We start from the raw sequence: 62356 nt of genomic DNA, 5'->3' as shown, positions 1-62356 counted from the left end.
TGTAAACAAAATATGGTTATTTGCTTTTATTTCTTTCATCAAACCAAATATTGAAAATGTTATTGTTTTTTATTCTGAAGTTCTCTACAAAAAACGGATGTATCTTGAATATCGCAAAAAATTTGAAACCTATTGGAATCGATTTAGAAGGCTTTGATTTGTATATTACAGTTGTCAACTGGTAGTTGATTTTGAGGAAACGGGACGAGTTAGAACTAAACTGTAAGCGCATATAGCATTACGCAGTCGTACTAATAAGAATTGCGACATTGATTCTTTCATTGCATGCACCAAAAAGTTTTTTTCAGTATGTAGGTAAATTTCACATTTTTTTTCATTGATTTTATTGATTTATTGAGACTTCATATTTTTATTGTCTATGTTTGTAACAGGCAAAACGAACCGAGATAGACCCATGGTTCGTTTTGAGAATATTCATAGAATCACTTTCTGAGTCGATTTATGCATGTCCATCTGTCCGTCCGTCCATGTATTTTTGTGAGCAAAGTTCAGGTCGCATTTATGATCCGAATTAGATGAAATTTGGCACAGCCTATTTGTTTGGCCCAAGGACGAACTCTATTGAAATTGGAGAAAATCGGTTCAGATTTAGATATAGCTTACATATATATTTTCGTCCAATTTTAGGTAAATGGTCCATCAAAGTCCCTGAGCGTACTGAATTATGTCTACAATGATGTGTGCTAAATTTCGTGAAAATCGGTTCAGATTTAGATATATCTCCCATATATAGTTTCGCCCGATTTTAAGTAGATGGTGCTCCAAAGTCCCTGAAAATCATTAGATTTGCACAAATTTTGGCATAGCGTACTAAATTAAGTCTAGAACGACGTGTGCTAAGTTTCGTGAAAATCGGTTCAGAATTAGATATATCTCCCATATATAGTTTCGCCCGATTTTAATTAAATGGTGCACAAATTTTGTCATAGCGTACTAAATTAAGTCTATAATGACGTGTGCTAAGTTTCGTGAAAATCGGTTCAGATTTAGATATGTCTCCCATATATAGTTTCGCCCGATTTTTAGTAAATGGTGGGCCAAAGTCCCTGAAAATCATTAGATTTGCACGAATTTTCGCATAGCATGCTAAGCTTCATGGAAATTGGTGCAGATTGGTACAATCAAATCAGTTGTTCTACTCAAACAACTGATTTCATATTACATATGTCATTATAAATTGATATTTTCTAACGTACTGCAAAAATATATTTGTATTCAGTAGTGTTGAAGGGTTTTTTGGGACACCATTTGTATTTTGTGTTTTGCAAAATAGTCAGGCGTAATCCCAGTTTGTATTTTTTTATCGAAGTGAGGCACTAGCGAAATTCTCATGCAGCTTATTTTGTTGGTTAACTAAGTACTTCGCTTTGTTACAATAGACATTTGGGTTCTTTACAAAATGGTTTTTGTAAAGAATCTGTTAATAGCTTCTTGAGAAAATATCCCCAACTATATATATAATTCTGAACCGATTTTATCTAAACTCGACACACTTTATTCTACACTTAATTCCGTAGCAAATTTAAGCGAACTTTCTTATTGATTAGTGATTACAATTCGTGAGTATTTTTATTCTCCCGCATTCAGTCGTTCTTTTCCAGATATTTTCATTAGTTTTCTTAAACACAACAAACGGTTGAAAACTATTAGGGTAGTGTGTTAAAAAAATTTCGACCCCGCGATCAGATTTTTAAAGGAATAATTATTACAATGTTGTATGTTTTGCAGAATGCATAAATAACAATTAATGCAGAAACCATTTTTACTCCTTAATGTTATTAATATGTAAAAGTGAGATAAAACCATGCGTACTACAGTCGAACACGATTATAGTAAACCCTGGATATACTGAACAACAGTTTTTCATATGTCATTTTTATACCCTTCACCACACTGTGGTACAGGGTATTATGTCTTTGTGCATATGTTTGTAACAGGCAAAAATAATCGAGATAGACACATGGTTCCTTTTGAGAATATGCATAGAATTACTTTCTGAGTCGATTTATGCATGTCCGTCCGTCTGTCCGTCTGTAGATGTTAAATTGTAAACAAAGTACAGGTCGCATTTATGATCCGAATTGGATGAAATTTGGCACAGCTCATTTGTTTGGCCCAAGGATGAACCCTATTGAAATTGGGAACAATCGGTTCAGATTTAGATATAGCTCCCATATATATTTTCGTCCGATTTAATGTAAACGGTCCCTATATATCTTTCGATTTGCACGAAAATTGGCACAGCGTAATGAATTAGGTCTAGAATGATGTGTGTAAAATTTCATGAAAATCGGTTCAGATTTAGATATAGCTCCCATATATATCTTCGTCCGATTTAAGGTAAATTGTGTAGCAAAGCCTCTATATATCTTTCGATTTTCACGAAATTTGGCACAGCGTAATGAATAAGGTCTAGAATAATGCATGCCAAGTTTCGAGAAAATCGGTTCAGATTTAGATATAGCTCCCATATATATCTTCGTCCGATTTAATGTAAATTGTGTACCAAAGTCCCTATATATCTTTGGATTTGCACGAAATTTGGCACAGCGTAATGAATAAGGTCTAGAATGATGTCTGCCAAGTTTCGAGAAAATCGGTTCAGATTTAGATGTAGTTCACATATATATCTTCGTCCGATTTAAGGGAACCCCCCCCCCCCATTCTCGATTTTTTATTTTTAAGATTTTAAATGGGCTGGTAAATGAATACCAATACTTGTTAAGGTTTGTAACTTGGCACATATGTATTTGAAGATTTAAAAAGGATGAAAAATAATTTACCAAAATTTGTTGTTGTTGTTTTGTTGTTGTTTTTTGGGTTCAAAGAAAAGTCCATATTTTCGATGGCGGGCATGATAACTCCTTACTGGAACATCGGAATCCGAAAATTCCAACTGTTTTAGAAAGAGGACATGTCTGGCTCTCGTATGAACTAGGATTATTGACTTCGCACAACAATTAACAAAATGGCGGAACTTTGAAAAAAATTTTATGGAAAATCGCCTATTTTTTACCACAAACTAAGTTAAAAAATAAGGAAGATCTTCACCGATTAGCTTTATCCTAGTTCATACGAGAGCTACACACTCCCAGAGAAACGTGTCAAAATTTGAAACCGATTGGATTATTAGTTTTTGAGTTATCGTGCCCGCCATTCGTTTTGAGAAAAACGCGTTTAAAGTTTGAGAAGCCCTTTAGCCGTCACTTGATGCTAACACAATAAATCGGCTATATCATTAAGAGTTCTTGAGATTTTCACTTGAAATTTTGTAGAGACATTCTAGAATTAGAGTAGATTCGAATTAAATCAAAAAAAATTTTGACACTGAGAATGGGGGGGTCCCCTTAAGGTAAATTGTGTACAAAAGTCCCTATATACATTTCGATTTCCACGAAATTTGGCACAGCGTAATGAATTATGTTTAGAATGATGTATGCCAAGTTTCGAGAAAATCGGTCAAGATTTAGATATAGCTCCCATATATAGTTTCGTCCGATTTCATGTAAATGGTGCCCCAAAGTCCCTATATATCCTTCGATTTGCACGAAATTCGGCATAACGTACTGAATTGAGCCTAGAATGATGTCTGCCAAGTTTCGATAAAATCGGTCCAGATTTACATATAGCTCCCATATATACTTTCGTCCGATTTCATGTAAATGGTGCACCAAAGTCCCTATATATCCTTCGATTTGCACGAAATTTGGCATAACGTACTTAATTGAGCCTAGAATGATGTCTGGCAAAGTTTCATGAAAATCGGTCCTGATTTAGATATATCTCCCATATATAGTTTCGTCCGATTTCATGTAAATGGTGCCCCAAAGTCCCTATATATCTTTCGATTTGCACGAAATTTGGTGCAGTCTAATAATTTAGGTCTAGAATGATGTTTGCCAAGTTTCGTGAAAATCGGTCCAGATTTAGATGGATATAGCCCTTTTTATTATAGATTGATTTTAAGTAATTGACGCACCATATATATTTTCGCCCGATTTCAAGTAAATTGGGCATCAAACTCCTTATGTTAGTCAGATTGACATAAATGTTTGCACATCGTACAAAATTGAGCATAAAATTATATAGTTGCGTTTTATAGAAGTACAGACATAGCCTAACGGATGACCTATTTATATTTGTTTGAAGTCGATTTACATATTTTATGGATAGATCTAGGTAGATTCACATTTAGATAAATATCACATATTTTATTTCATCCAATTTCATGCTAATAGTCCTGTTTAATATACCCATAGTGGTGAAGGGTATCATATAGTCGGCCCGTCCGACTTTATTACTTTTCTTACTGGTTTATTTTTAATCAATGCTGAAAAAATAAATTATGGTGGTTTATATTCTAAGGGAAACCCAAGCCCGCCATTTCCTCTTATCCAATTTATAGATTTTTTCTCATAATCTTTCCTCCAACAACCTATTTGCGGTTTACGAGTCTTGTTATTTATTTTGTAATCAAAATTCGAGTGTATTCGTTTTTTCGCGGAAAAGTTCTATCTTCCTCTGACATTTGGTCCATCTTGAGAAATGCATGCAAAATAACCTAATTTTCTTTTTTTGATTTGACGTGCGGGGACGCTGTAAACAAAATATGGTTATTTGCTTTTATTTCTTTCATCAAACCAAATATTGAAAATGTTATTGTTTTTTATTCTGAAGTTCTCTACAAAAAACGGATGTATCTTGAATATCGCAAAAAATTTGAAACCTATTGGAATCGATTTAGAAGGCTTTGATTTGTATATTACAGTTGTCAACAACAATGTACATATTAATATATGCAATTTAACGGACGAGGATAAAAAGCATTACGCAGTCGTACTAATAAGAATTGCGACATTGATTCTTTGATTGCATGCACCAAAAAGTTTTTTCAGTATGTAGGTAAATTTCACATTTTGTAGGCAAAATTTGAGATTTTCTTACTTTGACATGGTAGTTGATTTTGAGAAAACGGGATGAGTTAGAACTAAACTGTAAGCGCATATAGCATTACGCAGTCGTACTAATAATAAGAATTGCGACATTGATTCTTTGATTGCATGCACCAAAAAGTTTTTTCAGTATGTAGGTAAATTTCACATTTTGTAGGCAAAATTTGAGATTTTCTTACTTCGACATGGTAGTTGATTTTGAGGAAACGGGATGAGTTAGAACTAAACTGTAAGCGCATATAGCATTACGCAGTCGTACTAATAAGAATTGCGACATTGATTCTTTGATTGCATGCACCAAAAAGTTTTTTCAGTATGTAGGTAAATTTCACATTTTGTAGGCAAAATTTGAGATTTTCTTACTTTGACATGGTAGTTGATTTTGAGAAAACGGGATGAGTTAGAACTAAACTGTAAGCGCATATAGCATTACGCAGTCGTACTAATAAGAATTGCGACATTGATTTTTTCAGTATGTAGGTAAATTTCACATTTTGTAGGCAAAATTTGAGATTTTCTTACTTTGACATGGTAGTTGATTTTGAGGAAACGGGATGAGTTAGAACTAAACTGTAAACGCATATAGCATTACGCAGTCGTACTAATAAGAATTGCGACATTGATTCTTTGATTGCATGCACCAAAAAGTTTTTTCAGTATGTAGGTAAATTTCACATTTTGTAGGCAAAATGGCATAGCGTACTAAATTAAGTCTAGAACGACGTGTGCTAAGTTTCGTGAAAATCGGTTCAGAATTAGATATATCTCCCATATATAGTTTCGCCCGATTTTAATTAAATGGTGCACAAATTTTGTCATAGCGTACTAAATTAAGTCTATAATGACGTGTGCTAAGTTTCGTGAAAATCGGTTCAGATTTAGATATGTCTCCCATATATAGTTTCGCCCGATTTTTAGTAAATGGTGGGCCAAAGTCCCTGAAAATCATTAGATTTGCACGAATTTTCGCATAGCATGCTAAGCTTCATGGAAATTGGTGCAGATTGGTACAATCAAATCAGTTGTTCTACTCAAACAACTGATTTCATATTACATATGTCATTATAAATTGATATTTTCTAACGTACTGCAAAAATATATTTGTATTCAGTAGTGTTGAAGGGTTTTTTGGGACATCATTTGTATTTTGTGTTTTGCAAAATAGTCAGGCGTAATCCCAGTTTGTATTTTTTTATCGAAGTGAGGCACTAGCGAAATTCTCATGCAGCTTATTTTGTCGGTTAACTAAGTACTTCGCTTTGTTACAATAGACATTTGGTTTCTTTACAAAATGGTTTTTGTAAAGAATCTTTTAATAGCTTCTTGAGAAAATATCCCCAACTATATATATAATTCTGAACCGATTTTATCTAAACTCGACACACTTTATTCTACACTTAATTCCGTAGCAAATTTAAGCGAACTTTCTTATTGATTAGTGATTACAATTCGTGAGTATTTTTATTCTCCCGCATTCAGTCGTTCTTTTCCAGATATTTTCATTAGTTTTCTTAAACACAACAAACGGTTGAAAACTATTAGGGTAGTGTGTTAAAAAAATTTCGACCCCGCGATCAGATTTTTAAAGGAATAATTATTACAATGTTGTATGTTTTGCAGAATGCATAAATAACAATTAATGCAGAAACCATTTTTACTCCTTAATGTTATTAATATGTAAAAGTGAGATAAAACCATGCGTACTACAGTCGAACACGATTATAGTAAACCCTGGATATACTGAACAACAGTTTTTCATATGTCATTTTTATACCCTTCACCACACTGTGGTACAGGGTATTATGTCTTTGTGCATATGTTTGTAACAGGCAAAAATAATCGAGATAGACCCATGGTTCCTTTTGAGAATATGCATAGAATTACTTTCTGAGTCGATTTATGCATGTCCGTCCGTCTGTCCGTCTGTAGATGTTAAATTGTAAACAAAGTACAGGTCGCATTTATGATCCGAATTGGATGAAATTTGGCACAGCTCATTTGTTTGGCCCAAGGATGAACCCTATTGAAATTGGGAACAATCGGTTCAGATTTAGATATAGCTCCCATATATATATTTCGTCCGATTTAATGTAAACGGTCCCTATATATCTTTCGATTTGCACGAAAATTGGCACAGCGTAATGAATTAGGTCTAGAATGATGTGTGTAAAATTTCATGAAAATCGGTTCAGATTTAGATATAGCTCCCATATATATCTTCGTCCGATTTAAGGTAAATTGTGTAGCAAAGCCTCTATATATCTTTCGATTTTCACGAAATTTGGCACAGCGTAATGAATAAGGTCTAGAATAATGCATGCCAAGTTTCGAGAAAATCGGTTCAGATTTAGATATAGCTCCCATATATATCTTCGTCCGATTTAATGTAAATTGTGTACCAAAGTCCCTATATATCTTTGGATTTGCACGAAATTTGGCACAGCGTAATGAATAAGGTCTAGAATGATGTCTGCCAAGTTTCGTGAAAATCGGTCCAGATTTAGATGGATATAGCCCTTTTTATTATAGATTGATTTTAAGTAATTGACGCACCATATATATTTTCGCCCGATTTCAAGTAAATTGGGCATCAAACTCCTCATGCTAGTCAGATTGACATAAATGTTTGCACATCGTACAAAATTGAGCATAAAATTATATAGTTGCGTTTTATAGAAGTACAGACATAGCCTAACGGATGACCTATTTATATTTGTTTGAAGTCGATTTACATATTTTATGGATAGATCTAGGTAGATTCACATTTAGATAAATATCACATATTTTATTTCATCCAATTTCATGCTAATAGTCCTGTTTAATATACCCATAGTGGTGAAGGGTATCATATAGTCGGCCCGTCCGACTTTACTACTTTCCTTACTGGTTTATTTTTAATCAATGCTGAAAAAATAAATTATGGTGGTTTATATTCTAAGGGAAACCCAAGCCCGCCATTTCCTCTTCTCCACTTTATAGATTTTTTCTCATAATCTTTCCTCCAACAACCTATTTGCGGTTTACGAGTCTTGTTATTTATTTTGTATTCAAAATTCGAGTGTATTCGTTTTTTTCGCGGAAAAGTTCTATATTCCTCTGACATTTGGTCCATCTTGAGAAATGCATGCAAAATAACCTAATTTTCTTTTTTTGATTTGACGTGCGGGGACGCTGTAAACAAAATATGGTTATTTGCTTTTATTTCTTTCATCAAACCAAATATTGAAAATGTTATTGTTTTTTATTCTGAAGTTCTCTACAAAAAAAGGGAGGTATCTTGAATATCGCAAAAAATTTGAAACCTATTGGAATCGATTTAGAAGGCTTTGATTTGTATATTACAGTTGTCAACAACAATGTACATATTAATATATGCAATTTAACGGACGAGGATAAAAAAATAATTTTTGACGAAAAAAGCAACATTTTTAAATAAATTCACATCATGGGTTACGTCGGTGGAAAATAATGACAAAAAGAAAAGTAAAGAATTAAAAAAAGAAATATCAAGCCTAGATATTATACAACAGGGGAGACCATTTACAGATGGAGTATATGTTAACAAAATATTAGTCAAAACTATGCCAAAATTACATGGTTGTGTTGAGTTTGTAGAATCTCTGCCCTTGTCACGCAGAAGTGTTGCTCGTAACAGCATTTCTTTGACCACATGCGTCGAAAAAGAAATTGCGGAGATACTACAAACATGCAAACGATTATTTTCTGCTATTGATGAAAGCACTGATATTAACGGTATTAGTCAAATTGTTATTTGTGTGCGATCGGTGCGATATTAATATATGATTTGTTGGGATATTAATATATGAAGTTGGGATATTAATATATGAAAATTAATATATGAAGCAGTCAACGAAAAGCTTTTAAGCTTTTCGTTGACTGCTTCAACGAATCAAATAAATTGGCTGGGGTTTGCACCGATGGTGCCAACGTAATGATTGGGCGAGTTAAAAAACACGGACTAAAATTTGATAGTTTTCATTGCATTATACACCTGCTGGCTCTGGTATCAAAATTTTTAACCATCAATGAAAATCGCCGAAAAGCTAATTAATAGAATTCGAGGAGTCCATCACTCGCTTACCCATCGCAAGTTTGTGAACTTTTTAAAAACAAGGGGTCATCTCATTGCGATTTAAAAATGTTCACCGATGTAAGTTGGCTAAGTCGAGGTGATAGCCTCAATCGTCTATTTGAATTATGAAAGGAAGTAGAGTTTTTGGAACTTGAAAAAATAGACGAATATGTCTTACTACAAAATCAAGAGTTCATAATAGATTTAGCATTTTTATCAGATATTTCGTCTCTTTTGAATGAAGTGAATTTAAAACTTCAAGAAAAAGTGAAAAGTGAGGCTTGGAAGACTGTAGTAAATTTTCAAAAAGATCTTCTAACCCACAAACAAGATTTTCAAGTAAACATTTTTTCCAAATTTTCCAAAAACAGGGAAATTTTCAACGATAACTATATGAAAAAAATAATTGATTGTATATACATTATTGATAATATCTATCATAATATAGACGAACGGTTTAAGGATTTTAAAGCTGTACAACCTTTGTTGGAAGTATATGAAAACCCATTTACATGCGACGTTTCACAATATCATTTGGAAGTTCAATGTGAACTTTTTATACTCAGAAGCGAAATGGAAGCGCCGAATATAGTATTATTGACTTCGCACAACAATTAACAAAATGGCGGAACTTTGAAAAAATTTTATGGAAAATCGCCTATTTTTTACCACAAACTAAGTTAAAAAATAAGGAAGATCTTCACCGATTAGCTTTATCCTAGTTCATACGAGAGCTACACACTCCCAGAGAAACGTGTCAAAATTTGAAACCGATTGGATTATTAGTTTTTGAGTTATCGTGCCCGCCATTCGTTTTGAGAAAAACGCGTTTAAAGTTTGAGAAGCCCTTTAGCCGTCACTTGATGCTAACACAATAAATCGGCTATATCTTTAAGAGTTCTTGAGATTTTCACTTGAAATTTTGTAGAGACATTCTAGAATTAGAGTAGATTCGAATTAAATCAAAAAAAAATTTTGACACCGAGAATGGGGGGGTCCCCTTAAGGTAAATTGTGTACAAAAGTCCCTATATACATTTCGATTTCCACGAAATTTGGCACAGCGTAATGAATTATGTTTAGAATGATGTATGCCAAGTTTCGAGAAAATCGGTCAAGATTTAGATATAGCTCGTATATATAGTTTCGTCCGATTTCATGTAAATGGTGCCCCAAAGTCCCTATATATCCTTCGATTTGCACGAAATTCGGCATAACGTACTGAATTGAGCCTAGAATGATGTCTGCCAAGTTTCGATAAAATCGGTCCAGATTTACATATAGCTCCCATATATAGTTTCGTCCGATTTCATGTAAATGGTGCACCAAAGTCCCTATATATCCTTCGATTTGCACGAAATTTGGCATAACGTACTTAATTGAGCCTAGAATGATGTCTGGCAAAGTTTCATGAAAATCGGTCCTGATTTAGATATATCTCCCATATATAGTTTCGTCCGATTTCATGTAAATGGTGCCCCAAAGTCCCTATATATCTTTCGATTTGCACGAAATTTGGTGCAGTCTAATAATTTAGGTCTAGAATGATGTCTGCCAAGTTTCGTGAAAATCGGTCCAGATTTAGATGGATATAGTTATTATAGATTGATTTTAAGTAATTGACGCACCATATATATTCTCGCCCGATTTCAAGTAAATTGGGCATCAAACTCCTCATGCTAGTCAGATTGACATAAATGTTTGCACATCGTACAAAATTGAGCATAAAATTATATAGTTGCGTTTTATAGAAGTACAGACATAGCCTAACGGATGACCTATTTATATTTGTTTGAAGTCGATTTACATATTTTATGGATAGATCTAGGTAGATTCACATTTAGATAAATATCACATATTTTATTTCATCCAATTTCATGCTAATAGTCCTGTTTAATATACCCATAGTGGTGAAGGGTATCATATAGTCGGCCCGTCCGACTTTACTACTTTCCTTACTGGGTTATTTTTAATCAATGCTGAAAAAATAAATTATGGTGGTTTATATTCTAAGGGAAACCCAAGCCCGCCATTTCCTCTTCTCCACTTTATAGATTTTTTCTCATAATCTTTCCTCCAACAACCTATTTGCGGTTTACGAGTCTTGTTATTTATTTTGTAATCAAAATTCGAGTGTATTCGTTTTTTTTCGCGGAAAAGTTCTATCTTCCTCTGACATTTGGTCCATCTTGAGAAATGCATGCAAAATAACCTAATTTTCTTTTTTTGATTTGACGTGCGGGGACGCTGTAAACAAAATATGGTTATTTGCTTTTATTTCTTTCATCAAACCAAATATTGAAAATGTTATTATTTTTTATTCTGAAGTTCTCTACAAAAAACGGATGTATCTTGAATATCGCAAAAAATTTGAAACCTATTGGAATCGATTTAGAAGGCTTTGATTTGTATATTACAGTTGTCAACAACAATGTACATATTAACATATGCAATTTAACGGACGAGGATAAAAAAATAATTTTTGACGAAAAAAGCAACATTTTTAAATAAATTCACATCATGGGTTACGTCGGTGGAAAATAATGACAAAAAGAAAAGTAAAGAATTAAAAAAAGAAATATCAAGCCTAGATATTATACAACAGGGGAGACCATTTACAGATGGAGTATATGTTAACAAAATATTAGTCAAAACTATGCCAAAATTACATGGTTGTGTTGAGTTTGTAGAATCTCTGCCCTTGTCACGCAGAAGTGTTGCTCGTAACAGCATTTCTTTGACCACATGCGTCGAAAAAGAAATTGCGGAGATACTACAAACATGCAAACGATTATTTTCTGCTATTGATGAAAGCACTGATATTAACGGTATTAGTCAAATTGTTATTTGTGTGCGATCGGTAATATCCCAACATACCATTCAGTAATCAAATCTCAATACCACTTGAGAACAAGCTTATAATAATAGTTGTTCTTAAGCTTTTTTTAGTAATATTAAAAAACTATTGTTAAAATGTGAATTCACAAACAGTTTTCAACTATGCTTGAGAAACTATTGTTGTACACAAATGTTTCCCAATTGCAAGAATAAGCTTTTAGTAATATTACACAAGTAATTGTATCATAAGGGTTCCATTTTGATTTTTCTACAATTATTAATAAACATTTCTCAAGATTTTCTCAACACTTTTTCAAGCTTAATGCTTGTGTTGGTAAGCTTAATATAATATTATTCTGAATACTTTTGGTTTGTTGGGATATTTGGGACCATGGCAAACCAGGCAAATTAATATATGAAGCAGTCAACGAAAAGCTTTTAAGCTTTTCGTTGACTGCTTCAACGAATCAAATAAATTGGCTGGGGTTTGCACCGATGGTGCCAACGTAATGATTGGGCGAGTTAAAAAACACGGACTAAAATTTGATAGTTTTCATTGCATTATACACCTGCTGGCTCTGGTATCAAAATTTTTAACCATCAATGAAAATCGCCGAAAAGCTAATTAATAGAATTCGAGGAGTCCATCACTCGCTTACCCATCGCAAGTTTGTGAACTTTTTAAAAAACAAGGGGACATCTCATTGCGATTTAAAAATGTTCACCGATGTAAGTTGGCTAAGTCGAGGTGATAGCCTCAATCGTCTATTTGAATTATGAAAGGAAGTAGAGTTTTTGGAACTTGAAAAAATAGACGAATATGTCTTACTACAAAATCAAGAGTTCATAATAGATTTAGCATTTTTATCAGATATTTCGTCTCTTTTGAATGAAGTGAATTTAAAACTTCAAGAAAAAGTGAAAAGTATAAGTGAGGCTTGGAAGACTGTAGTAAATTTTCAAAAAGATCTTCTAACCCACAAACAAGATTTTCAAGTAAAAATTTTTTCCAAATTTTCCAAAAACAGGGAAATTTTCAACGATAACTATATGAAAAAAACAATTGATTGTATATACATTATTGATAATATCTATCATAATATAGACGAACGGTTTAAGGATTTTAAAGCTGTACAACCTTTGTTGGAAGTATATGAAAACCCATTTACATGCGACGTTTCACAATATCATTTGGAAGTTCAATGTGAACTTTTTATACTCAGAAGCGAAATGGAAGCGCCGAATATTGTGGAACCTTGCAGTTTTTGGAAAAATACTGACAGTTCCGAAAATCCTTATCTCAAGGATATTTCCTATAAGTGCGTCGCATTTTTCCCGTCAACGTATTTGTGCGAACAAATATTTAGTGATTTGTTCGAAACAAAGAAATAGGTTAAATGCGACGCACTTAAAAAGTATTATGCTCATAAGGAATTATACTTATTAATAACCAGGTTGTAATTAGACAATCAATAACAAATAAGCGCACTCAACCCGACACGTGTTCACTGGCCAACGTAATATCAGCCACTGTACTGAAAATTTTTCTTCAAGTGCATTTTCGTTTCTCTCACACATACAAACACAATTTTCATTCTGTGCATCCCTGGTTTAGAGATAGAGATAAAGATCATATATTTAAGTTCGTTTCGTCTTTTAGGATACATATGTAGAATATGCCCAAAGTGTTGAAGGGTATCATATAGTCGGCCGAGTCCGAATTTACTACTTTCCTTACTGTTTTCTATTAATGATGTTTTAACAAAAATTATTATAACGAACACTTAAAACTTAAAACTATAACGTATTATTTTAAAAGCATTACAGGATAATGCTACATGCTAATACTATATGTGGTAAAAAATTTACAATTTATTTCATAATTTGAAGTACAGTGTTTGCTCCCGACACTTTTGGTCTGTTCCCGTACTGCAAGAATCTACTCGATTTTACTATTTTCTTCGATATCATAAAGGAAAATTTGTTATCCTAATAAGAACTAGTAGATTCTTGCAGTACAGGAACAGACCATTTATTATTACAAAAATAAATAAAACTTATAAATAACTTAAAAACTAATATGAACTTAAACTAAAATAAACAAGTGAAAAAGCGTTAAGTTCGGCCGGGCCGAACTTTGAATACCCTCCACCATAGAAATACTGAACAATTTTTGAAATGAAAAAATAGGGAACATACATATAACTACAATTCTACCAATCAATTGTTGTAAACCAAATAGATATTGAAGCAATTTCTCAAACTTGGTGTTTTTATTATATAAGAGGTTATGCCTAATTAATGACCGATATAGCTCAAGCTCCAAGCTAATAATTTAGTTTTGAATCCCAATACCGTGCATCACCCTAATTATTAAATATGTAAGATGTTTTATATAGGACCTGGGCCTAAATGCGGGTCGATATAGTTCATTCTCAAACCTTATGTTCTAGTTTTTATGTCGATATCCTCCGATAGAATAATGATTTCAACATATGGCTAAATCGACTAAATCGTTTCAGAATTCCATACCATGCAGTGTATGAATTGAAAATTTCGTCTACAGAATATCCCCCATTCTATGGTGGAATACAGCTATATGGAGATAACCCCAACGCAAGAAAAAAATTAGATAGCTATTTTAATATAAAAATGGGGTTATATGGGGACTACCCCTAAAATGGGGCGAATATTAATAATTTTTGTAGGGAGATTTGTTACCATATTCGGTTGAAAAACGCGCTCAAGAACCCCAAAATACCGAAAATTGGGGGGTACCCTTATATGGGGGCTATCAGTAAAAGTGAACCGATGTATATAATTTTGGTTTAAACATTTGGCACCAAATAGGAACCCAATGTACCAAATTTCAGCGAAAAACGTGCTCAAGAACTCGAAAATACCGAAAAATGAGGGGTACCCCTATATGGAGCCTATAGGAAAAAATGGACCTATATTTATAATTTTTGGTGGGGAGATTTGCTACCCAATAAGAACTCAAAGTACCAAATTTCCTCGCAGTCGGTTGAAAAACGCACTCAACAAATTTAAAAATTCCGAAAATTGGGGGTACCCTTATATGGGGGCTATCAGAAAAAGTGGACCGATGTTTATAATTTTTGTGTAGATATTTGACACTAAATAAGAACCCAATGTACCAAATTTCATCGAATTCGGTTGAAAAATGAATTCGGTTGAAAACGCGCTCAAGATCCCCAAAATACCGATAATTAGGGGTGCCCTTATATGGGGGCTATCCGAAAAAATAAACCTATATTTATAATTTTTGGTGGGGAGATTTGCTACCCAATAGTATCAAATTTCAGCGAATTCGGTTGAAAAACGAGATCAAGAAACCCAAAATACCGAAAGTTGGGGAGCTATCTTCGAACTTGACCTGAATGCAGACAAAAGACTCCATGCAAAATGTTGGTGATCTATCTCAATTCATTTAGACGCTAGAGTGATTACAACAGACGGACGGACAAAATAACATATATTTATAATTTTTGTGGAGATATTTGGTACTTATTAAGAACCCAATGTATTAAATTTCAGCGTATTTGGTTGAAAAACTCAGCACCCCAAAATACCGAAAATTGGGGGGTACCCTTATATGGGGGTTATCCGAAAAAATTGACCTATATTTATAATTTTATGTGGAGAGATTTGGTACCTATTAAGAACTCGAAATACTAAATTACAGCCAATTCGGTGGAAAAATACGATCAAAATGAATATTTCGATGAGTTACAAACGGAATGACAAAATTAATATACCCTCCATACTATGGAGGAGGGTATAAAAAAAACTTTCCCCTATGCGTGCCGGGAGTAGAACATTTATAAAAGTTGCTCTTATAAAATACCAATCGCCGAAAGATAATCACACCTATTCCGTATGTCGTCGTCGTTGCTTTGTCGACATCACTTCGCATCGACATCGACATCACCTCGACACTGATTTGGTATTCTGTAACACTCATGCGACGATGTCGACTATTTATCGATAATATCAACAAAACTAAAAACACATCTCTAAAATTGAGTCAGCTGTTCATTTTCTTTGATATTTTGGCTTAAGTTGACTTTCATTTTCTTTGATATTTTGGCTTAAGTTGACTTTAGGGCCTTATCTCCAATTTTTCTGAAATTTTTACCACAGGTAGATCTCGTCTCCCTCATGACGAAAATATATGGCATTCATGGGAGAAGTCCGTTCTTCATGAGATATGGACCTCTAAAGTTGCGGAATTCATATGCTCATAACAGCGTCCTTTATGGACCGATGATGGTAATGTTGACGGCTATTAAGAAATGCATGTTTATTTAAAATGTTCGATCGCGTAGCCGAATTTTCCATTATAGATAGCCGTCCAAAATGGTCATTGAAAAAAATTGATTTAGGCCTGTCTATAGGAGAATGTCTTAAATCACTGGCCAAAGGCCGGTTATTTTGAATAATTTTTAATTAAAACTAATTTATGTGAAAATATGTGTACGCTTTACAACCATACCAATATTACCTTCATCGGTATATAATTGACGAACTTATGAACAAAGGAATTTCGGAACTTCAGGGGGGCTACTCTGTATTGCGATGCGTGAGAAAAATTGTAACGCATCGCGTAATTGGTACTCTCTAATTCGTTTTCGTATCTCCTTTCGCATCTACTTTACGCAAATGTGGCATCACCGCACTCTGTAATACGAAAACGCATGTCAAACTCGTTCGTTAAGCGCAAATATCTTGCGTTAACAAAATGCGAAACATATAAGTAAGCTCCATTAAAGGTTTTATTTATATATAAATTGTAAATTATTTTAAGTAAAAGGCAAAAAAGTCACAGTTACAGACTCAGCAACGTCAGTTCCTAACTTCAGTAGATTTTATGGGGCAACACAGTGATTTGGCAAAGGGACAGTTGCAGAGTTCAAATGCGAAACAACGCGCCAACAATTTCTGGACAAAACTGTCTGATGACCTCAATTCAAATTGACCTCCTGTAAAAGATGTCGGTGGTTGGAAAAAGTAAAATATTATTTTTTTATATAAAATGTGAAACTATGTGTGCATATTTATAGGTTGGTGTTGATAACCACCTTGTCCAAGCAATTTCAAAGCAGCGGCCTCTTTTATTGGAGTTGGAATTGTTGTGGATCTATTTGAAACGACGAGCGTTTGAAAAATACATAAACGAATCTTTATTGAGACATTATATATAAATCTATAAAAATTAAATATTTGAAAACATTTGTCACATAATTCGTACTTATATTTTCATACCCGTGGTCACTTAGGGAGAGTATATTTGATAGATCTCATAAAATTCTTTTTTTTTAATTAGTCATCATTTTTGTTTAAAAAAACACTCGTACCACACAAAAATATGTTTTCATTTACAATTTTTTGACGTTTCCTTTTGTCATTCTTCGTTATTGTTTACTTTGTGGCGACAGTGTTGCCCCATTTTCAATTTAGTTTGCGAATGCGTTTGCGTGAACGTTACAGAGTACCAAATTGTACTCTTAACGCATTTAGCTTTCGCATCGCACTTGCTTTCGCAACGCAATACAGAGTAACCCCCCAGAGGTCTATATTTCGGGATGTTTGGCTCCTCCCATGAAAATCATAAATTTTCGTGATCAGGGAGACGAGACCTACGTGTGGTAAAAATGTCATCCGATATGAGCCTCTAAACTTATAGTACGTTTACATTTAACCGGATTACGTTAACCCACTGGGTTTCAATTGTCAATTCCTTTACATATATGTCAAATAAATCCTCATAAAGTAGGTTAACCCGGTAAAAAGTTCTAATGTATATTCCGTTTTATATTATTCCCTTTTTAGTATATACAGTGCTGTTCAGAAAAATAGATTCACCTTCATTTAACATCTTTGTGGCCAATAAAACACTATATGAACGCGGTTACAATTTTTTTTTTTTGTTTTGGTAATATTATAACATAAATAACATAAAAAATATATAAATCCAAAATATCTAAACCAAAAATCTACGTATTCATCATTATTATACAAAATCAGCGATTTTTTGCTTTTCAATAAAATAGATTCATTGACTTTGGAGTTCTGAAAAAATTTTGTTCGTAATTAAAACTTTTTAATTCCTTTATTTACACTTTATTTACCTTAGTACTTAGTGAAGTACCCCTTATTTTGAATGACTGGCATAGAGTCAACAAGTCTCTGACATGTTTCTATTGGAATGTTTTTCCACGATTCTTTGCTAACTCCCATAACTCTTCTTTATTTGATGGGTTTTTCATGGTAGAGATGCTTTAACAATTTTCCATAAGTTTTCGATAGAATTTAAGTCCAGTGACTGTGCCGGCCAGCTTAAAACCTCTACGTCATTATTTTGAAACCAATCATTAGCTCGATTCAATGTATGCTTCGGGTCGTTATCTTGTTGAAATACCCATCTAAGCGGCATTTCCCATTCAGCATAGGGCAGCATGACGTTGTTCAATATATTCGTGTAATAAATTGCATCCATTGTTCCTTCTATTCTAAATAGAGGCCCTGTACCATGGTAGGAAAAACATCCCCATACCATTATATTTCCTCCACCATGTTTAATGGCTTTTCTTGTGTATTTTGGAAGAAGTTCGGTGTTCGGAGGTCTTCTTACGGTCAAACTACTCCTATCAGAGTTAAACAAATTAACTTTAATTTCGTCTGACCATAAAATATTTCTCCACTTTTGAATGGGCCAATTTACATACTGCTTTTCAAATTCTAATATTTTTTTTGGGCGTTGTTTGGATAAAAATGGAACTTTTCTGTTGGTTTTGGATTTTAAATTATTTCTGAGTAAAATCCTTCTGATTGTTGGAGTAGAAACATCAAGGTTATATTCTTTTTTAATGGCAGAAGAGGTTGCAAATGGATGTTTCTTTACATGACGAACTATTTTCCTTTCCATAAGGTGTACGATTTTTGATTTTTTTCCTCTAGTTTCTGGCTTAAACTGATAATTTACAGCAATTTGGACCATTTTATATGATCAGCCGATAATTGCTGCAATTTGTCTATAGCTCTTGCCTTCATTATGAAGTTTCTTTATAATATCCCTGATTTCAGGACTGCAGTGTTTACCTCTGCCCATTTCTAGTTTCAATATTTTATTTTTTAATTGATTTGTTTAATATAATTATTAAAAACTAATCAGACTTACCGTTTAGTGCAATAACTTTCAAACAACAGCGTTTTAATTTTAAAAATCAATTAATTTTTTAAAGTGAATCTATTTTATGGAGCATGTGTTCTCCCAACAATAAATTTAAGAAGACTGTCGCTTGCAACTTTGGAAATGTAACTTTATTACATTCAGAGGAGATGAGTAAACAAGGTGCAGTTACTTTTTTACGTATATTTCTAACTATATGAGATTTAGAAGTGAATAACTTTTTCGAAAGCAGGTGAATCTATTTTTTCTTTTTTTTTTTTTGAACCGCACTGTATTTTTTTTTAATTTTACAGGTCACATTTATGATCCATAATGGGATAAAATTTATACTCCGATGAAACTTTATTTGGCACAAAGACGAGCCCAATTGATAGTGGTCAAAATCGGTTCAGATTTATATATAGATCCCATATATTTTTCTTTGTTATTTACACCTAATTTGGCAATACGCATTGAATAGATTCTAGAATGATGTATCCTGTTCTTGTTCGGTCATGTTTTTTTTTAATTTCTTAAAAACAAATTGTTCCAACACTTCAGTCGTCAACTAAAACAATGACGAAGAAATCTTCGGCACCGTCGTCGTCACACTTTGTTACGGAATACCAAAAATGTTTCAATAGTTATCGATAAATGTCGACAACGACATAGGGAATACCAATTTGCAAAAGTCGACTCTCTACGTCGTCATTTTGTGTCGACGACGACATACGGAATAGGGGTGAATAATTTGTATTTGTCCAACCATACTCACGTTCACAATTTAAAATGCCTTTAAGTATGTTTCACAGTGGGAAAAATGCAGATCTAGCGCGCAGAAAATAAAAGTAGATGTTTTACTGTATGTTTATCGATATTTTGGATATGAATAGATTTAGATGGACAATTTTAATTATTTTAAGATTTTTTTTTTTTTTTTGGAAAAAAACTTAAATTTTTATTTGAAAATTACTATTTTGAAGCTTTTTAAACATTTTTTAATAAGCAACATTTTTCGTTATAACTACTCCTAAAATGGGAGCTTCTTTAACTACTGGATCCTCCAGTAGTTTAAGGACTTCTTCAGATAGTGGCTCACTATATCGATGGTTAAGAGATGTACTACGAGACAAACTTGATGTTTTTGGATCAGAAGAAAATAGCAACCTATTGAAAAGATCCCTCATTGTTTCCTCACGACTAATTTTTCTGGTGTACAGTTCCCTGTAGTTCCGAAAGTCCTTATTTCTGGATTCCATGGCTTCTTCAGACAACATTCCTATGGGCAAATCGGCACATTTAATTATATCAGCTCCATGCACTAATGGACATCATAAAGAATATGTTTTACAGTTCAAGTATGTGGAACGCTACGATTTGTATTGTTCCGACCAGTGGAACCCTACGATTTTTGGTATACCACTGCCAATGGAACACAACGATTTTTAATGTACCGCAGTCTTAGCGTACCGCAGCAGGTACGCTAAGATTTTCGTTGTGCTCCGGAACAGTAACGCTAAAAATATTTTTAGTGGTTGTGTACCGGTACAGTACGTTATTTTTTGTGTACCTATCCACCTTGGTACGGTACAGAACACTATGGAACGGTACCATAATGTTTATTTTCGAACGCTGAAAGGCATACAGGAGTACCGGCCTTAAACTTACTTTGTAAATTAGTAATTTCGTATTTTTGGGTAAATATTTGTTATTAAACAATCGTTATAAAGCGGCTTTTAATTATCTGCAGCATGCTTCTTAAATTTTAGTAATTTATCAAAAATAACACCTAGATATATAAGGCTATCCTTAAACTTAATTTTGTTACCATTCCAAAACAAGGACAATTTTTTACTTTCGGGTAATTCCGTATATTTACATTTGCCCGAAGCATTACGAACATATATAGCATTACATTAAGCTACATTAATTTTGATACCCAAATCAAATAAAAATTGTTTACTTGATTAAGATGCGTTGAGACACGCTGTAGTGCAACAAATGGAGATTCATCATGTACAAAGGTAAGAGAAACATCGGCATAAAGTATACCCTTTGATCCATTTACTTCATGAGGAAAATCGTAAATGGAAATGTTAAGTAGATGGGGAGACAATACCGAGCCTTGCGGCACTCCACATGACATTGTACCCATAAATGAGATGGTATTCCCAATCTGAACACCTCTATCATAAAAAAAGCTCTTGAATAACACTGTGCGACACGAAAAATTTTCAGGGGTTCTAATGTACAAATTCTGTTTAGTTGGAGTCCCTGTACCACGAAAATACCTTTGGGTTTTCTGGGTCACTTCGAAAATTAATTTTATAACGGTAAATGTAGGGAAAACGTGGTCTAATAGATTTTCAATTAGAGACGGGAAAAACATATTTAATTTATAACGGATTTATATTATTGGAATATGAAAAAATAAGGAACCGTAAGGGTTATAAGTTATATCAAATCATGTATAAAATAACTGTTATTATATGGCTTAAATAAAAAAATCCATTTTAATTATTTATTTATTAACGGAAAAAATAAACGTTGATTTTTAACAGTTAAAAAATGACTGTTATTTTTTCCGTTAAAAATGAAACTTTTTCTACAATTTTTATTTCTTCCGTCAAAAATAAAAGTCTTTTTGTGATTTTTATTTTTTCCTTCAAAAATAAAACTCTTTTTGGGACTTTTATTTTTTCCGTCAAAAATATAACTCTTTTTGGGACTTTTATTTTTTCGTCAAAAATAAAACTCTTTTTGGGACTTTTATTTTTTCCGTCAGAAAATAAAACTCTTTTTACGTAAATAAACATATAAGGTTTGGTACCTGGTATATAACCTTTGACCTAACAGTCAGGGAATGATTATTTAATTAATATTCATGATTTTATACACTATAGACTATTTTCTAAAATTTTATAACAAATATTTTTTACATTTGATCTTGATCACTTATGTGTACACTTATTGTAATAAGAACAGGGATTTATAAATTGTAATTTTATAACTGATTACGATTTGTATAAGATTCTTTGCGTAAAAAGAGTTTTATTTTCTGATGGAAAAAATAAAACTCCCGAAAAGAGTTTTATTTTCGGACGGAAAAAATAAAAATCCCCAAAAGACTTATTTTTAACGGAAAAAATAAAAATCCCAAAAAGACTTTTATTTTTAACGGAAAAAATAATAATTTTTAACTGTTAAAAATCAACGTTTATTTTTTCCGTTGAAAAATTATTCTCCACATGTGAATTGAGAGCGTTTTCTCAAGATCACCCAATATCCTTAATGAGGTCGTCAATACGAATCTATTGGTATATGACACTATATGTGTCCCATATCTCTAACACAAAGATTTTTTTCGCATTTTTAAAAATAACGGTTATTTTCGGTCCCTGGGGAAAATACAAATAAAAAGGCAAAATTTATTTTTCTTCGGACTGTACGATGAAATTTTGACATCGAAAATTAGAAAAATCAAAAAAAAATCGGTTAAAAAATGGATGACTTGTACAAATTTTTGTATTGATTTTATGCATATTCTGTAAAGAAACTATGGATCTATATCATTTCCATATTATGTTTGTAACAGACAAAAGGAAACGAGATAGACCCACATTTCCTTTAGAGAATATGCATAGATTCAATACAAAAATGTGTATAAGTCGTCCATTTTTTACACGATTTTTTTTTTTTTTTTTTTTTGATTTTGCACATTTATTTAATTGTCTTCCCCGTAATATAATAAAACTTATACGGCTTGATATCATATTTTTCACATTTCAACCACTGTAACTCAGCCAATCCGCAACCGATATAAATCCGTTAAAAAGAAATGAAGTTATACGCGTTTCAAAGTGAAAATCTATGAAACCAAGTTTTTCTCTACATTCACCCTTATAAAACTAATTTTCGAAGTGACTCAGAAAATCAAAGGTATTTTCGTGGTCCAGGGACTCCAACTAAACGAAATTAGTACATTAGAACCCCGGATTTTTTTTGTATCACATTGTAATTTAACCATCGCAGGTTGGAACCCAATTGAAATCAATTTATACAAAATACCATTATGGTAGGCTTTGTCGAAAGCTTTTTCGATATAAAGAGAGACGGCGACAGTACATCTTCCTTCCCTTAAATTCTGTACAATTTCATTATGAAATTTCAATAATGCGTAAACAGTGAAATTTTCCTTTTTGAATCCAAATTGATACTGGGATATATAAGAGTCTTGCAAACCTAAATTCATTTTGTCCTTAATAATCTTCTCAAAGAGTTTTGTTAAATTAGAAAGTGAGGAAATGGCCTTAAATTATTAATGTCATTGTTGTCAGGTTTTTTCCGAATAGTATTAATTTAGCTATCTTCCACGCTCGGGGGGAATAACCGTTATTAATACAATTACTTAATATAACTGTTAACATTTTACAATTTCAACAAGAGACCTCAAACATGTGTAAATAGGGTTGTTTTGGTTGTTCAAAGACGACGTAACTTGATCAAAGGTGCACAAAAAGTCCGGAACAGTAGAAATTGTTTTGTTTATAGTGTCATCTATGTGGGATGTGTCTCTATTGGGAGGGGAACCTTGATAAATGGAAGTAAAATGATCGTTAAGGACTTCTAGTTTTTATCCGACATATTTAGCCCATTTACCGAAATATCATTTAATTTAGATTTATGATTTTTCCCGATAAGTCTGAAGATTTGCTTGTACGCCCAAGCTCCAGGTTTTATTTTTTTTCAAGTTTTTTATTAAAAATATTAGCTTTGTCTAGTTCAGCTTTTCTTTAATAATTATTTTTATCAACTGAATTTGTTTTGATTTTAACATCGAGTGTGCGAGAGTAAATTTTCTTTTTTTTTTTTTGATCTCTTTGCCAATCATATTATTTTTAATAATTTCTTTAAATTATTCGAAACTATAAATTTTGGACTTTGTCCTTTAACTTCGGAAGTGTGGATCTTTACGATCCGAACCGTTGTTACGAACTCGTCTTTAAAAGTGTATATTTCACTGTTTGATAAATTTCAGTATAATTTTTAAATGCATTCCAATTTGTATTTTTGAAGGAAATAAAGTTATCAGGAATTTTTAGTATGAAATCAAATTATGGGAAGGACAGTTCAAGTTTAAGAGGTAAGTGATCTGAAAAAGTAGGCAAAGTACATTTTGAATAATTTTGATAACCTAGTGTATTACAACACACAGAAAAAAAACGTATGTAAAATCAACATTACAAAATGTTGACTTTTCTTACTGGGATGAAGTTAAAGACAAATGGCAAAGAACATTTCATTAAGGCAAAGCGAACTGAAGTCTTGTGGTAGCAAATTACGAATTCCTTTGCAATTGCTCATTATGAACATTTCCAATCGCACGTTGTAGACAAGTTAAAGAAAATAATAAATAAATAACCAAAATATACATAACATTTCAACATGAACAAATGTTATTTCAACATGAAATTCCAAGTGGTTTCAATGGGGTTTTCGTATCATTTCAACATGTCTTCACTTTATTTTAATATGATTTCATACTTAATTCAACATTACATTCGTGTTGATTCATCATGAATTCGTGTTATTTTAACTTTAAAAATGTTAATTTAATAAGAATTTCAAATTATTTCAAAATGATAATCTCATTGATTCAACTATAACAACACAGTTAAATTTGCTTGGTTTCGTGTTATTTTTAAGAGAAAAAATGCTATTTTAATTTTACTGAAAAATCATGTTGAATGAAGCAAAATCGTTAGGAAAAATGTTGAATTTTTCTGTGTGAACTAATTATAAAGTGGTCCGAATAAGACGAACCACCTGGATAGATGGGATGTGAATCACAAATTCTAGACACATTCAAATTTTCGGTACCAAGCCAATTTGATAGTCGTTAATTTCATCCCCCAAACAAAATTTTTAGCATTTAAATCACCTGCTACTATAAAGCCATCAAAATTTTCTACAAAATTTAAAATTGACGTTAAGCCAACACACATAAGTCTGCGATCCGGAATAGTAATCTTTGTATATGAAATACCTTTTCTAATTGCTATACCTTCCCCTAGCACACTATTGTCACGCAAAGCAATAAAATTATCTAAATATATGTTTCTGCCCACTGGTAAATGCAACTCTTGCAAAAAAGCTATATTGGCTTTATATTGATCTAGTAATATGTTCAGTTCGATTTTTCTACAAATGTTGACAAGAGATCCAACATTGAATGTGATTAAGTTTAATCCTCTATGGTGAGTACTCATCTTGAACATCTTTTAGCAATTTCAAGCACTCGGCCTTTGCTTGATCCTTTGACATATGTTTGTAATTAGCCATACATTGTTTTAACCGCTCCTCCAGGGTTAACTCGGGACCGCATAACAGTTTTGCAACCTTTAAAAATTCCTGAACCAAAACAGGCTTTTCTTGTTTAGCAAATATTCCACTAGCACCTTTAATAGCACTAGCAAAAATCTTATTTATTCAACGCACATGTCACATTTCTAATACTTTCAATATTCTGAGATTTTGTAATTTCAGCATTCTTTCTCCTATAAGAAATATATTCATTATACGCACTACATCCTCTATAATTTGCCGTATGTCCAAACTGTTTGCAGTTGACCCAAAAAACTTTATCATATGAACCTAGTTGGCACTCACAAATTTCATGATTTTGACATTTTGTAACATTTACAATAATAGGTCTTAAATGTCAATGCCAAGCATTCTTTAATTCCGCTATTGATGATATAATAGGTGAGGCGAATACAAACCTTTAGCTGTTCAAAAATGACAGATTCTACTATTGATCCATCCAATCAATGACTCGTCGTTTTACTCTTATTTATATATCTGATAATATTCAAGGACATTTTATTTGTGATAATGCTAACCTTTAATAAGAAGTATAATTACATTTCAAGTTATATATATATATATATATATATTAAACTAAAATCGTGTCATCCAATTCTTCATCTTTTCCTGGTGGTTGAACAGCAACTTTTCTTAGAACCTTACTTACAACCTCTGATAGAGAATCTCTAGCACCTGGATCAAGAACTTGACAGACGTGATCGTACACAGTCTCACCTTTTCTCAAATGTAAAATGGATACCAGAGCAATTTCAGAGTTTGACTTGACATATCCATTCTTTTCTTTTGTTCCATTAACAAGCATGGGTATTAATGATTTCATTAATTCCGTTGGTAGTTCGTCAACTTGTGAAGAAGTTGCAATATAATTGCAACATTTAGCAACCAGTTGCTTTATTTCATTACTGGTGTGATTCATTGCCCGCGAAAAACTCCATACAACCTGAGTTGGTAACGATTTCTGATTTTCTATTTTATATTTAATAATGTATGTTGCTGCTCGTATTCCGTTACTGGCAATAGGAATTTTATCAGATGATATATGGGAAATTACGGATGCTAAAAGTTGTTCTTCGTGTCCTGAATTTAAAATAATTTCTGCACATTCCTTAAGCCCAACAAATAAAAACACTGTACGTCCGTGGTTAAACGCCAAATCACCATCATCCAAAAGCATATAATTACAAATCAGGTCATTTACTTCATTGCTGGGAAGATATTTTAAAAGTACTCCCAAACAACCTCCTGCCGCGCCACGCGTTACATCCTCCTGATGTCCAAGCAAACAAATTAAAGTAGTGATGACTTGTTTTTTAAGGGAATCTGACATTTTATTTCCTGCTGGAGTAATAATATTCCGAAGAGCATGTAACATTGTTTCTCTCGTGGCTGAGTCGTCGCTCAATTTAAGACTGTTATGAATCTCATTGAAAATAGGATCAGCCCTTGTATGAATAACAACTAATTCTGACAACGCATATCCAGCTTTCATGCGGACTAAACGGTTCTGATCGTGCAATGCTTTTAGAAATGTGGTTTGTAGCTGAGGTAAAAATTGTTTAAGCATAACACCAACTTTATGGAGCAATATGGCTAGTGTTTCAAGGACAGCAGCTTTTACACCCGCATTGAATCTGTCTCCTAGGATCCTAATAAGGGGACCGGTTATATGAACTACAGATGGTTGAAGAGATTGTGCACTTGTAAGAACAATGATTTCTCCAAGACCTTGTGCTGCATTTTCCTTTTCTTCTGGTAGACCATTTAAAATTGCTTCTCTGAAAACAGGTAACAATGGTGTAATGCCTTTTGGTAAACAAAATCCTGGTAATTCCGCCTCCTTAGAATCGCTGGCTGCAAAACGGACAGCTTGTCTAACGTCGGAAACATGAGCAATTTGTTGCGAAGAGTCCAAACCCTTTACCACTGCATTTAATGCTTCCCATGAGTATTGCAGTATATCTCTGTCATTTTCTGCTAAAAGTCGAAGAAGGCATCGTAACAACTGTGGTACATATTGCGTGTAGTTGCCTGGTGAGTGTATACAGAACGCTGACAACAAACTAACTGAAGATTTTCGGGTGGATGATACTTCAGATTTAGCTGAAGACATTAAAGTATCCATAATTGTTCGAATACCGACATCGTCTGTTACCGACAACACAACTGTCTGACAGTATTCTAATTCTTGCATTTCGTTACTAGTGCCCTGTGCTTCGGAGAGCGCTTGCAAAAGAGCATGTAGAATTTTTGGCAAATATTTTGTTAGTGCATCTCCAGCTACTGAAACAAGAATGGAAAGGGCTTTTGTGTTTACTGGCGGTGACGTCAGTTGTGGAACTAAATATGGCAATACAACACGTGATTTAATGGACATAACCTGACGCAGTCCATCTAATGTGTTCTCTGCTCGTTCCGGATCAGGATCTGATAGCCCTTCCATCATTGATGGTAAAATGTCATCTAAAGCCTTTGATCCCACTGTAGAGTGAAGAGAATCGAACGTTCTAGCTGCTGCAATTCTTACTTCTGGAAGAGGATCTGATAATGCCTTTCTTACGGTTGGCACTAAGCTATTGACAAATGAAAGTACCATTTCCTTTGATGTAGATTCCATTATTTCAGATAATCCAATACACACGCCTTGGCGTTGATCTGCATGCTCAGAGTTTAAACCACTTTCTAATATAGGTATAATTTCAGGTAATACTCTCTCCCCGAGTTTTCGTACAAGATCACCTAATGTTCTAGCAGCTACCTGTCGTTTATCGTAACTGGTACTGGCCAAACATCCCAGAAGCAGTCCAAACAATGTAGGAAGAATTTCACGTAGTGTTCGTGGAGTGTTCGTTACAACAACTTTCCACACATGTAGTGCAGCTTGTCGGACCATTAGAGAAACATCACTGCGACCCATATATAAACCAGATAGTACTCTATTTCGCCTTTCATTACCCAAATATCTTATGATTGCAGCGTGAGATTGCTCTGTTCCAAAGTTATCGTCTTCACTTGCTGTTTCTGTCGTCATTTTACCAGAGACTCCAGATATACGGTATAACAAATCACCAAGTAACTGAACTGAACTAAATCTAATACGCCAATTATCATCAAATAATCCTTTTTCAAGCTCGGGTAGTAATAGTGTAACAGCCGTTTCGGCATAAAGATTAACTATTCGTTGGCCTGCCTTTAATGCTGTGTCACGAACATATTCATTTTCATCTGCAAGTGCTTTAAGAATAGGATTTATTATTTGTCCTATATATGGCGTGAAATCTTGTGGAAATGTATTGGGCATATAAATAAACATCATAATATAACCATCTTTTACATGAGGCGCAATATCGTTTCTTTCGGCTGTTGCAATTATTTCAGGCATAAGTTTGTGCAATTTTTCAACACCAAGGCCACCTACAACTTCAGATAGCCCTTGCGCTGCACCACTTCGATCGACACTGCTCGACTCCGAAGTAAGTGTCTGCATTAACCAGGGTAATAAATCTTCAAAAGACGATTCTCCCATTCCTCTAACCATAGCACCCAATGCTCGCGCTGAAACGGCCCTAACTTCTGGTACTGGATCAAGTAATGACATCTTAAGACCGGGTATAATATTGGGTAAATATGGAGTCAAATCTTTTTGATCTGTAAGCGAATACATATTGCCTATAATTTGAGCCGACATTTTGCGCGTTTCTGTAGAACGGTCTAAGAAAGCCCTCTGTACAACTGGCATTATTAAAGCTAATGAGGGGGCATCGATAAAATGCACAAACTTTGTCTGGAGTAAATTTTGAAGGCATGTTGAAGTATTTCGGGACGGATCTTCAAGAGCTTTTAATAGAACAGGAACAATTGCTTGTATCTCAGGATTTTTTATAACAGATCCAATAACCTTAAGAGCATCAGCCCCTGCCTGTTGTACTTTTGTATGAGAATCACCCAGAACCTCGATCAATTTGGGGACTATGGCAGGTAAACAAGAAGATAGTTGTTTAGGTGCGCAAAACGCCATTGCCCCTAAAAGTTCAACTGACGCTGTTTTAGTTCTCCATGAATCTTCATCTAGGGCTTCAAGTAATGACGGCAAAACCAACTTCACTCCATGTGCTGATAACTTCGCCATTACCACTTTTGCAGTATCATCGGCAGCTTGCCTAACATATTGTGAGGAATCTCCAAAACACTGCAGCAAATGAGGAAGTACATGTACAATATAGGGTTCAAATAGACGGCCTAGTGTAGTACAAAGAATCTCAAATGCAAATAACGCGCCTTCGCGAGATTTGTAGTTCTTTTTCTCCTGGATATATGTTGTTAATTTGGCCATTATGTCGAACTGCTTTAGAGATAGTATACCCAACCCTTTTACAATACCTGCAATCCCATATGCAGCACCTCTACGTTCGCCATATTTTTCAGATTTTACAAGTGAATGAAGTAACCGTTTTATCATAGAAGCGGCTTCATCTTTCACAGATGGCATCAAATGAGGTAAGCAATTAGAAACAGCCTCTTGTACTTGTTGAGAAGGTGTTGATAGTGCTGTCAACAACCTTCTAACGATTGGTTCTATTCGTGGATCATCCTTCTCAAGGTGACGTGCCAACGATCCCATTAAAATAACCACTGCCTGTCTTATGTTATCAAAGCTTTCGGATTTTGGAGCTTTATCTAAAAATTCCTCGAACACCGGAAGAAGATTTACTATTGTTTCCCTTCCATGAATATCGACAATAGTAAGAGCAGCTGCTAACATTTCTTTATGAACTACTTCATCGCGATCACCAAGGCCAGCAGCGACCATAAATTGCATCACATGATTCACGTCTTCTATTGAAAAGTATTTAGCAATTTTTGATATGGCTATGGCAACGCCTCTTCTTGACCTCCACTGATCGATAGCAGGTTCAATTTCACGATCAAATTTATCTAATTTTGGAGGGATTTTTTCAAGTTTTTCACTATAAATTTTAAGTAGCTTCTTTAAAACACATTTTGCCAAGGAAGGGTTGGATTTAAGTAATGGTACTAATGAATCAGCAGCCGCTTTTTGCAAAGAAATATCATCATGGATCACATATGGTAATATTTGATCATAGTCCGGAACGTTTAGATTCAGCTTTTCCCAAAGATCAGTGGCAAGGCTGCGATTTTCGGGGAAAACATCAAATGTTGATATCCAATTGATATTTTGAAATGTAATCATAAGTTCGTTGTCATTTACGAATCCGTTCTCTATCGCTTTTTGTAAAACTAATAATGATCGTAATGCTGCTTCTCGGACAGTTTCCATACTATCTTCCAAAGCACATAAAAGTAGTTTTATTTCCTCTTTATTTGCAATCGAGCAATAATCTTCTCCAGAATTACACTTGGCAACCTCCAGTAAGGCAACCACGGCTTGATTTTGAACTCTTCCGCTATATATGCGCACAATCGTTAATAACAACTGGAACATTTCATAACTCGGCAAATACCTTGGATGACAGAAGTCCGACAATGCTCCGTGAATAGTTTTTCCTCGCATTTGTGCATGTAACTCAATAATTTTAATTCCACATAATAAAAGCTCTTCATTGGATGAAATACAAGTGCAAAATAACGCTCTGCGTAGAAATTCGAATGCATATGTAAACGCAGGACTCATTAATGTGTTTCCGCTGTCTAAGGTGTGCGTTTTAAGTTCAGTGATTGCACATATAACGGCGTCGTCAATATTAATGGCTAACCAGTCATTATTCAGATCACAATGAGGTTTTTGTAGCCGAATTGTATTTATTGCTAGTTGTTTCCCCAAACTAGAATTTGCGAAGCATATATTATGAAAATTAAAATACAGTTTCACCAAACGTTCCGCTGCCAAAGGTGATTTCATTGCTAGCAATATGGAACTTAGTAATTTTGGAAAATGCAAGGTAATATTGTTAATATTTCCAATAAAAGTTGCTTCTAACATTTTCACTGCATTCAATAGTTTGTTATTGAGTTCCCTCAAACGGTTTTTAATTTGTTGTTCTTTTTCTGTTTGATTTCTTATTACTTCTTCTTGTTTTGGAGTAAGTTTAATTGGCTTTGCTTTCCCGTCTTTACGCTTTTTTTCTTCAATTTCTCTTCGCAATTGGAGCTCTTCAATTTGTTCTTTATAACTGTAAGCCTTATTTTCCCTTTTCAATCCGGTTGTTGAATATAAATCATCTGTGTTTGGTATTACACTCTTATCATAAAGTTCGCCATCGGGTGTTAAAAATGTAAAATATTCATCATCTGTAACGTTTATAATGCTTGGATCATTAAGAACATTCGTTACATTTGCTATTAATAATGGCAAAAATGTGTCCGAGCTTACTCTTGCCAATGTAGCAATTGCGTTCTCATATACCGGAGTTGCTTTGAAATTTAAAACGACATTTTCAAATATGTCTGCATGTTTAGATGTCATAAATTCTTGAAGGTCTATTTTAAATTGTTGTGTTATTAAACTCTCCCACAAAAGAGGTTCAACATTCATTATTAAAGGGTGATGACAGATTAAAATTAATTGAAAAGCTAAACATTCCGAATCGGTTCTAGAAATATTTGGTAGATTACACAATAATTGTATAGTTTCCGATAAGGATTTTCCCAGTACATGTGAATCATGTTCTTCAAAGGTTTTTTCATTCGTTGTCAATTGATCTTTTAGTTCCTCGAAAACTTGATTTACAAACGCAATACACTGCTCATGAGATATTAATTGATGTATGAGCTTTTTGGAATAGTCTCGTACTTTTTTTGAAGTGGATAAAATTGAGAGGACTATTATCCGAAATAGAATATTACAATTTCCTTTAATATTTTTGTAATGAACAGTTAAAAGTCGATGTGCAATTAGAGTTATACAGCATGCAATATCCGGCGACGATGATGCTATTAATCTTTCTGTAAAAAATATAGACTTATTTAGGTCTAATATTGAATTCCAAAAGCTTATTAATGACGCATTATTTTCCGCTCCCGTTGTTTTAAGAAATATACATGCTACACATGCTGCTTCAGATACTAGAGATATTTGAGAACTATTAAGCAATCCTTGATCGAAAAATTTTAGCAACGTTGTAATAAAACTCTCATCTAATTGAAATGATTTTCCGTTCATAGTGGTGAGGAGCCATTGCAAATATGATAGTCGAACTGTTTGGGTAGTAGATTTTAGCTGTAATCCTTTCTTGGCAATTTCACATATTGTAGCATTAAAATTTTCGGTGAAAATCGTTGACCATGTACCAAATGATTCCAGTGATTTACATAGAACCTTTTCGTGAACTTCTGAAATCAATATCTTTGAGAATAATTCGATTACAATAGGAAATAATTTTTGTAAATCGTCAGGTGCCACGTTGTTGTTTTGTAGATTTCCTGCACACTGAAATTAAATAAGAAATTGGCGTTGTCAGTAATAACATTTGAAGATATGATTATTATATATAAATTAATTTTAAATTGATTACATAAACTAATAACAAAAATATATGTTAGGGGTGTTCCTGCCGGGGTTGTACTTTGCGGTAAATTTTATTTATTATTTTAAAATAGTTAGCTCGATATTCGCAATTCTGAAAATATTTAAATATACAGTTAATATATGTTAATTGTCCTATTAAATTGTATTTCTCTTGAGAGTTGAAAAGGGCTTATAATAAAAAAACTGACGATGAAATCGGGTTTGTATACGTCGGATTGTAGGACTGGAATATCACAAAAATAATTAATATAAACTTTACAAAAGTTTAATATAACAATTAGTAAAATAGTACAATGCGCCAAAAACAATTTGGTGATCCATCGAGGAGGACATCAACGGCACAAAATACTACGTACAAATAATTTGATTATATGCATGGTACAATAACATAAGGTTAGGTTAATGGTATTCAGATGTGTACAAAATTTAACATTGCAGCATTTGAGAGTAAAATCTTTGAATGTTATGGGAAGAAATATTCACCCCTATTCCGTATGTCGTCGTCGTTGTCGACGACGTTTCTCTTTCGACATTACTTCGCATCGACATCACTTCGACACTGATTTGGTATTCTGTAACACTCATGCGACGATGTCGACTATTTATCGATAATATCAATGCTGTTTATTTTGTTGCATATTTTTGGGCAAAAATGTGTTTGTATCCTTCACTGCACTGTGGCACAGGGCATTATGTCTTGATAAATGTGTTTGCAACGACCAAAAAGAAACGAGACCCATAGTAACTTTTTAGTAGTAAAGTAACGACCCATAGTTACTTTTTAGTATATATGTACATAGAATTATTTTTCAGTGGATTTATGCATGTCCCTCCATTCATGTATTATTTTAAACAAGTTACCTCCCACCATTATGATCCGAACGGGATGAAATTTGGAAAAAATACATCCAATTGGGATGAAATTTTATTTCCACATAGACGAGTCCTATTGACATTGGTCAAAATCGGTTCAGATTTATATATAGATCCCATATATTTTTCTTTATTTACACTTTATTTTGCATTACGTATTGAATAGATTCTAGAATGATGTATCCTGTTCTAGTCCGGTCATGTTTTTCTTTTTTATTTCTAAAAAAAAAAAGAAATGTTCAAACGCTTCAGTCGTCAACAAAAACTATGACGAAGAAATCTTCGACATCGTCGTCGTCACACATTGTTACGGAATACCAACAATGTTTCAATAGTTATCGATAAATGTCGACAAAGACATAGGGAATACCAATTTGCAAAAGACGACTCTCTTCGACGTCGTTTTGTGTCGACGACGACATACAGAATAGGGGTGAATGATGAAGAAATCGTCGACATCGTCGTCGTCACACTTTGTTACGGAATACCAAAAATGTTTCAATAGTTATCGATAAATGTCGACAAAGACATACACCCCTATTCTGTATGTCGTCGTCGACACGAAACGACGTCGAAGAGAGTCGTCTTTTGCAAATTGGTATTCCCTATGTCGTTGTCGACATTTATCGATAACTATTGAAAAATTTTTGGTATTCCGTAACAATGTGTGACGACGACGATGTCGAAGATTTCTTCGTCATAGTTTTTGTTGACGACTGAAGCGTTTGATTTTTTTTTTTTTTTGAAATTAAAAAGAAACATGTGTAAATAAAGAAAAATATATGGAATCTATAGAGTAACTTCGGGTAATGTGGACCACCATTTTCTTTTTTTGATATTGTAGGCGTAACGACGGTAAAAAATAAAAACAAATTGTTTTCACAGCATGGTAGATTTGTTGGGTAATTATATTCCAGGTCAAAAATTATATATATTTGTCCATAAAAATGTTATTGCATTATATTTCAAAAAACTATAAACTGCAAATAAAAATAACTTGGCGGGTAATGTGGAAAGGTAGGTTGTGGATTAATTGTGATAAATTTCAATTTATTGCGCTCTTGGGTAACAATGAATGCAAAAATATATGGGTCCATGTTTTGGAATTGCTCCCATTTAAGGGTACCACCCCATTTGCGGTATTTTGAAGGTCCTTGCATCATTATCCAACCGAGGCACCTATAATTTCGGATATCGAGTTTTCAGAGGATAGAATACCTCCTCGCATATTAAATGTGCCCTTATTTCGAACTCGTCCTCATGAAAATGTCCCACTTTTTTATAGGGGTCCACATTACCCGACATTGAATATTTTTATTTAAAAATAATTATCGGCTTCAAAAATGAATAAAAATTTAAAACTAACCGAAAGTAATTACAGATAAGCGTGTATTTTTGTTAAAGAAAGCAAGAAAACCACATAACCTCTTTATATTCGAGAAAAACAAAATGTTCGACTATTTTACAAAATCGTTCGACTATTGTGCTAAAAAAATTTCAAATCACACTTTTACAATCAGAGCTACATTTTCACCTACTAAATTTTCAACATTGCAATTATTTATTAAAAACCAAGTTTGATGTTTGTTTTCACTAATTAGGAAAACATTTATCAAGGTGGCATTGGCATATTTCAAGCATTTTCTTAGATATGGTGGGTGGTCCACATTTTACGCAAGGTCCACAATACCAGAAGTTACTCTATATAAATCTAAACCGATTTTGACTAATGTCAATAGGACTCGTCTATGTGGAAATAAAATTTCATCCCAATTGGATGGATTTTTTCCAAATTTCATCTCGTTCGGATTCAATAAAGCTCTTGTATATTATAGTTAAAAGAAACGATACAACGTGTTTCCTTCATTTTATAATTGGTTATGGACCCAGTGTCTATCTTGTTCCACCGTGTTTTTTAGATCTGAATTATTGAATATCGTGCTAACTGATTGGTAATTAAGCTCTTGCTGTTCGAGATGTCTGAGGTGAAATTCTTTGTAACAAAGTTAAATCGCGTAAAAAATTAAGAACTGCTGTTGATGTGGGACGTTAAATAAATGGAAGGAGCGTGATACGGAGGCATCTATTTTAATTGGTTTGCCGAAGAATCCTATGTTTTTCGTATTGCTGGTAGCGTTCATGCAGCGGAGGCGTGGAATATTTTAAATCAACTCTGAGCAACAAAGTAAAATTGATGAGAACGATCTGCGAATTGAAGCTGAGTCCCGGTGGTGGCATGGATAAACACATACATGATATGAAATTGTTATTTTCAAGATTGTAGTCGCTAGGCGAAAAGATGTCGGAATCTTGGATGGTTTCCATGCTACTTAGTAATCTACCGGCTACGTATGACACATTAATTACCGCTCTTGAGGTTAGGGACCATAACTTTGGTTGAAAATAAATTGCTCGAAGAGGTTGAAAAGCACAAGAAAAGACAAGCTATGGAGGACAAAGTATTGAAAAAAATTAAAAACCTAGATCAAATTATAACAAGAAGAAGATAGTTTGTCATCATTGCTGCGGTGTCGGTCATATCCGAAGAGATTGTTGGAAGCTGAAAACAATAAATCATAAAATGACAACAAAAAAAAAGTTGCAAAAAGTTGCCGAAACAGATGAAGTCTACAAAAATTATTGTTTCCCATTGAATGGTAAATCCGGTACTTGGGTGATCAATTCCGGTGCTACGAGTCACATTTGTAGTACAAAAGAGGAATTCTTCGAACTTGGTTTAAATTGGCGTTAAAAAGTCACTGTTGCAAGTGGCAACACAGTACATTCTGTTGGTAAAGGTGGCTGCAAAATTAAATTGATGAACGCAAATGGTGCTGAATTTGCGGTAACTCTGGATGATGTCTTGTACATTCCTCAGTTTAATGGAAATTTGGTGTCTGTTAGGAAAATGTCTGCTGTTGGCTTTAAAGTGCAGTTCTGTGGTCCGTGCTATAAAATATTCGATGAAAATAACAACGAAGTTGGTGTTCTGAAATGCGTTGGCAATTTGTATCAACATGAAAAAACTGCTGTTTGTAGTAGGAATCGATGTCAACATTTTTACCACAAGATTTTTTGGGACATTAATGCTGTCAAGGCTATGCGGACTGGTATGGTTAAAATGTTTTTGGTAGATTGTAAAATTCGTAAAGTATGTGAAGTTTGCGCAAAATGAGTCAAAATGTATTTTCTAAAAAATCGGTGGCCAAAAGTGGGGAAGTTCTCGATTTGATTCATACCGATATTTGCGGCCCAATGCCAACTGTCACCCCAGGTGGAAAGAAATATTTTTTTAACATTGATTGACGATTATAGTCGATATACTGTGGTGTATTTGCTTAACCAAAAATCTGAAGTCTTCGATAACATGAAAATCTACATTAATATGGTTAAGAACAAATTCGGAAGAGTCCCGAAAAGAATTATGTCGTACAACGGAGCAGAATATAAGTCGAAAAGAATGGTTGACATGTTGCAGAGCTATGGTATTGTGTCAACATTTTCTGTCCCGTACTGTCCTCAACAAAACGGCGTAGCGGAAAGAAAAAAAAAATATCTTGCTGAAATGGCTCGTTGTCTACTCGAAGAGGCTGGTATATCAAACATGTATTGGGGTGAGGACATTATGTGCTCAAATTATTTACAAAATAGGAGGGTCAGAAGCCTGATATAAATAATTTTAAAATTTTTGGTTCCAAAGCATTCGTGTTAACACCCAAAGTGAAGAGAAAGAAACTCGACAATAAATCCGAATTTTTAACCTTTATGGGCTACGATGAGCGGTCGAATGGTTTACGTTTTGTCAATACTGACGATAACATGTCTGCATAAGTAGAGATTAAATTATAAATTTGTATCTAAAAATTATTTAAAAAGATTAGAGGAAGATTGTGATTCATCCACAGTCTACAATTATTTGGAAATTTCCATTTCTGCAAAACGAAACGAAAATACTCCAGATGAAGTTGATGGTGATTCCTTTTGTAGTATCAACACTGATCTTGAATATTTTGATGATGACCTGAACAATAATCAAATTAATGACGATGTTGCTGCTGGTGTGGATTTTAAGACGATCGGCTAGACAAAATAAAGGTTTTCCACCAGCTAAATACTTAAATTTGGTGGAATCGGAGAATATCGTCGAACCCAAAACGTACAAACAGACTATAATATCTGATCAAAAACTTAAATGGCAGTCCGCAGTGGAGGAGGAGATAAATTCCCTTATAACTAATAATACGTGGGATTTGGTACGACCTGATGCCAATATAGTTTGTTGCAAATGGACATATAAAATAAAGCGTGGTGTTGATGGTCAAATTCAAAGATTTAAGGCTCGTTTAGTCGCTCAGGGGTTCAACCAAAAGTATGGGTGTGATTATGACGAAGTCTTTGCGCATGTCGTTCGCCAACACATCCACCGAAACACATCCACCGAAACACATCCACCGAAACTCAGTAGGATTGGGGAAGCGGCATAGGCTGCGCATAATGCAGATCAATCTGCATCATTGCAAGGCCGCAGCCGCCGAACTACTCCTGTCCCTCACGAATTCGGAAGTGGACATTGCCTTAGTTCAGGAACCATATATTTATAAAAATATGGTTTCTGGACTAAGGAATGCCAACTTTGACATTTTTGCCTCGTCCATGGGGGACAAGGTGAGAACATGTATAGTAGGTAAGAAGAGCTTAAATCTAATTTTTCTATCTAATTACAGCAATGGTGACATGTGCACTGTAAGGCCGGAGCATACGACGGGGAAGGCCACCCTGCTCTCCTCAGTCTATATGCCCTTTGAGGAGATGGATCCACCAGGCACCTGTGTACGGAAAATGCTCGATGAAATGACGAGCACCTGCAATGTTATTGGGATGCGACGCAAATGCTCACCATTTTCATTGGGGTAGCAAGGGCACAAACAAACGAGTTGAGTCCGTTTTCGAATTTATTTTATCCCATAATTTACGCATATGTTATAGGGGTAGTGATCCGACTTTTAAAGTTAGGGATAGAGAGGAGGTCATTGACTTAACCTTCTCAAATCTAGACGACTCGGTAATCAGAAATTGGAGGGTATCTGATGAATGTTCCTTCTCGGATCATTTAAAGATTCTCTTCGAGTACTCTTTTGACGGAGATAGACAGCAGCCTTATCTGAATCGAAGGAGAACTAACTGGGAGAAATTCACGGAGCTAACGAATTCCCAGCTGACTCTTAACACAAACTTAGGAACAGCTGTGGTTGCCATAAGGAATCCTGTCCGCTCACAAGGAACTTGGTGAGCTGAGGAAAGCGACCAGACGACTGTATAGCAGGGCGCATAAGTCTAAACTCGACACTTATTGGAACTCCTATAGAGCTAGTTTCAATAAATACAAGAGTGAGATAAAACGCGCGAAGAAAAAGTCATGGGTAAATTTCTGTGAGTCGATAGAAGAAGTCAACGACGCTGCTAGGTTTCGAAAACTACTATCCAAGGACCCGAAGTCCATCAGTAGTATTAAGAAGCATGATTGAGCGTGGACGGACTCAGGTTCTGAGACTCTAATCTTCTAGCCGAGACTCATTTTCCAGGTTGCAAAGACATGAGTACCATCGGCGGTGAACGTGATGGCACTTTGCCACTCCGGATCTGGATCATATTAGCAAGGTGGGTAACAGAAATAAGATACGATGGGCGATCAACACATTCAAGCCGCATAAATCGCCAGGACCAGATGGTATTCTACCGGCGATGCTTCAATATGCCTCGCCAAGTATATATCTGATCCTTGAGAAGAATTATACTGCGTGTTTGACTTTCTCGTATGTTCCGGATCTATGGAACGAGGTAAAGGTTACTTACATTCCCAAAGCAGAAAAACCAAGCTACTCTGCACCATAGGACTATAGACCCATTACCCTATCATCCTTTCTCCTCAAGACTTTCGAAAGACTGATCGACCTGGAGATTAGGAGTCGTATAGACACACCTCTCTTAGCAACTCACAACACGCATACATAAAGGGCAAGTCTGTGGAATCTGCACTGCACGAAGTGGTAGGCTATATTGAGAGGAACATGGACAATTCAAATTTTACGCTGGCCGCCTTCTTAGATATAGAGGGAGCCTTTAACAACGTTAAACTTGAATCCATAAACCACTTACTTAAAGAAGTTGGCATTCCTGATACCCTGACATATTGGATAGATAAAATGCTTAACAGCAAAATTATAAATTCAAGTGTGGGGGATACAAAAATCAGGAAAACGGTAACTAGAGGCACACCTCAAGGAGGAGTGCTTTCGCCGTAACTATGGCTACTGGTAATTAATATTATATTGAGGGAATTGGACGGGAAAGGTATCAAAGTTGTAGCTTACGCGGACGACGTGGTGATATTGATTTCCGGAAAATTTCCGTATACAATCTCGGAGCTTATGCAGAGAGCCTTACTGACGCTGTCACGCTGGGCCAGGGCAAATGGTCTTAGTGTAAATCCAACGAAGACGGAACTGGTAATGTTCACTAGGAAGCGTAAGCTCGGCGTTTTTGCTCCACCAACACTGGATGGAGTGCAACTTCACCTATCTCCCGAAGCAAAGTACCTCGGCACAATCCTGGACTGTCAACTACGATGGAAAAGGAACGTTGAGGAGCGGGCGAAGAGAGGAATGATTGCACTCTATGTATGCAAGAACTCCATTGGGAAAGCTGGGGGCTAAAATCATCGACTATACACTGGTTGTATAACACTGTGGTAAAGCCCACCTTGTCCTATGGTTCTCTTGTTTGGTGGAACTGTTTGAGCCTGTCGACATCCAGTAAATTAGACAAGGTACAAAGAGCAGCGGCGATTTTAGTAGCAGCTTTGAACGCAATGCTGTACTTCAAGCCTCTGGGCCTCAGCATTAAGTGTCAGGCTGCGCGTAGCGCCCTAAGGCTGCATGAACAAAAACTCTGGCGGAACTGTACCTTTGGGCATGGTAGTGTTCTGAATGAATCAGGTATAACATTGGACCAACGCGCTAAACTAAGCGACTGTATATCACCAATCCTTAGATTTGACGATGTAGATGTCGTTATTCCTAGTAGAGACGACTGAAAACGAAGTAACCCTCCTCTGGACGGTCTGGCCTTCTATATCCAAGATGGAAGAAGGTACTGGGGCCGGCGTCTACTGTGAAAAGTTAGACCTAGAGTTATCCTACAAGCTGGATTGCAACTGTAGTGTTTTCCAAGCTGAAATCTTCGCGATCTGGAAGGGAGCGGAATTGATAAAAAGTCTGGATGCTGAGGTCGTTGAACCGGTGACTATGTGGATACTCAAACGGCTCTTAAAGCCATCAAATCTTGTTAAATCAAATCCGAAGCCGCCCTCAAGTGTAGAGCAGCTCTGGAAGAACTTAACCATAGCTATCGGTTGTGTTGGGTACCAGGACATTGTGACATCTTGGGTAATGAAAGAGCGGACGAACTAGCTAGACGAGGATCTCAATCCACCGATCTAGAAACTGATGACTCAATCACAACACCCATATGTCTTTTCTATATGAATTTTGAGGCATTCTTTGACGAAATGGCCTGTGAACTTAGGCACAACGAATCTAGGTGCAACGTGTCAAGATCCATTTGGCCGACTCTGTCTGCCAAAAGAACGCACTTACTGTTGAACCTGAGCAAAGCTGAAGTTAGAGTGTTGACGGGAATCATCACTGGTCACTGCAACATCAGGGCTTTTGACTAGTAAATGGGATCTTGATACAATTAATTACTGTAGACTCTTTGGTGACGAGGAGGAAACGGAGACAATTGAGCATCTCCTGTGTCATTGCCCAGCCCTGGCTTACAGGCGGCACAGACTAATGGGTGCTCATTTTCTACCGAGTCTCAGTTTCTTCTCAACAAACGCACCTGCTCTAATCTACAGCATAATTAGAAACATAAAGAGGTTAGGAACATACAACCTTGGCACGTAACACATCTTCTGTCTGACTCATAGGGCAATCGACCTTCATTCTTCTTTTATTCATTCATGTAAGATTCTCAACTCTTCTTTAATTTACTAATCTTCTCTCCCCTATAGATCTGTCTTTGGTCTCTTCTCTTCACTGTATCTCTTCTTGTGGATGATCACAACGGATCTAACCGGTCTCAGAGTGTTGCAGTCACAAATGTGGCTGCACATCCCCCAAATCTAACCTTGGATCCGAAACGTATTAACTGATATAGGATGTCAACAAAAGTGTCCAACAAGAATGTTTAAAGACAATCGTAGCTATTTAAGTTTGATAAAAAATGAGAAATTTAGCAAACGTCTAAGAACATAGACACGAAATTTCATTTTGTAAACGATTACGTCGAAACGAAAATAAACAGTTGCGACCACTGTCCGTCCGAATAAATGATTGCCAACATGTTGCCAAAGCCCTTCCAGCATCGAAATTGGATCTTTGATTGAAGTCCAGCATTTACTAATTTGCAATTGAGGAAGAGTGTAGGAGATTTATTTGCATTGCTTTATTAGAATTACAAATTACTTGGCAACACTATGTATTATGTATTGAATATGACAACATGGCCTATTCCTATTTTTGTTTTGTATCTCATTCTTCTGTATTTTAATAAGGTGTAAGTGACAATCATATGGTTTTAAACTTTTTTCTTTATTGTTTGTAAAGCAAATTGTCAAAAATATTTGTCAGCGTTTTATATTGATTTAAAACATTGCCTTTTGTTTTCGGTTATTATTTTTTATTAATAAAAATGAAATAATAATGCATTTATAGGGATGGAATATTTGTTAATGCCCCAAGTGACGACAAGGAAACGTGAGCTTAAATCAGTTTTAAATCAAGAAAATTGTGTTACATAGCTTGTATTAGAATTTATCCATTAGTTTTCTACAAACGCCTGGCTAAATACAAATTTTTTACAATTTAAAATGAGATTCTGTTGCGTTGTCTATTGACAGATTGCATACGGGTTTTTGGTGTTTGAAGGGGGATTTATGTCCTAAAATTTTTGTACCAAGAAGCCACTTCTTCGAAAAATTTAATTTACAATATAAAATATAAGCAAAATCCTCAAGGAGCCAAGGCTTTCAAAATTATTCGTCCTGAAGAAATTTATATATTTTTGTATTTACTTTTGTCAGAACTTATTTGTCAGCATGACAATTTAATTTCTATAACAACAACGTTGTTTTTGTAAAATGTTAGTTGTTGTATCGGATGCATACACCTTATTAAATACACCTTGATTTTAATTTTTTATTTTTTCTCAAAGTTTCTAAGCGTCCTGTTTGATTCAATGAAGCTCTCGTGTATATATAATTAAAAGAAACGACACAACGTGTTTCCTTCATTTTCTAATATTTATTACATTATCCCTTTGTGGCCCAATATTGCCCACAGGCAGCAACATATTTTAGAGCAGCAGTGCCCAAAATAGGTCCCATGGGCTGTCGGTGTGTGTCAAAACTCTCACTAACACAATTATAAAAGAGAAACAAAATTTATTTTATTTCAAATTTTACATTCATTCTGCTTTGAAAAGCCAATGAGGAAGGTTCTGTTGTCGATTTTTCTTTGTGAATTTTTGTGCGTACACTGAACGAAATGAATGGGGATATGGAATTTGAATTTTTTTTGCCGAAAATTATTTCGGAAAAATGGAATGTTTGGTTTGTCAGCGCACTATGTCGCGATCAAAATTATATTATCTTAAGAGGCATTTTTTGTTTGTCACGGAAATTACAATAATTTGTCTAACAAGGAAAGAAATTCGCTAGTTTTAGACTTACTAAAACCTTTTTATGAAAGGTATGCTTTAGATTATGAGGAGGAGAGATATATAGAAAGCTCAAATATCAAATTACTCCAAATAAAAGCTTCCTATGTTGTGGCTGCGGCATTGGCAAAACAATGCCGCCCATTTGTTGACGGCATGTTTTTCAAAGAACTCCGTCTGGACGTTTTGCATATATTTGGAGAAAAAACTCAGGAATGTTCTAATTTATTAAAAGACTTTCCGTTGTCGCGAAATACCGTCAGTCGTTAAAAATAGAATTTTGAAAGTCGCAGTAAAAATTATAAACAAAATACGTGGTGGGCACAACGCCCTAAATCATCGCAAATTTAAGGAATTTTTAAAGGAAATCGATTCTGAATACGGTGACTTAAAAATGTATACGGAAGTCAGATGGCTGAGTAAAGGAAGTTGCCTTGAAAGGTTTTTCTGTTTGCGCAATGAAGTTGTAACATTTTTGGAATCTATTAACGCAGAAGTCAAGTACGAGCTAACGTGTATGAAGGATCCTTTGTTTTTATTGGACTTAGCCTTTTTGACCGATATTACAGAACTCGTAAATCAGTTAAATTTACAGCTACAAGGGAAAAACAAACTGGTCTTTGATTTAGTACTGTTGATCAAAAACTTAAAAAAAAAAACTGAAAACTGAAGTTACTTTTGGAACAGTTACAAAGTAATGATTTAAGCAGTTTTAAAAGGACCCAAACTGTATTTCTAAGTCATATGGGGGAAAAGTTAGCTAAATATGCTGACTTAATCAATAATTTAATAAAAGAATGCGATGACCGGTTTACTGATTTTTCCAAAATACGGAATATTATTGATCTCTATAACAATCCCTTTTCCACTGATATATTGGACCAAAATGAAGAAATTCGGGAAGAACTAATTAACTTGAGGTTGGATCCTACCTTACCGCTTAGTGTTGGCGTCGATTTTTGGCGAAATGTAGATATCGAGATACCTAAAAATTATAAAAATTAAATATAGAAACTCTGTTTCCGGTAACCATCTTGAAAATTTACTTCGTATTAAATGTTGTCCGTATGAATTAAATATTGATGAAATTATCGAAAGAGAAAATTAATTATAACTTAATTATACATCCTTGTACTCACAATATTGAATTTTCAGCATTTTAATTCCTATGTCAGTAATGGTATCCAAATTAATTTTGGTCTATTAACGATTACTCGGTCCATTATATTGAATTAAATGCATTTTGTCAATATTTTTGAATTCTTATTTCAAATATATTTATATTTATATTCTAATAATTGCATTCATGTTAATGAATTTGAAGGTTTATTGGATAAAAGAATCAACGCTTACTTTGTATGCAAGAAATTTCAACATCAACAATAAATGAATTACTTTACAAATAAAAAACTAAAAAAAAAAAAAACAAAAACGAAAACAGAAAAAAAATAAAACAATATTTCTCACAGTTTACTAGAAAACTTTGAAATGTGTGTATTTCGAAACAATCACAACCACAAAACTTGAATGTATTAGTGTGGACATCCCTGTTTTAGAGCTTATATTTATAAGAAGCTAGTATATATATTTTTTGGAATACATAAGTGAAGGCTTGATAATGTACGACACATAAAAAATTTAAAAATATAAAATTTTTGGGGAAGTCATGCGCTTTTCAATATGTAGGTAAGGCCAACAAATGTGTACAGTTTCAATTTGTGGATACAGTCCAAATTATTTAAATCGCTTAATATTCGAATTTTACGAATTGTACCATCAGAATCATTTTTCATTCTTCTAAAAAATAACCTAGAGAATAAGTAAAAATGATTTTTCGTCGATATTACATTAGGTTCTCCTGATATTGGTCTTTTATTATTCAGAAAGGATATACTGTATCTTCCGAATGTAAATACGTAGCGAATTATGTGAAATATGTGCTCAGAAAATAGTTCTGTATGAATTTGAAAAAAATCGGAGCTCAAAGTATTAAATTAATTGATTTTCTGATTTTTGAAAGTACGACTGTTATGGCAGTAGAATTGAACATATCATATGCTACTGAAATTTACTACGTCGATTCTCGATTTTCAATGGCTCATTAATCGAAATTTGACTTACTTTTGGAGATGCTGAAATCGTGGATGTCAAATAAGTCCTTTATTTTGAAAGAGGTTTAAACCCATTTTAGGTTCTAATACATATCTCTTGTAAAGGTTACAAAACATGTTACTTTATATATACTATCGCTTTTAAGAGCACAAAGCCACAAGCAAAATTAATACCTCTTAACAATACTTTTGAAACAAATCAAACATGAATACTTAAATATCTCAATAGAGGACATTTTGATGATTGTTTTGTGAGAAATAATGTAAACGTGTTTTCTACGATTACTTTTGCTGATAAAAATTGATTGGTCACTAGGGAGCCTAAATAAATATACATATTTACATGTATGTGCGTTGGAAAACATTAATTCCATAAAAACGTAAACGGAGTTTCCGTTCTTCGTATGATTAAAGTGAACATAGCTACAATTCATGTTAAATTATGATTATATATTTTTGTGTTTGTATGCATTGTAGTCAATTTCTACTTTTTTATGAATGTGTAAAAGGAGGACATCGCCTTAAGGAGAAGTCGCTAGACGTAGATAATCCGAATTAAGGAAATTTAAGAGCGCTGTTGAGATATAGAGTGGATGGGGATGAAAAACTTAGGAAATACAACATACCCGAGTCCCAGAATACAGAACGAGTTAAGATAAATAATTGGAGAATACATCCAGTGAAATGTACTGTATTCTTTTCGGTTTTATCTGTTTAACCGTTGCATATTTCCGGAAAGGAACATGTATCAATATTTATTCGATTATTATTTTTTTTATTATTTCGACAACATTCCTTATTTATTATAAATATGCTCGTCAATTTGTTATTGTGTAAATAATAAAATTATTTATGAAAATAAAGTAGATAAACAACGTATAAATATACAAGGTAGTTTTATGCAGTCATATGTTTCCAATTTTTAATTAATATTACTTTTGACAACATTCAGCTTTCAAAATTGAAACGAGTAGGACTTCCTTCGAAATGTACGCAGATCATTTGTTCAGTTGAAAAACTTGCAAAACTAAGGGCGCAAAAAGTTAAGATATTGGTATGTTCCAGTATTGCAAGAATCTACTAGTTTTTACTACTTTTGTCCATATCATAAAGGAAAATTTGTCGTAGTAAAAAACAGTAATATGCCAATCGACATACTTACAATTTTATGAAATTTATTTTTTCATTTTATTTGAAGATTATATATGAGTTAGCTTGAGCCTAATTCAATGTCTTGCGTACAAAAATATGCACCTTCTAACTTTTATAGGGTTAGAAAGGTTCTATATAACATCAATTTAACTTACAAACTAAACAACAAGAAAAAAACATATACAAAAAATAAAAACAAACAAAAAATGCCAGTCATCAAATACCACCAGTGCGCACCATGAACAGCTTTATGATAAAATGTATAGCTAATGTTGATATTGACATAAACATTCGGTGGGACTTCATTCCAATAACCGATTGGGAATAGATAGTTACAATTAGTCCAGCTACATGTTTCTCATACATAACTATTTTCATGATCTCTAATACGATTAACAAATTTTGAAATTAAGTCGCATACATATCTATAACCCAACAGGAATATATCACACTGTTAGAATATTTACCAAATCTTCCGTTTCGTAAGACCTTCCGTTCTAATATGTCCATTTCACTGATCACTACAGAGATATGCTAATCCATATTGGAAAATCATACAGTAATACCTTGTTGAATGGTCTTTATTTACTAAAATTCTAGAAATCGATCCTACATGCTCTCGCCCAAAAATTGCCTACATGTCTATTAAATTTTAGTAGATTATTAAAAGTTATTCCTAAGTACTTCATACTAGTTCCTATTGGAATTTCAACCCCATTTAAATCCATACAGTTTAATTCGCACCATTGCAAAAGTCTATTTAAATCATTTTGAAGTAAATCAGCTTGCTTCATAGAGTTATGGGTGATAAACAACATTAGCAACATGGATTGGATTATTGCATTTGGCAAATCATTTATAAATAGAAGAAAGAGGAGTGGGCCTAAATGACTTCCTTGGGGAACACCGGAAGGAACATTAATGGATTTGGAGAGACAATCATCAAACAAAACTACCTTAGATATATTTTGCAAATAAGATGATATCCATTTAACTCAGTGTTGAACAGAACTAAATTAAGAGTAAGTAGTTGAGAGCGTAACTGAGAGATCGTAATCAAAAATGGCTGACGAAAAGAGAGAAAAAGAGAAAACGCGTTTAGCCATCACCGCTATCGTACTATTTTGTGCATTAGTGATTTAACTAAATTTATACTGAAACCAATTTGATTTAATTTATATATTAAAGTTCATGGTTAACCCTGTCAAAAGCTTTACTGAAGTCAGTGTAAATTGTATCGGTTTAATTATGAAATAAATCCCTAAAAAGCAATATGAAATAACTTCCCACCGAAATGAAGGAACTCCCCAAAATAAAATTAAATAAGACCTAAAAGAGGGTCATTATTTCATAAAGAAATAAGTCCATAATTCGGAAAAAGTAATAAATCCCCAAATAAATTGTTTTTATATATATATTCATTATTTTATTTAAAAAAAGTGACTTTTTCTTAATTTTTGTCACTCTTTGCCTTTACTGCAAAGATAGTTAAAATTTTATTACTGTAGACGCAAAAGTTCTGGATTCTAATCTGTAAATGAGATTTTGTTTGTATTGTTCATATAAACAATAAATTTTTAAATAGTTTATGAATGGCATAAATAACCCTTCTCCTTCCATTAACACTTTATATTTTATCAGGGTAAATGCTCCAATTATTAAATGCCATGGTTTTAAAGGCAAAGCTAACATTTGACCTTATTAAGCCCAACACTGTTTTGTTTTTCATTAAGTTCTTCCTGACAGCCTGACAAAAGTGAAACCTAAAGATGTATATTTATGTAAGTTAATACATCCCTGCCTAACTAAAATTCAAGTGTTGCCTGTTGTTGTTGTCGTAGCACCCCTATTGCTTTTACACAATGGGCTGAGGTGACAGACGTTGGCCGAGTAAGACTCGGGTCGTTTCGGATCGTAGACCCCTCTGTCGTGGAAACGAGTGTTGCCTGTTATGACTTTTGCTTGGCTGTATTGATGTTGACTGTTGTGTGCTTAGCTTGGAGTCCTGTTACGTCTGGTGGCGTGATCATGGGAAGCATAGTTTTAGCAATTTTGATTTTATATGATTTAAGTAGAATAACTTTTTTCATTTTAATAAAGAAGTCAGTTCATTCAAGCTCACAAAAAGACAAACAAGTCTTTTATTGTTAACTGGGTAACCAACAGGGTTAATTAGTCCATAAGATAAAAACAGCCCAAGATCTAAATTCAGACAACCGACCAATTATGGTAACGGTAAAAATTCTCACAGACAACCTAAGCGACAAGCAGAGTCAGACCGGAGTACGGGCCCAAAATTCCAAAAAGTTAATAACATTATTCCAGAAGCTCATTCAGGAGAAGAGCAGGTGGAACACTATGGTGACATAGCTCAATATGAATTTGAAGACATAAACTGTCCCATTCGGATTAAAGAATGCTCCGAGTATGTTTCGCGATAAGTTGAATACAATCGCGTATTTTGTATATTATAACTGTTTCAGGTACATTTTTTACTCAAAAACAACAAATAAAATGCAACTGGATATTGTATTGTTTCACTCAAAATAAAAAAATCTATCAAAACATCTATCATGTTCATTTGTAACTGTAAATGTATTTTCCCCCAGAATTTTTTTGTATTTTGCTGCAAAATTTATTGATAAAATTATTAACTGGCACAAAACATAGCAACTCTGACGAATTTAAAAATACCGTTATTATAAGTATAATTGACTTTGACTTTTCTAAAATGTAGATCAATATGTCCCATTCTACTAGAAATTATGTCCTTGGTAGAAAGAAAGATGTTATGGACAAAGTAACGTTTTTTATGAGTCAGACTCAATTGGTCCGCTGTAAAAAATTTCGTCTCAGTCAGACAAACATTAGGACTTTGGTGCAATATGGATAAAAATGGGAAAAAACTATATATAGGGGCTATACCTAAATCTAAACCTCAATTCAACCATTTCAATAAGGCCCGTCTTTGGACCAAATATATGAGCGGTACCAAATTTCTTCCAATTCGGATCATAAATGTCCTGTATAATGATCTTTCCAGTTGCAGAAACTTAATTAGGGACGTCGAAAGAAATATCATTGTCAGTGTCTTAAAGTGTTTGATTACTTTTCTACGTTTTCACACTGATTGACCAAATGTCGTCACTCGTTTTGTTGTATCTTCTACAAAACTGCACTTAGTTTGAAATGACGGCGAAAATATTACTATTCGCCGTGTAAACAAATTTGACATATCATGTACCCAATTTTCCGATGCGCCTACCTTATATATCTACCTTGTATAATAGTTTATATTTTTTGTAAAGTTTAAGAATTCTTTAGGAAAAATTGTTCACAAACAAACAAATAGGAATGACAAGCGAACAAGGTTGGGGTTATAAAAATCAATGTGGGCAATTAGAAAAACCCATTGTTAGTGTTTATAGTTATCTATTTTATCAATAAATTCTACAGCAAAATATCAAAAATTTCTGAAAAAAAAAACAATTACAGTTTCAATTGAACATAAAATGTTAAAAAATACCAAGTTGATATATTTGTTTACTTCAAATAAAGAGATTACGACATATTTCCACATAGTCAATTTCAGTTGCTTATGTTTTGAACACTACTGTATCTCCATTATTGAAAATTTTACATTTTTATTAAAAAAATCTACCCGGTTACTTTGGAAGTACGAAGTTCTCCCCAAACAAATTAAAGAGGTTGTTATCAGTATCAAAACTTTGGAACCCCATATCTCGAGAAGTACTGATTTCCCCCGGAAAATGTAAATTTCAAAATGATATGAGAAATTTCAAAATGATATGAGAGAGAGTTGTCCGTAAAGTACATTTGTTCCCAAATGTCCAGAATAAGGCTGCCCGTCAATTTTGTTCTAACAAATATAGAATGGATTTTTTTAATCATAAATTACCTCTAAAATATTAATTCGAATTTCTGCTACAGTGACTTTGCCTCCTGATCCATTTAACGTTTCGAATAATAACTTAAGTATTTCAGCTATAACATCTGCACTCGTACATTTTGATGAACACATATTAACGGTTTCGGCAGCTTCTTTCCTTGTCAATTCATCTTTCGAACACAAATTTGGCATTATTACCTTAACCAGTGGTAGCGCATATAGACTGAAATCGAAGCTTAACTCCTTTATTATTACACCAACAGCTTGTACAACAATTTCCGGATTTCGCAAAATGGCTCTCTGCATAGGCGGTAATAACATAGTTTCAAAGTCATTTTTTGAAATGATATTAAGCAGTGGACCACAGTGGGGAATAATAGACGAAAACGGCTTCTTCTTGGCGGTTATTACAGCCTTTATAAATATGTTAATTAAATCTTCTTTATACGTGGCTATATCATTCTTATTGTTCAAGAGAGATAAAAGCATTAACAACGATTGACTCGAAGGATCTTTCTTCATTAAGTGTGTTTTATAAAAACCGTAATAATCCTCTTCACATAATATTTCAAACATTATAGTATCAGCAGCCCGTTTAAGGTTATTGCAAGATGCCAATAGCACTATTTGATATAAATGCGATTGATAATCAACAAGACGCGGTAACTCGTCCTTGAAAACATTGGACTCTCTGTTGCAATATTTGTTCAGTAAAAACGACCAACCGAGAGATATTAATGCAGCTTTTGATGCTTTATTTGGTGGCGCATTGGCAAGTTCTTTCAATGCAAGCACTTTGAACACTGTCATCAATCCTTCTGTGGCGGCGTCGTGGTGATGATTTATCATGTCCACTAACAAATTTCTAACAAGCTTCTGAGAATGTTCGTCCTTAAATTTTGTTAGGGTAGTGACCAGCATTTTACATAGATTCCGAATGTCAGCACACTCAATATCTAATAAAAAAAGAAAATTTAGAAGTCGAAATAATACATGGTCTATACATACCGGGTTGGGAAATAGCCTCAGATAAATCCACAAAAAGAGCAGGTCTTTCATCTTCCGCTGCATTCAACGCTCGATTTGCAAGGTCACGCAAATTTTTTATTTTCTGAAACATAACAATAGAAATATATTCAATACTTTGAATATTATAATAAAATTATTACTTACTTCTCCAGTCATTTTACAGATAACCTATCAAAATCGTCTTAAATAGAAACGTGTGCTGGATGACAAATATTAGTTTAAGGCAACAGAGCCTGTTACCTGTTTCAGTGCATATAAAAGTATACGATCCGGCGGCTTAGTCAACGCCGATATTTCGCTAAGCAATTAACAGTAGACCAAGGGTTTAATAATATGTTTACATAGTGCCGGATTTCGTTAACACAGTGTGTTTAAAATCTCAATTCGATTGCATATATATATGCCATGATGCAATAATAAGGTGGTCTATCAAAACAAAAACATTTGTTTTTGTCTCGACCTTCTGTCAATTTTTTTTATAATATTTCACACTGCACAGCGAATTCAAGTAGAAATTACCCACTTTGACAGTTAATCGAGACATCAGCTGCGCTAAATGTACTACCCATATATTGTGCAATGGTATATGCCAAATAAATCGTCATGAAGTATGTAACCCAGTATAAAGTTCTAATCATGGCACAATGAATAGGTAGTCCATTTAGCGCAGCTGATGTCTTAAATAACTGTCAAAGTGGGTAATTTTACTTGAATTCCATGTGCAGTGTTGCGAACCATTTGAAATATTATATGGAAAATTTGACAGATAATCGAGACAAAAACAAAGGTTTTTGTTGTGATACATCACCTTATTATTGCATCATGGTTCTAATGTAAGTTCATAGTTATCATTTTACTAAAACAGGATTTACATGTAACATTTAATCAAATTAAAGGTTGAATAAGGGTTTATATTCTCATTCAGGCTACATTTACAACGATTTATCATACAAATTTAAATCATAGTGCGGCAGGGTTTATTATATATAAGTCATGAACGAAAACGGTTGACAAATGCGAAAATGAAAATTCAAAGGAAAATAAAAATTATTTGTAGATTTTTTCGTATTTTTAGGTGATTTTTTGCTTTCCAAAAGATAAACTTCGTTTAAAAAAGGAAATATATTTTTCATTACAAATTGAGAGCTTTTAGTGAAAGGAAAATAGTAATCTAGACAAAAAAAAAGTATTAGCTGTGTTCCCAAACCTGCAATATAGTACTATATTATACTAGTTTTGCAATTTTTGCTAGAAAAGCGTTTCCATACGTCGAAAAGTAGGAAAAATTTATGTTAAATTTAAGAGAGTTAAAACCAAAATGGCGTTCTCTTCTACTATTTTCTGCAAGACCAATTTAGCCTAGCACGAAATAGTAAATATAGTAAATTATGAATTTGACATTTGATTGCCAGAGATATACAGTCCGAAATAAAGCATATGAAAGTTAGCGCTTGAACAAAAAGGACACACGCACAGACGCACACACATTTGCTTGAAAAAAAAATAAGAAATTTAAAAATGGACAAACAGATTTTTTATCTTGGGCTTAAGTCAAGTTTTGGGGGGCTCCACTTGGATCGCTTTGACATTTTTACAGTAAGTAGTCCTCGGTGAACTGATTACAGAGATATATATATTTTATAGTGAGAAATGCATACTTCCCGCGATATGGGCCTTGAAAGTTCAGAGAGTATGTTGTTTTAATCAGCCGTATTATTTTAAAGGTTATGGTTTGTGCTATATAACTAGATGAAGAATATAATACATAACGATGTATGCGCCTGTCCATATGTGAAAGTCTTATTCTTAAGTTCTCTTAAAAAGTACCCGATATAACCTTTTAATGATACCCATATTGCCTTGGTGGCAATAGAAAAAGTGTTGTATTAAAGAAAATATGTTCCGAAATTTCAAAGCCAATATCTCGGGAAGTATCCATTTTCCCACATGAAATTTATATATCTGTGATCATTTCAAAATGATCCGAGTGGAGCCCTGAACTTGACTTGTTCTATATATTGCTGTTCAAGTTTGCTAAATTTCAATAGCATTAACATTATGAGAGCGTCCAGCCATGTAAGCCTTTCCGGACTCGGAGTCGTCGGAAACTCCACTTCCAAATATTCGATAATGTTTTCCTCTAAATTATACAAATAAAAAAATAAACAATAAATATTTATATTATCAAAATCACGCAATGGACGCTGTTTAATTTTTTGTTTTTTTTGTGCATTAGGTTTCTGTAGTCTTTTTTTGTCCTTAACAAATGCAATTTTTGATTTTGACGTTTCTTTATGTTTTAACTATTTTTCGTTCCTTTACTTTTTGCGCAAATCTGGTATGGGAGAGTAATTTTTGATAGTTCGCTCTTTTACTAGCTTTACTATCAAAAAGAACGGGAACGAACCTAATATATACAAGCATGGTATAATTATAGAAGGTAACTGCAAAAACAAGCTGATTTGATTCTAACGTAATACTCGTGTCGATATATATATGACAGATTATGTTTTTAAAAATCACCAAACATGAAAATTGGGTACGTATAAAATTTGAAATTGGTTTTTATTAAATGTCCTCCCGCATTCAAAAGCAAATATTTCTTTATGAAATAACTCGCAATTTCCAGCCTTTTTTAAATTTGCTACACATATAAGTGCCAATAGCGCAATTAGAGAAAAGATATAGATGCGATAAAAATATAAATTTGATAGATTTTCATTCATGTTTCCAATTTTTTTTTTGAGGATTCTAAAATATTTCGTTTTTTCAATAAATATTTTTTTTTTTTTTTGATAATTTGACTCAATACATTGCCCTCTATCTAGAACTTGCCTAAACATATATATAAAGAATTAGTTTCTAATTTAATGAAACTATATAAGGAATTAGTTTCTATTTTAATGAAACTTTGCATTACTTACGAATTTTCTTCCATTTTCTGTAATTTTTATACAACTTAACTTCAAATTGAACTTTGTTTTGAATAATTTTTGTGTTTGGTCATATAACAGCTGATCTCAAAAAGGCTGAATTTGCAAAATCTTACTGAATACAATTCTTTCAGTAAACTCCAGTAAGTTTGTTGTTGTTGAACTTTTAAAACTTGCTCTCTCACTTGTCTCTCTTTTACTGGATTTTTGGGTAAACAGACAACATTTAGTAACATTTGGTAACAATTGTTACCAAATATCGAGTAAATAGACAGAGCTAATGCCATGATGCAATAATAATGTGATGTATCAAAACAAAAAAACTATGTTTTTGTCCCGACTATCTGTCAAAATTTTCCATATAATATTTCAAATGGTTGGCAACACTGCACATCGAATTCAAGTAGAAATTACTCACACAGTTAATCAAGACATCAGCTGCGCTACATGGACTACCCATGGTATAATAATACAAGGTAGTGCAAAAAAAGAACTATGCACGTGTGGCTTCTTCTGCCAAAAATAAAATAAATATTTGCAATAAGTGTTTGTGTATATTTGACATTTTTTCAACACAAAACAAAAAACGCGAAAAATGAATGAAAGGTTATGATTTCTTCCCACAATCCAATAGTGAATACCATACAATGTTTGTTTCATCCATAACAACGTAATTACGCCAAATTAACAAACAAACAAACAAAGTAACAACCACAATTATTTGTATTGCATTTAATATTAAAAATAAAATGAACAATAAAAGAAAAATTGATTTGGTATGTTCCCCGGGAACATTTAAGCTTCCTGCATCAATACATACCATACAATGTTTGTTTCATCCATAACAACGTAATTACTTCCAGACGAACGTGTTAAAAAGATAATTTTCATTTCAATTAATCTTGAATATATTCCAATTTATTTTGAATTTGTTTAACATATTATTCAAAATAAATTGTTTATTTCAAACTGATGTAATCTATACAGATTTTAGTAAAGCCTTTGACACTGTCGTACACAAACTATTACTGTACAAACTCGATATTATAGGCTTCCCATCAATATTCTTGAAACGGATATCTTCATACTTACAAAACCGCACCCAAAAAGTATCATTTAATGAAAACCTTTCCAAAAGTATTAAAGTTTCCTCTGGTGTACCACAAGGCAGTGATTTAGGACCTTTATTGTTTGTTCTGTATCTAAACGACCTTCCATCAGCTATAAGAACGTCCAAAGTACTGATGTTTGCTGACGATGTTAAACTTTTTGTAAATTTAAATTTTAGAAATCAATGTATATATTTGCAAAACGATCTATACTCCCTTGCAAATTGGTGTAGCATTAATGTTATGACGCTAAATCTTAAGAAATGCAAAAAATTATCATTTTTCAGAACCAAACATATTCCCTGTGATTATTCTATAGGAACTTATAAATTAGAAAATGTTGACTCGTTTGTCGATTTGGGTGTTATCCTGTATTAAAAAGCCTAAATCATTGCTGGGCTTTATAAAACGGTGGTCAAAAGAATTTGATGATCCTTACGTGACCAAACGGCTCTTTGTCACTCTAGTTAGACCTACTTTGGAATATGGTTGTGTACTTTGGAGCCCTTTCTATAAATGTTATTCCGATAAAATAAAATCTGTACAAGTACAATTTCTCCTATTTGCTCATAAAAAGCCTAAATCATTGCTGGGCTTTATAAAACGGTGGTCAAAAGAATTTGATGATCCTTACGTGACCAAACGGCTCTTTGTCACTCTAGTTAGACCTACTTTGGAATATGGTTGTGTACTTTGGAGCCCTTTCTATAAATGTTATTCCGATAAAATAAAATCTGTACAAGTACAATTTCTCCTATTTGCTCATAAAAAGCCTAAATCATTGCTGGGCTTTATAAAACGGTGGTCAAAAGAATTTGATGATCCTTACGTGACCAAACGGCTCTTTGTCACTCTAGTTAGACCTACTTTGGAATATGGTTGTGTACTTTGGAGCCCGTTCTATAGATGTTATTCCGATAAAATAAAATCTGCACAAGTACAATTTCTCCTATTTGCTCTTAGGCGTTTACCATGGAATGTTAACTTAGCACTCCCCCTATGAAAATAAATTAAAACACATAGATCTTCCAACACTCGAGAGAAGACGTCTAATGCTCCGAGCTATATTCATTACAAAGCTGTTAAGGGTCCAAATAGATTCATGTTATTTGATTGGTGAAATAAAAATAAATGTACCATCACGTAATACGCGGAACTATATTCCACTTAAACTTACGTTAGCAAAATCTAATTATGAACTAAGCAATCCATTTCGTTCGATTTCTGATGTCTATTATAAACTGTATAATCATATTCCTTTCGTTGAAACTATAGAAATAATAAATAAATCTATTTTACATATGTAGTTTGTTACTATTAGTATATTTTCGTTATTGTACAAAATGCGTTTATAACTGTTGTTTGTCTTTAGAAAGTGTATTTTAGTATTACCGGCTGAATTTATTGTAGCCGGTAGTTCCCTACCCTTACAACCCTCCATAGTCCGGACTATGGAGTGTACGTGCTCCTTACGTCAAGAGGAGGTGGCCCCATCGGTCGGCAGGGGCGGGTAAGAGAGGCGTGGGAACGATCGAAAAAACAAAAAAAAAGTGTGATTTTTGTACTTGAGCACGCCAAATACAACAGGAATGTTATTATTGTTATTGAATGTTACAAAACAAAAAAAATTGTTGGTTTATTTTTTGTATTTCAATTCGATCGTTCGAGAAATAAAATAAAGAATATTGAGTGATGTGCATTAAATATTTCACCGAACACCGAAAAGGGGCCATAAGCATTTTGAATCAAGGAGACGTTCAACTATTTTATATGAAGCTGCATCTATAAGAATATTATTATATTTGAATCCGACCACTGCTTCTTGCTGCTAGGTAAACGCATCACCCACACTGTTTGCATCCAATTCATTAAGGCAATTGGTCAACCTCACACCCGCCCCAATATTCGCTGTCCGTGGTCGTCCCAACTATGGTTATACCAAAAAAATTATACAAACTAAAACAAAAATATTATATTATCGGTATAAAAGGACTGCCAGCTGTTCTGTGAAAAACATTCAAATCTTCTCTTCTCGTTCAAACTCTTTCAATTATTCTATAAGAAGATCTCGAGCAATACTGTAATAAGATACCCGTCAAATTTGTGCACTCTTGATTTTGTGTTCACATTACACTCAAATATTTCAAACATTTTGTTTGCTGAAACAGCAGGCTGTGACATGTGTCACATTTGAGCAAATATTTTCACAATAAAACAGTTTGATCAAACTGTCAAAAAACAAAAAATATTTGCTCGACATTTTCCAAGAAATTATAGAAGAGGAGGAGCGTCAATTATTGTATTGGATGAAGAAAATATAGTTTAAAAAACAAGAAAAGGCTGTGGGTTCGTGAGTGGGTGCGTGATTGTGCATGTTGTGAGGTTGATGGAGTTCCAGAGATCAGAAAATACCCAGAATACCAGTACCTGAAGAGGTGTGGTCGCATAATACAAGAGATTGTCGACAAAAGTGGAGTATTTCGAATTAAGGCAATTCCTGGTGACAACGTGAACCGGGTCATGTGTCATTTGTGTTCATTGGTACTGTTGAAAATATTGTTAATACCAAAGTATTGCTGTACTATCATTTGGCCTACTTAAAGGTGGGTCGCATGCACACATTTTGAAATCTAAAGTTAATATGATAAAATTTTTGTATCTGCGTGGACATGGACGAAGCCGCAGTGGTGGCGGTAATGGTAGTGGCATTCAACGTTACAATCAAGGTCGTCGGGGTGCTGGTGCAACAGCGGCCAAACGCTGACAACAATGTATGCATCAGCTGTTATTTTCCATTGGTTGCTCTTACAAAAAAAATTGTAAGAGCAAATAAATGTTTACCCAAAAATAAGCAAATGTTTGCTAGTCGGCGTTCACATTGTGGGCAAATAACGCAAAATTGTGTTACTGTCAAATAATTTTGTTTGCCCAAAATCAGCTGTTGTTGTGTTGGCCATTGAAGATATTTTGTGGTCAGATTATGGCAAAGAAATATTTGACACTTTTCGTCAAATATTTGCCTAGTGTGACCTTACCTTAAGAATACCTCCAAATTTGCACGATGATGACATCATTTCTTGAAAAATAACGTTTTTTCTGGAAATGTTTAATGTTATTGATAAATGGTCTGTTCCCGTACTGCAAGAATCTACAACTTTTTACTACGATAACGAATTTTCCTTTATGTTATCGAAGAAAATAGTAAAATATAGTAGATTCTTGCAGTACGGGAACAAACCAAAATATTTATTGAACGAATTACCTTTGGGCGGCTATTAAAAATTGCATTCTCCAGCTTTCATAGTTTTAGGAAAAAATTTTTTTAAATTAATTTGTTTTTAAAACATTATTTTTAATTTGTAAACAAATGTTATACCTCTTTCGTAACTGACAAATGTATTTATGTATGTATGTATGTGGGGTGCGCCTCTGTTTGCTATTGGGAATAAGAAGAAGCATGCATATTTACGATCATTCACAATAGTCAAACCATATGTTTGTGAATAATGTCAAACAAAACACGACTGAGAGAATTGGAATAAATTATAAAGCCTTTCTTCCTGATTAAATGGATAAATTTCGTTCCTTTTTGATTTGACGCTTGATGAAGATTGGTTGTGTGGCCCTGATTGGAGTGACGAAAATACATCTTTTGTAAATTTCAATTCGAATTTTTTTATTGCGGAATACTGATTTTGAACTTGAAAGAAAACACAAAACAGCAATACAATACAAACAGAAACCAACTGAATGTGCATGAACATATCAAACATTTGATAAACAATTTTGCTTAAAATAATATTAAAAATAAATATCAGGAGCCACAGCATCGCACATCCAATCCAACGAGGGAGAATCAGCACTTTATGGCATGACCAGTCCGGCATGCCCAGGTATCTTGCCAAAGCGACTACCTACTTTAAACTCTGGACGGACGACCAGCTTCGAATTTGATATATTCCAAAACTGATCTTGCTATAAAAAAAATTGAACAAAGTTAAAGGGTGAACAAGTGCATTTTCTTTATATCAATTGTGGTCACCTGTTGTTTTTTTATTGTTCTAATTCGGGGTTGAGCTCAGGCCAGGATTAGAGACCACCAACATAGACAGCCTTTAAAGTGTAAAGGCAGACACGCCTTGGTTGCCTCTTTCTGTATATTTGAAACATAAAAAAAAAGAAATTAGAAAATATAGAAATACTGGAATGTATTAAAAAAAAGGCTACTATATACTTACGAACATACCATACGCGAGCTTTGGGGAAGATTACCCTGAAAATAGTGAAGAAAAAAATATGGTAATTAAGGATATAATTTTCTGCAAATAGGTTGAAATGTATTTGGTGTGAAGAATATTTTAGGAAGGTGGTAGGGATGTGGTAAAGGAGAGGAAGGGGTAGGTCAGATTAGGGACACAAAAATGTGTCATGGCGAGAAGGAATGTCGGTGGGTGGGAGTTTCCTCGGCAGGTAAACCGTCGGGGGAAAAACTGTTTCTATACTTATAGGTTTGTGTAGTTAAACTACAAGCATTATTTTCTAGTTATTCTTTTTCCATTTTCTTTTTCTGGCATATTTCGGGTTTCCCAATATTACATTAACTTATTTTGATTAAAAGCCCGGTATGATTTAGTTTGTTTTTGTACAGCCGTATCGTTTATTGGTTGGCAAGAACCACCCCTCATCCGGCGAGCTTTAGCCGCGCAAAACGCTAGCATACCGGCAAAGCCAATCAACGAACATAAAATATAAACCTTTTCAAAACATCGGCAGTTACAAAATGGCGCCCAGAACGTGGGGCCCGAAATATGTCTTTAGTGTCAATAGTCCTTTTTATGACAATAATTAATATCCTTTCCGTGTTCTTTAATGAGTCCCGTTTAGATAATTTTGAGAGTCCCTGACGCGTTGCTACATCGAAGACACAGCAGGAAAACATCAATTATTTTTCATAAATTAAATATGGTAAGATTTCTTGGTCTAGTGGCTTAGTCGTTTGGTCTTTTATCTAGACTTCTAATTGCACTAGTCCCAAAAATTCTTGTCATATTGTATTCAACTCAATAGTTCATTTTAATTCCTATTGTTTCTTTAGTACTTAACTAATTCTTAAATTGTTTTTCACGGTCATTTGTGGAGTCCCGTCCAATCAAGCCCTGAGAAGCTAGGAGACGCGCCGCTACACAAATGGACATGGAGAAGAATTTAAGTGTTGGGAAAATACTAATATAATTAGGTAGCTGACCGCAGATTTACCTGGGTCGTACTGTCATGGAACATTTTCAGCAAGGTCTGCACCAGTCGCCTATTCCTTTTTTTTAATTATCTACCTTTTTTCATTCCATCCATCCAGCCAGTTGTAGTTTGCCACCAGCGAATGGCCCCACGCAAGTCCGTCTACCTATGGATGTGAGATTTCCACCAACAAGGCGCTTGGCTTCTGATTCTGTGGTCCAACAACCTGTTCCAAATACAACCAACTCGTATTCGCCGTATCAACCAGAACAAATGGCTCCAAGCTACTCACAAGCTCCATTACGAAGCAATCCGACAATCCCGAGTGCATATTCTGCAGGTATAGTTCCTCCACAGCCACCTCTGTTTGGGAATACGATTCCGGCTGGATTACTAACGCAACCACCACCACCTGTACCGCATTTTTCCGAGCATCCACCAGCTCATAGAGGAGGGGTTCCACAGTTGGCCCGACCGGAGCAGCAATCACAATCGACATATAGGCTACCGAATCCTGTAAATATGGGAGTAAGGTCGGAAGTATACGATCCATATGGTCCCAGAGCTACAGCCAGTCCAAATTCCGAGGCTACCGGACGTCTGAATTTGGCCAAATGGGGGGTCAGTTTTGATGGCACCGATAAGACAATGAATGTTCAAGAATTTATATTCAGAGTTGGAGAGCTGAAACGTGATTACAATTGGCCTGAAGAGGAATTTATAACCAAGTTCCACCAGCTGTTGGACAAGCCAGCTTTGGATTGGTATTGGAACCACAGAAAATTTGTGCAGTTTAGATCTTGGAGCGAAATAGAATCGGCCCTATTAAATCAATTCCAGCGATACGAGAATGAGTTCCAAATTCAGACTCAAATTCTTAACAGACGTCAACAGCCCCAAGAATCTTGTAATAAAGTTAAGGACTCAGCAGAAATCCCCGTACCAGGAGCATGAGATGGTAGAAATCATGAGAGGTAACTTGAAGCCATCCTTAGCGCAAATGATCTTCTCCGCCCAAATTAGAGATTTAGAAGAATTCTACCGGCAAGTTAAAAGAGCTGGAAGCCTGATTGCCAGTCACAGACAGCAACAGCCAAGATATAATTTTCCACAGAGGGTGCAGGAAATTGAGTACCAAGAAGAAGAATTCGAGGGAGACCTGCAAGTTGATGCGATGAGTGCACAGTCTAGATTCAAGTGTTGGAATTGTGTTGTGGAGGGTCATAGTTGGATGGACT

General features: G+C 34.2%; 1 protein-coding gene across 1 annotated transcript; it reads right to left on the bottom strand.

The window, feature by feature from the left end:
• Positions 1–26045: 26045 nt before the first annotated feature.
• On the bottom strand, positions 26046–51997 carry LOC133334809 (stalled ribosome sensor GCN1). Its single transcript, XM_061543126.1, has 4 exons — positions 51986–51997; positions 51821–51923; positions 50822–51768; positions 26046–32887 (listed from the first exon to the last, which is right to left on the bottom strand). Exons 1-4 carry the CDS (start codon positions 51995–51997, stop codon positions 26051–26053), a joined length of 7899 nt encoding a protein of 2632 aa, XP_061399110.1. The 3' UTR covers positions 26046–26050.
• Between the last annotated feature and the right edge of the window lie 10359 nt (positions 51998–62356).

This window comes from Musca vetustissima, unplaced genomic scaffold, assembly GCF_032173495.1.
Source record: "Musca vetustissima isolate MV318-11 ecotype Yass unplaced genomic scaffold, APGP_CSIRO_Mvet_v1 utg32623, whole genome shotgun sequence".
Lineage (NCBI taxonomy): Eukaryota > Metazoa > Arthropoda > Insecta > Diptera > Muscidae > Musca > Musca vetustissima.
This window is presented reverse-complemented; position numbering and strand designations above follow the sequence as displayed.

Coding starts and splice junctions, on each gene's coding strand:
- LOC133334809 (XM_061543126.1), bottom strand. Junction 51,769..51,820: donor TGAGGCTATTTCCCAACCCG/GTATGTATAGAC, acceptor TTTTTTTATTAG/ATATTGAGTGTGCTGACATT. Junction 32,888..50,821: donor TTCGAATTAATATTTTAGAG/GTAATTTATGAT, acceptor ATTTAATTTCAG/TGTGCAGGAAATCTACAAAA.